General features: G+C 38.7%; 3 protein-coding genes across 6 annotated transcripts; 2 read left to right on the top strand and 1 right to left on the bottom strand.

The window, feature by feature from the left end:
- Positions 1–13,573: 13,573 nt before the first annotated feature.
- Positions 13,574–37,493, top strand: kcnip1b (Kv channel interacting protein 1 b). Of its 4 annotated transcripts, none has more exons than XM_020630275.3 (8): positions 13,576–14,412; positions 32,294–32,418; positions 32,987–33,056; positions 33,156–33,226; positions 33,340–33,447; positions 33,541–33,645; positions 34,835–34,897; positions 35,753–37,493. In XM_020630275.3, the coding sequence occupies exons 1-8, from the start codon at positions 14,325–14,327 to the stop codon at positions 35,798–35,800; spliced, it is 678 nt and encodes a 225-aa protein (XP_020485931.1). In that variant the 5' UTR covers positions 13,576–14,324; the 3' UTR covers positions 35,801–37,493. The 4 variants fall into 4 exon arrangements, with proteins under 4 accessions (XP_065818960.1, XP_020485931.1, XP_065818961.1 ...); XM_020630276.3 differs by lacking the exon at positions 13,576–14,412 and adding an exon at positions 26,720–27,202; XM_065962888.1 differs by having other exon boundaries at positions 13,574–14,412; positions 32,987–33,226.
- A 788-nt stretch (positions 37,494–38,281) lies between these two features.
- Positions 38,282–44,693, top strand: npm1a (nucleophosmin 1a). The gene is made up of 11 exons (XM_020630232.3): positions 38,282–38,442; positions 39,720–39,799; positions 41,023–41,142; positions 41,250–41,343; positions 41,614–41,732; positions 41,826–41,896; positions 42,509–42,557; positions 42,636–42,716; positions 42,911–43,018; positions 43,149–43,223; positions 43,556–44,693. Exons 1-11 carry the CDS (start codon positions 38,394–38,396, stop codon positions 43,604–43,606), a joined length of 897 nt encoding a protein of 298 aa, XP_020485888.1. The 5' UTR covers positions 38,282–38,393; the 3' UTR covers positions 43,607–44,693.
- A 2,133-nt stretch (positions 44,694–46,826) lies between these two features.
- On the bottom strand, positions 46,827–51,048 carry cldn7b (claudin 7b). Its single transcript, XM_020630179.3, has 4 exons — positions 50,555–51,048; positions 48,342–48,506; positions 48,164–48,248; positions 46,827–47,847 (listed from the first exon to the last, which is right to left on the bottom strand). Exons 1-4 carry the CDS (start codon positions 50,775–50,777, stop codon positions 47,694–47,696), a joined length of 627 nt encoding a protein of 208 aa, XP_020485835.2. The 5' UTR covers positions 50,778–51,048; the 3' UTR covers positions 46,827–47,693.
- Between the last annotated feature and the right edge of the window lie 3,533 nt (positions 51,049–54,581).

Here is a 54,581-nt window from a genome sequence, read left to right as displayed (position 1 = left end):
TGCAAGCGATGAGCTGATGCCCACTTCTGGAGCAGCGGCGCTCGTGAATGTAAGTAAGTGGCGTGTCTTTTGAGTGGGTGGGTGTTGACGGAGCACTGAGGGAATGCTACTTTCAAAATCATGCTAGTTTTTTTTTTTATTGACAACACTGCTTTACAAAGACAAATGACACAAAAAAATACTAAAATATATTAAAAACCAAGCACTTGTCCCACCGTTGAGGAGTGTAGAGACTAAAAGCTGCCTCACCCTAAACACTAATTATTTTCATGGAGAACTGTTCAAAGGAAAGAACCAGATTGACTTGAATAATCTTTTTATCTCTCGACCAACTATATTTATAATTTTTAACTTTTTATGCAGATTTTTACCATATCTTAGTTAAGCATTTGTTCCTGCTTCAAACCTGTGTTAGGTAATACATTCTTTTAAAGATTTACTCATGTTTTTATTGGCCTTGACACCAACGATGGCATATACTAACTTAAGTATCAGTAACAGTGTTCCAGGAATGAGATGTTGTTACATAACTGCCTCACCAAATATGGGGTAGAGGTTTCTGTCTAAGTAGGGAAAAATGACAGCAAAACTTGAGATGATTTTTTCTTTGCCTTCAGAGGATGATAACGACAGTGCGACCAATGGGGGGGGGGAAACGAATCGATGAGAAAAAAGCTCACTTCTGCCAACTAGTCCACCTCAGCAGTGACATGCTCACTGCTGAGGTGGAGGAGTTGTATTGTGTGTGCGAGTCAAATGTTCAGATCCAGTAAAGAAGCCAATTGTAGCAATTTGTCAACTGCATTCTCTGAAGAGGAAACAAGTGCAGAGGAGGCCTTATTTGGGGGTAAAATACCAACCAGGCTAACTTCCCAAAAAGTGGTCCCAGGATAGGATGACTGGTTGTATGATTTTCCCTCCTGTCTTTAAGATTAGCCATTGCATAGCTCGCATGTTGTACATTCCTACCTATATAAATATATGTTCAAATATAAATACAAACATATGTGCTTAGTGCTGTCCCAATGTCAAATCATCAAGTGTACTAGGGGTGTAAAAATAAATCGGTCTGAAACAGTTATTGATCTTCACATGAAAGATCTGAGTGAATCAGAGCACACCAGAAGAGTTTTATTAATATAAAAAGGAAGTTTAAAAAAAACTGTGTAATGCAGAGAGAACATCAATCACAACAGATGCCTGGGCGTAATATGTAATTCATATCAGAGAAATAAAAAATAAGAAAATGTCTTGGAGTGTTTTTATTATTTTATTTTTATTCTGAATTGGCTTTAATTTCTGCCTCTTAAAATACTTGTTTCAAGTGTAAGTAGAGCTTTACAAAGCCAGTGAAGTGTGATCAATGGAAGAGCTCAGACTTCTACATAAGTAACTAAATGTACTTCATCCCCCGTCTACCTGTCAAAGTGAAACACCTGTGTGATGAAGACTTCACATCATATACATAATGTCAGCATATTTACAGTAGATCTATTCTAATGTCTCTTGGAGAGTAATAAACACAAAGACGTATTTGTTTTTCCTTAGTTTCATAAAGTAACAAATTTACTTTGGATTTGATTGTCAGATCGAATTAAATAAGATCGAATTGAATTGCACTGAATCGTTCTATATTATAATTAATTATCCCTACATTGGATAGTAGCCCTGGAGCTCCAATCGTCTTGGTGAGCAGTAGTAAACCCCTACAAATGACGCATTCTCCATGTGTGGAGAAAGGACCATATTTGGAACTAGCTTTCAAACAAGTTTAGAAAAAAAAAAAATAAGTAAACAAGACATGAATTGACTTGGCAGGAAAACAGTTTTTTTGTGTTTTCAGGTACAAACTGCAAATTTTTAACATGAATGGCTTTTCTGACTGTTGATGATTTGACAAAATGTACACTGTAATTATAGTGTATATAGTTTAATAAAGGATTACAAATACACATTGGATTCTACAGTCATTTAGTGTGGTGTCTTTTTGCAATAAAATAAACAGAGCGGTGAACATTTAGAAAGAGTTTTAAACTGATTAAAGTACTTTATATTGAAAGAGGCACTAAAAAATGCAAAGGAAACCCATTGAATGTTTTGTTTCTTCACACCTACAGATGCTGCTGCTGCTGACTGGAGAATCAATCGCTTAAAAGACAATCTGGGAAAGTCTGTCACTTTTACACAACACAGTGTAGAGTCAGACCCACTATTCATATTCTGCAGCACTGTCAAAAAGAGAAAAGAATAATTGTTCTTTCAATGTATCACCACTAGATGGCAGTATATTTTAGTTTTGCTGAATTGACTTCCAGACCTACATACAGCTCTGGAAAAATTGAAGAGACCACTGCAAAATTATCTGTTTTTCTTATTTTACTATTTGTAGGAATGTGTTTGCGTAAAATGAACAGTTTTGTTTTATTCTATCAACTACTGACAACATTTCTCCCAAATTCCAAATAAAAATATTGTCATTTAGAGCATTTATTTGCAGAAAATGCCAAATGGTCAAAATAACAAAAAAGATGCAGTGTTTTCTGACCTTAAATAATGCCAAGAAAACAAGTTCATATTAATTTATACACAACACAATACTAATATTTTAACTTTGGAAGAGTTCAGAAATCAATATTTGGTGGAATAACCCTGATTGTCAATCACAGCTTTCATGCATATTGGCATGCTCTGCAGCAGTCTTTCAAATTGCTGTTGGGTGACTTTATGTCCCTCCTGGCAGAAAAATTCAAGCAGCTCAGCTTTGTTTGATGGCTTGTGAACCATCCATCTTCCTCTTGATCACATCCCAGAGGTTTTCAATGGGGTTCAGGTCTGGAGATTGGGCTGGCCATGACAGGGTCTTGATCTGGTGGTCCTTCATCCACACCTTGATTGACTTACCTGTGTGGCATGGAACATTGTCCTGCTGGAAAAAACAATCCTCAGAGTTGGGGAACATTGTCAGAGCAGAAGGAAGCAAGTTTTCTTTCAGGACAACCTTGTACGTGGCTTGATTCATGCGCCCTACACAAAGACGAATCTGCCCGATTCCAGCCCTGCTGAAGCAATCCCAGACCGTCACCAATCCTCCACCAAATTTCACAGTGGGTGCGATACACTGTGGCTTGTAGGCCTCTCCAGGTCTCCGTCTAACCATTACACAACCAGTCCTCTATGGTCCAATCATTATGGTCTTTTGCCAAACCTCAGCCTGGCTCTTCTTTGCTTCTCATTGATGAAGGGCTTTTCTCTAGCTTTACACGACTTGAGCCTTGCCCCTAGGAGCTTGTTTCTAAATGTTCTCACCATGCACCTCACCCCAGCTGCCATTTGGCATTTTTTTTGTAGGTCACTTGATGTCATCCTGTTTCTGAGTGACATTCAAATGAGTTGACGGTCATTCCGTTCAGTGGAGAGTCATTTTCGCCCTCTGTCTGGTCTGTAGCTTTGTTGTCCCCAATGTCTGCTGCTTGACCTTGTTCTTATGAACAACCGTCTTGGAAATTTTAAGGATGGAAGCAAGCTGATGCTCACTGTAACCCTCTGCCAGTAAAACCATAATTTAACCCTTCTTTTCCTCACTCAAAACTTTTATTTTCAACTCTTTTGGAATGGTCAATAGTTATCTTTTTTACTCCAATTACTTTTGAGGTACTACTAGCACTGTTTTTGCCATCCAGCTGGTCCTATTGCAAGAGGATAGTGATGACCACAGCAGTGGTTTTTATACTTTTCCTCTTTTAATAAGATTTGGAATCAGGTGATCACCTAAACAGTACCTCATTACGTAGAATGAGGTGTGTTTGTGTTGGAATTCAACAGACACTGGAATGGAAAGGCTTTCAATTCAATTCGATTCAATTCAAAAAACTTTATTTGTCCCCGGGGGGCAATTCAAAGGCACACAGAGCAGTAAATTAACAACAGTGCAAGTAAACAAAACATTTTAAACTAAATAGAAAGTGTCAATATAAATACAACTTAAAGCTTAAACTTAACTTAAAAATACAAAATATAAAAGAGTAGATATAAGTGGACAGTGATCGGACTAACAGATGTAAACAGATGTAACCATAACTATGTGCAGTAGTGACCAGATGTAGACAGATCTATATGCAGTAAACGAGAAATAAATATATATATACAGAACTATGTGCAGTAGTGACCAGATGTAAACAGAACTATATGCAGTAAACGAGAAATAAATATATATATATATACAGAGCTATGTGCAAGTAGGCAAATACTAAATGATAAGTTATTAAGGTGCATGGCGAATAATGGAACAACAGAACTAATATATACAATACAACTGTAAAGGTAAAAATTAGATAAATAAAGTGACCGTAACTGTAAAGGTAAGAATTAAATAAATAAAGTGACCGTAATGCAATGATGGATAAGAAACAACAGGAATAAATTAACCAGAACTGTATGAATACTGATATAAAATGGATAGAATAAAGTGATGTAGTGCATAAAACCAGATTAAGCAGAGGCAGTTAAGGTGCATGTCAATATAAAGGAAGTTCACAGCTGAGAGTCTGCATTGGGAGGTGTTGGTGTCTGTTAGGGGGGTGTTAGGAGTTGAGGAGCTGGACAGCCCTGGGAACGAAGGTTGCTCTTCTCCTCTGTGTCCTGCAGCAGGGACAGCGAAGCCGGCGTCCTGAGGGGAGCCACTCAAACGCTGGGAAGAGAGCGTGTGAGGGGGTCCTGCATAATCCCACCTGCTAGCCAGATTGTCTGTTGCTCATAGATCGATGTCAGAGTCCTTACAGGTAGTCCAATGATCTTAGAGCAGACTGTGACCGTGCTCTGCAGGCGGTTTCTGTTCTGGAGGGTGGTGGAGTGGAACCAGCAGGTTATAGAAAAAGTAATAATGCTCTCATTGAAGGAGTAGTAGAAGGTCAGAAGAATGTTCTTACTGACTCCAAAGGAATTGAGCTTCCTTAGGAGGTATTTTCGTTGTTGACATTTCCTTTGAATCTCCTCGGTGTTGGAGGCAAATTTCAGCAGGCTGTCGAAGATAGTACGCAGGTACTTATACTCCTTTACTAGTTCGACAGGATTCCCATGGATTGTGGTGATTGCTGATGCAGCCAGTTCCCTCTGCTTGTTGGAGAAGGTCACCACCATGTCTTTGGTCTTGCTCACATTCAGTTCGAGGCAGGAGCTGTCACACCACTCCACAAACTCCTGAAGAACTGGTCCATGGTGCTGAGAGGGGCCTGGCAGCAGAGACAGGAGAACTGTGTCGTCCGCGTACTTCACCAGGTGACAGTTTGGCTGTGTGGTTCTGCAGTCATCGGTGTAGAGGATGAAGAGCAGAGGTGAGAGCACGCAGCCCTGAGGGGAGCCAGTTGAGGTGTGTTGGAGGTTGGAGAAGGTGTTGTTGACCAGAACTCTCGGTGATCTGTTGGTCAGAAAGTCCAATATCCACAGGATAAGCTGGTCGTTCAGATGGAAGCAAGTTGAAAGTTTGTCAGCCAGGATGTGAGGCTGCAGGGTGTTGAATGCAGAGGAGAAGTCTGCAAACAGGAGTCTGGCTGAGGTGTTGGGGTGCTCCAGGTGTTTGTGAACAGTGTCTGTTATGAATGTTTTTGCATCATCGACACCTCTGCCTGCACGATAAGGAAATTGCAGCAGGTCCATCTGGGAGTTGGTTTCTCTGACGATGTGTTGTTTTATGATCCTCTCCATGGCCTTCATCACCAGAGACGTGAGGGCCACAGGCCTGAGGTCATTCAGTGATTTGGCGGGGCTTTTCTTGGGGATGGGGATAACTGTGGAGTGTTTCCACAGCTGGGGGACTGTGCTGCTGTCCATAGAGCTCTGGAACAGGGTCTGAAACACGCCCCCTAGCTGCTCGGCACAGTGCTTCAGGATGCGGCCACTGATGTTGTCTAGACCAGGTGGGCTGCTCTCCATAGTCCTCATGAGGGCTCTCACCACATCCTCTCTGCTGAAGGTGAGTGCAGAGTCACTGGGCTTGAGCATGGACACTGTTCCTTCCTGCTGTGTGGTGTTGTCCTTCTCGAATCTGGTGTAGAATGAGTTGAGATCGTTGGGGAGAGAAGTAGAGCTGCTGCCTGCAACCTTGATGGTTTTGATGTTGGTAGCAGCAGTGTTCACAGCAGCCATGTTTTTGAGGCCCTGCCAAGCTGTGCGGAGGTTCCCCTGTGTGAATTTGTCCTCCACTTTGTTTACCTCCTTTTTCTCCACTTCGGAGCCGGTGAAGAAGACCCTTTTCTTCTTGTTGAGGACCTCCTTGAGCTCTTTGGTGATCCAAGGTTTATTGTTGGGGTAGATTGTGACTGTTTTGGAGGGGATGATGTTGTCCACACAGAAGGAGATGTACGATGAAACAGTGTCCACATGCCCATTAATGTTGTTGGAGGGGGTCAAGAGGTTATCCCAGTCAGTGGATTCATACATGTAGAGATGCTGATTTCAGAAAAAATTGCAGTGGTCTCTTAATTTTTTCCAGAGCTGTATGTACTCCTCATGGCGTTATACCTCCTACAGTGACATTGTCTAAAGACAAAAAATATGTATGCGGATTGACTTTAAACAGAGAAGAAGGAAACACAGCATTTGTGTCAAAAAATCAAGGGGTTAAACTAAATGTACCAAAAAACATTTTTTGAAACTCAGCAAGACATTAAATATAAAATCACCTCCTAAATTTAACAGCTGGCTAGAGAAAATCAACTCTATGTTGAGAGTAGAGTGACTAAAATCACAGGCATTTTTTATTAAGGTGCTAAAAGTGAAAGATATGGTTGAGATTTTCAGCCCACAAGAAAAAAAATAACCCATGGCCCTACATCAACAAAATGACTGACAGTAGTGTAAATCAGGAAATGACTGCATCATGTGAGGATATAAGGAATATCAAATGTGTTCAATGTTGGTTTAGAGCTGACACTCAGTCAGTTTAGATAGCACCTCTTTGCGTCACCTTTCTCCACCTCTTTGTTTATTTATCAATTTACTCTCAGTATTTCCATAAGAATGGGATACATGTTTAAATAAGCTCATACATTATGCAACTTGAGTAGGAGTTGAGGTGGGTGGTAAGGTGCAGCGCATAAAAAAAAAACAGATTCTTTTTTTTGTTTTTCTACAAGCGTTTTAGCCTGCATTGTAATGCTGCTGTATTTGATTGGAGTGTTGGCTGTTGTTTGTTTAACCGCACATCCTAATTGTTCCCAGTGGACCTGAATGAACAGGACAGCTGTTGCCATGGATAATTAAACAGTTGTTTTCTGCAGGCTGCACTGGGTGTCATGAATTTTGTGGAGGTTTGACAATGGGTCCGAAATAAACCGAGCAAATGGAACAACTAAGTCTAATTTATATTTTCGACTGCAGCTGCAGTTTTATGCTCATTTCAGATCTCGTGTTTGTGTCCCAAAAGCCTGTGTTCATTCTGTTCATACCTTGATGTATATTGTTATATATGTTATTTTTTCTGCAGCTCTTTAGTCCAACGAAGGTATAAGCTATAAAAGCAACAAGTCTTGTTGCTTCTGCTTTAGAATAATTTATCTGAACTGATTTTCTGAACTTTTCAAAACACTCATCTTCAACTTATGTGTTGTTTTGTTTCTTCTTTGGTTCCATTACTTTTTATTTTAGGCTATGTCATTTGAACAATTACTGGTTCTTTCAAAACACATTTTACTGGCTTTGGTGCTGAGAACAAGGCTTTGTATTTCTTAATACGATGGTTTATGTATGCAATTGTAATAACATTTCCCTAAGCACCTATATGTTTATTGCCAATTGGCAAATGTTAGCTTGCCAACAAGCCTAATTAAAGCTGTTATCACATTTGCACTCCTGAAAATGAGCTAAATATTTTCAGGAGTGCAAATGTGATATGTGCTCCAGATATTCTCCCGACCTGGCTGTCCACATATTGACCTCAGAGCAGGAGACTATCCCTGTCAGACTGGAGGGGGGGGGGGTCTCCTGAGGTAAGCCGTGACGAAAAAAAAAAAGACGCAGAAAAAGTGGACGAACCAACAGAGTCCGCTATAATGAGAATATGTCTTTATATCAATGCTACGTGTAGTTCGGTGGATTCAACAACATACTGGGGAACAGAAAACGTGATGCAGCAGTTTAATTACGTGCACAGAGATCGTAACGGTCGCATGCACTGACTCCAGTTACAGGATATAAACATAACCACCCTCACCTACTGGCTGGAGCTGAATTCTCCACATAATATCCTGTTGCATTCTCACATCAACCCACTCAGACTTACTGCAGAAAAAACACTTGGGGGCTGGCAGGAGTGAAGTCTAAGTGAAACATTTGGCTGTTTGTGTTCACACATACTCTCTGTTCTAAACTTAAGAGACTTCAATGTCGCAGAGACATTTCACTTCTCTTCTGATTCAAATAGGTTGAAATGTCAACAACAATAACTTAGATGCTCTTCCAACCAACCATTAGCCTTCTGTTGGCTAATGGCTAATGTCACTATGTTACTGTGATAACATTGTGCACTGAAAATTCTAAAACTGCTCTGCTTTTCTCCAGCATGTAATACACATAAATACTGCCTTCGGAATGTTTTTTTGGTCTGAAACGTTGAGAAAAGCTTGCGTGTTACAGCAAATATTTTCTTACGTTTATGTGGCTCTGTATGTGATTTTTGTGTGGATGTTAATTGCTGTCAAAGTAGCGTTTGCGTTTTCCACACACTGCCACATATCTCAGCTCTATGGCCTCCCACTGTTCTAGTCACATTTCATCCTTCCCTGTTCGGATGACTGCTAAACTCCTGTCTTGAGATCCAGCAGCAGGTATGTCTGAGCATGCTCAGTGCGTGGGCTCGGTAGACTTAACATCTGAGTGTAGGAGGCATGGCAGTGCTGCTGCAGGGTTCAGAGGCTGCCTGCACCCAGCAGCGGCAACAGCTAACTGACAGAACTAAACAGCAAACCCTGAGGAGATTAAAAAAAATGGAGGATTTTATCACCATGATTATGCAAATGAATGAATGTATGCACAAACACTAGGCCTGACGTTAAGAGCAGAGCAAGTCACTATCATTAAAATTGTGTAAGTTATGTTTAATTAGCCTTTTTACATTCATTTCCTTTTTCTTAATCTACTCATGGCTTCACTGTGAAAAACAATATCGTTTCTCAAGCAGGTTCTGTTTTTTGTGAGCCTCTTTATTAATATCTTCTTATCACCATGGACACGGGTATGTTTCTTGTGAGTGAGAATTATTTTGCTGCCCTCTTCACCTGCTCTTGGCTGTTCTAGTTATTTCCATGGCAAATATTTCAGGGTATTGTTTCCAACAGTATTTGTAAGAGCTTTTTAATTTCATGAGGAAAAATAACATCATTCAATCATGGTAGCAGCAGAAAAATGCTGCCAGAATCGATGCAAGTGCATATTTGAAAAAGTGTTTTCAGGGCAATGGGTGATTGTGAACGGCACATTAGCCTGATGATTCTTTTTTTTTTATTTATTTTTTTTTATGTGTGATGAAATATGCTACATGAAATAATATGTAAGGCTTTAGGCCAAGCTTATAATAAACAACATGTCAGCACCAAAGAGAGAATAGCCCTGAGGAGATGCCGATATTAAACCATTGAATTATCCAGGTTATGAGTGCTGACACTGCCTCGCATGCTCACACTCTCCGGGGGGCAGACATGCCTGCAGCATCGAGTGGGTGGGTGCACGCGTGAATGAGAACACCAGCAAGTTGCAACAGTGTGGAAACTAAACACATTTACTCAACTGCTGTACTTGAATACAAATACCATTCAGAGGTACTTTACTTAGGTATATAGATTGTTACGGTTCTATACTTTTATTCCTTTGCATTTAAGATATAAACATTGGTATATGTAGACATATCATTTGAAATGATCCAGTTTTTGATAATTTCTCTGAATTCAAAACATTTTTCCGTCTTACGAAACACAAGTCATTCCTAAGTTTGAACCAGTTGTTCCCTCCCTCTAGTGGTTTTCTGACGTCCTATGAAAAATAGGTCAAAAGGTGCCCACAAGGTGCAAATGTTCCTTCTGAACCTCTTACGGGATTTGGTTTACATAACTGGTCCAGGCCCAAAGACGTAGAAATGTCAAAAACTTCATAAGAGACCAAAGGTTAGAGAAATGTTGATACAAAATGATGTGGAAGAGCTATTTTTTATTTTATTCCTCACAAACCCCCTCTGTTTTAATGCTGTGACCTTATAAAGGGAGTTCAGCCCTTAGGTTAAGAACCACCAGAATAAACGGCCTAATTTATAGACCGGGGTAAAACAGGAAGTGGAAAAGCCGCCATTACTGCGGCGGCATCTCTCTTCTACAGCCGAGGGTTTGAATGCGAGCTGTCCTACGAAGTGAAAATGTGTCTACTTTTAAAATCATTTCGTACATTACTTTATCTTTTACAACGACGTAAAGGACTTCAGGATGAACCTGTGGAGCTTTGCAGTTTATTAACAGTCAGGCAAAACTTAAACTTGCACATGAAAAAACACACACTGTGAACACACACACACACACACACACACACACACACACACACACACAGTTTCTGCCCTCTGAGTTATCTGTAGGTGGTGTTAATCGTCCTTCACCAAGTATAATGTAATCATGTAATCATGTTAGACCAGTTGCTTTACCAAAAAAAAAAACATGCTCAATAAATATCTACAGAAATGCATTTAACAATCTAACTAGTCCATGAGGATTAAATGCAGCAGTTGATTCATGAAGCTATCAAGCTTGTAAAGTAACGTTACATTAAACAGCATGTCATCACATAGGCTATTATGTGGCGGCTGGTTGATTTTTTATTTTTTATTTCTCTGTTATAAAAACAGGTCGTTGTTAAAAAACTAAAATAATATTAAGATCTCCTCATTAAGGTTCTTTCATCAGCAGCTGTGTCACGTTTTTAATCTAACTATGGACGCGGCTGTCGCAGTAAACAGGAAGCAGCAGCAGACTCTGAGATGCCACTGCAGTAATGACCGTCACCACAAGATGGCAGCACCCACAACTAGCTCCATAACTGACAATATTATCATGACGTTGATGATGACATATGAAACAGATGCACAGTGAGTACTGAAACTTTGTCACTGAATACAGTGAATATCACTTTTCTGATGGAGATATTGGTGCTTTAAATTAAGGAAATGATGAAAGTACTTTATCAAGCACAGCTTCAACGCTACAAAGAGCAACATGGAATTTAATTTAATTCGATCTATATTTAAAAACGAGAAAAAAGCCACTAGAGAAGACACTTATGCCACTAGAGATGTTCCGATACCGGTACAAGTATGTGTATCACATACTTGTGTTCCTGGGTTCTTATGATGGTTCTTATGATGGTTCTTATGATGGTTCTTATGATGGTTGGGTTATATATGTCTGGTTGGGTATCGTGCACTTTGGGTTCTTTTCTGTTGAATTGTATTTAATTATTTTTGGTATTTTGCATCTGTTATATTCTTACTGTTGTTAATGTTTTTCTGTGTTTGGTTTAGTTTGCTTTGTTCTTGCTGTTTGTCAAAGCACTTTGTAAACCTGTGTTTTTAAAAGGTGCTATATAAATAAAGTTATTATTATTATTATTATTATTATTATCAGCCTCTGGTACTGCCTTAAATGTAGCGTCAGGTAGCATCAAGTGTGCCTGTCAAAGCATCAATCTGATGAAGTTCAAAATGTTGACAGTTTTCTTCAGAGGGATACTTGGTCAGAACAATACTCAAGTCAAAGTGTCATATAAGGAATACAATGGAAAGAATGGTGGCCAAACATTCAAGTCAACTATAGTTTGTTGTTTGCAGTCTGATAGTAAACGGGTAACTCCCTTTATGCCCCTTCAAAATAACTTTGTATTATTGTAATTACTTATCCTGCACATACTAATACTCTCTGGAACACTATGGCTTACACAGTGCTTCTATTTTTACTCTGCCACTCTGCGGGTAAAGTGCTCCTCTCCTGGGATCCAAATAGGATTGTGTGAACAACCACCTCAAGTCACGAAAGCTACGGCCTTCCTTTGGCTGTTTTGTTTTTTTGTTTGCGTGTGTGTTTGTTTGTTTGTGTTCGTTTTACATGTGACTTTTAGGCTGGAGATGCTTGTTAGCCTAGAGACTGCCTACTCCGCATCTGTGCCTGTGAGGAGATAAATAAAATCTATAAGCATTAAATATAGAGAAGACAAGAGGAAGAGGGGAGCAAAATAGACAAGAGGAAGCACCGCATCATGCCGTCCTCGAGCAATTTCCCCCAGATCAGTGGAGTGAGAAGCAAAAAAAGGCTCCGTCTCCACAAGTCAACTGCAGGCTTACGTAACCTGTCTCAGAGTCGTTTGGTGATGGAGTACTCTGTGTGTATGTATTTATGGGGGGATTGTTCGCAAAGCACGGAGAAGGATTTGGCACAGAACCCTTTGGTTTCTTTTTCAGCAATGATAGCTTCTTAGATCTGGAGGATGCCTGGTCACCATAGTGACAAAGACAAGGAGTTAGAATAACAAGGTTAGGTTTTGTATCCACTTTTTGTCATTTGTAAGTCTTTCTTTGTCCTTTTCCTTTTACATTAACATTCACAGCTAGATGCACAACCGTTAGCCTGACACATTAATACACATTCAATGAAATAGACAAGATTATATTGTAATCAATTTAATTCTCTTTTCCATGCAAGGACGTGGCTACTTTTGCAGGAACAATTTTTGTGTGCATATTTCATTTTAAAGTCAACATTTCCACATGTTTGATGTTCTAAAGTTCATTAGAAGTTCTTAATCAGTGGTGGGCTATAGCTGCTGACACATCCAGTTGACTGTGCACAAACATTGTGAAAGTTTAATGTCATATAGTAAACCTGTCGTTAACATTTTTTTAAATAGCAACAAAGGCGCTGTCTAATTAATTTTTTATGCGGCCAAGTCTTTTAGGTCAAGGAAGGAGGTTTGTAGGGCATCTTTGTCCTCTCCTGTGACTTTTTAGAGGAAACATCTCACGGGAAGTAAAGCCTAATAATACATCTTACTCATAACGCAGACGAACTTGATTAAACAAAGTAATAGAACTGATGTGATAGATGAGCTGCGATGTGACCTGCTGCAAATAAGCATAACGACACCGCTGATGGTGTGTCCAATGAGAGAAAGTACATGATCAGAAGGTGTCATTTCAAACTAAAATGCTGTGAATGATTGGCCATTTCATGAAAAGCATTTATCACAACAGGGGAAAGATGTTGTAATAAAAACATGTTAAATTTGTTTATTATCCACAGGTTCCAGGATTCAGCTTTAAACCTCAAAAAAAAAAAAATTTTTACACCTTGTTGTTAACTTGAGCAGGAAAAACGCAAATGTGTAAAATCAAAAAAAAGAAATAAAAAAAAAAGGTAAAAGAAAGAGTACTTGCCAGACTGAGAGTGAGGAAGCAAAAACACAAGACAGGAGGAGGGAGAACACAGACGAGGGAGGGGGGTGGAGAGAGAAGGGAGGCGGGTACAGTGGCGGCTGCTGGTGCTGTCTCTGCAGTACAGATCTGCTGAGAGTACCAGAGCAGAGCTCCTCCACAGACCACAGCCGCAGGGGCTCCCACTGCAGCTCAGAGGAAAAACCTCACATAGAAATATATCCGGGAAGGGAGAAAGTACTACAGCTGCTACCTCACAGGACCACAGGGTATATAAACCAGGACACAGAAGAGGGATCAAATAAAGAGAGGAGGTGAGAAGAGCTGGAGGAGATCCTCTGGCTGTTGTTTTTTTTTGGGGACGCTCAGAAGTTCCAGGGCACACAGCTACTCACTTCAATAATTTATCTTCTGCCTGATTTTTTTGGTCAGTCGAAATCAAGTTTGCTTTTCAAAAAGTTTTGAATTTTTTGTTTTACAATTCAACATTTCTACCCCTCTGGCTTTTTTGGCAAGTGCAGTCTTGACAGCTGCCTCGAAACCTCACCACAGACTGTTTGTGTTTGTTCATTTTGTGCACTTTCTGACTGAGTAAGTGAAATGTATCTGGTTGAGTCAGGCACAACTCTGTGGAATGGTTTTTGTTTTTAAGCCAAACAAAAAGCTAAATTATTCTCCATCAAGGATCCCCTCCAAAGATCTGAAGATGTCCCCTCGAAGAAACAACTGAGGCTGTTTCTCTTGTTTCCCAACTCAATTAGAAAGTATTTCCAGGGAGGACACTGTGGAGACTCTTGCAAAAACTTTTCTTTTTCTTTGGAAATATTTTGGAGGAAACAGCTTTTTTTTGGTGAAGCCCTGCCTCTACCTCAGGATGGCTGGCTGTACCAGCCGCTGCAGGCAGGGGGTGCTCAAACTTATCCAGTCCCTGCAGAGATTGGTCTCAGGAACCCTCACAAAAGGTACCCTGGCTTTTCACTCTTTGTATATGCCTTTACACCTTTAAATCTAATGTGCATTTACAAAGCTAATTGGTTTCTTCACATATACTTGATAAGACAATGTGTGTTTATTTAAGAGTTTAACATCCATCATTCAAAAACACAACTTTAGAATTAAAAGAAACTCATGTCCCACCACCTCCCATTCTTTATAAAATGTTAACTTATAGACTCAGACTCGTATCATTGAAATAAAAATAAAAACAGCTTCTCCTTCCAACTTAATTTAATTCCCATGCCACTACCGAGCTCTGATATATATTGTGATACTGAGAGTGCGTTTTGGTCAAGGTCAAAACTTAATTCCAACAACAGCCAAAGTCCATTCATCAACAGACATTAGTCATGCTACAATCTCCTGATTAAAACACTGAGCCACTGCTTTGTGAGAGTCTTCAAGATTTTCAGTTCACAGCTTAAGAATATACTCTACATACAAGTAGGGGTGGGCCGTAAACCAGAATCAATACTGGTACTGGTATTACGCTCTGCCATGACATAGATTTTTGACACACAGCGAGGTCATCAACTACATTTGTACAAGGGCCAGCTTCTTTCATGACAGACACTGTGGGGGTCGGACTTTAAAATATGCTTACACATAAGAGTGAAGAAGTTGGTCTCACCTAATGCGAGTATATCAGCCTTTGGATTTTGAGTTGCATCTTTATTGTTTAATCAATCGAGATCAATCATATTCTGGGGGCCTGATGGGAAGCTTTGAGGGGCCAGATGTGACTCGCACCTGCCAGTTGATGATCACTGCCATACGGTCATCACCAGTTTAAATTCACAAAGTTGGTTGTGGTGCACACACGAGGCACCAATGATTGCTCTGCCTACCAGCCACAGTGGGCAGTAGATAAAGAAGCATAAAATAGTGATCTGTGAACAGCATCACTAAGATTGAGTCCCCTGGTCTCCTTCATGTTTTCACAGATTGGCATCTCCTTTACGAGTCTACCAGATAAAGTTGTGTTTCGACTGATGTCCCTCTTGGGGTGTTTTCCACAGCAGATTAACACAACTCTTCAGAAGAAGCGTTCAGGCTATTGTAGTTATAGGCCATGTGTACCGAGGGATCAGACCTTCGTGAAACAGCATGGTTTGTTTTTGTCAGACTTTTCTCAAACTTTGGTCTATTAGGCATCGAGACAGAGAAATAAAAAAAAAAACCTTAATAGAAAGATTCAAAAGTGCTCATAATCCCTCAGTTTAACAAAAAAGGACATTCTAAGGCTGCAGCCATGATTTAACTCACCATTACATAACTTGTATTTGGGGTTCATTTATACAAATCGATTTCATTTAATTAACAAAGGAATTAACTTCTGGTTATGGACAACTACACTCTACATGACCAGCTATAATGTGACATGTTCTTGTACATTAATATTATCATGTCACCTATCCTAATTTAAAAATATATATATATATATTTTAACATTTTAATTCTCATCTTGAGGTCATCCTCCTATTGTGCACCTCATTACACTTTAAGCTTCACCACAAACATGTCGTATTCTCTCTCACATTTCTCACAAGCACAGATGTAAGATCATTACAAGATAAGAAGACCAAGAGTGTGATGGCTGTAAGTCAGTCACTAGGGTATGGTTTTCTTCACCAACAATCTTTTTGTAAAAAGAGTCAGTTTAAGTGTTTTTATGGGGTACCTTTGACTTTGTTTGATTTGGTTTCACTTGGATTTCCTGTAGGATCAGGGTAAGAGCTGAAGGATGAAGTCTAGTAGGCATTATCTGTACCGTCGCAACTTGTTACACATCTGAAGAGCAGAAATACAATGGCAGAGTAGAGACAAATGTAGTCTTGTTAGTTTTGACTACTAATGTACCAAAAAAAAAAAAAAGAAAGCGGAAAATTTACATCCTATTTGAAATAGCCTAGCTATAGCATACCTGAGACTTGTTTATTTTTACCTCCTCCCCTGTTCCTGTTTCACAAAAAGAAAAAGCCTAAAGTAACTTAATGTGAACTCCCTGAAGTTCAACAGTGCAAAACATATTACAGTATGTGCAAACGTGAATTATCAAACCCAAACAGAGCTTTACCTGACACAGCAACAGGTTTTCCTTTTGAGACCCAGCAGAGAGTCTGCTTCACACAAACACTTCTATCTACATCGCTTTGCTAAACTTACCACAACTAAAGTCACCTGAACCCTTTCCCACATTCTTGACGTTAGCAAGTGCTTTCGTGTTTTAAAGCACATACCTAAAAGAAGGTGACAAATTATCCCTTCACCGTTGGGTTGCTGCTTAGCGACAACTATTTCAGGAAAATACCGAGAAATCAACATGTAAGCTACTTTAAACCATCTGAGGCATGCAGTCTTTACATTATAAGCTCTAAAATGTTAAGGTACCACAGAGCTACTTAGTGTGAACTCCACATGCTCGGAGCCTCGGAGGCTTTCCGGTGATAAACTCTGTGACGTCCAGAGGCTTTTCTACCCCACTGAGAAGATGAGTATATTCAGTGACTTTCCGGATCCAATCCTCCACAAAAATGAATGTAATCCGTGATTTATGTATACATTTTTGTAAAAAAAAAATATTGTCATTCCTGTTAGCTCACTTGGGTAACAAGGACGTTGCCATCTTGTTTTTGTCCGTCGACCAATCAGAGGTTGTATCTGCGATCAGCTGACATGCAAGGGCCAATGAGAATTAAGTGAAGCCTGAGACAGATATCGCAGCGTGTTCGTAGCACAGAAATACAAAAGATAGAACTGTTTTGAATAGATTCATCCTCTTCAGCTTAATCTAGTATCAAAATATCTGTGCTCTTTTAACTTGACAGCTCTAAATCATGTGTAGATTGTTCTTTGAATAGAATAAATACTTTTTACACAACAATGGTTCCTACAGACACTTATTACGTGTCTGGGGATTTTCTCAAATAAATGGCCAGGTTTTTTTGATCTGTGACATCCACAGAGTTTATTTCACTTCCCCCTGATCACCAAGACATTGGAGAACCCATTTAGGAGGCCTAATGTCATAGTTCTTGTTGTTTAACATTTTTTTTTAACAAATATTCATGAAATTTCAGTTTTGCTTTTATTTTATTTTTTTCGTATTTACGATCTTGTATCAATTTGGGACTTTATCTGGCATCCTTGGGGCATAGTTGTACTGTGAAAAAAAAAGATGTATGTTATATGGTTGTGCATAGCTCTGGTGAGATTATACATGCCTTTTTACAGAAGGAGACAAGAAGTTAAAAAAATTAGAGAAAACCCTTCGACCTCAGAGAGTAATGTGTAAACAGAAGCAATCAACCTCAGCGTTGTAGATTAAGACTGATAAGCAGAACACAGATCAACTTTGCTTCGTTTCAATTAGAAAAAAAATGGTTTAAATTACTTACTCAACTTGTTTTGACCAATACTGAACCAGGTACACAATGCTATTTTGAAAAAAACTTTTTCTAGAACAAATAACTCATGAATGTAAGAAATTATTTCAACTTCTCAACAATTCAGCATCATGCAATTCCTATTTTTAACTTTTTTGACAAACTATAAGTGTAACTGTTATCTTTTAACTTGTCATACTACAACCCTTGTCATCTTTTTCATCTATTATTTATTATTTTTGCTAAAAGCCCCGGTGCTCAAGTTAAGAGTTATTTTCCAACTTAACAGCAAAGGCAAATGCTGAGTCATCGAGTAGAGTGCAGTTGCAAGCTCAATAGTCTGTTTCTTCTCAAGAAAAAAACCCATGAGTGTTTTTTTTTTACTTACAAACCAATATGATTAACTATATGTACAGGTGCAGGCAATTCTTTTTCTTAGTTGTCACTGTTGGTCATACATTTACATTTGTTGCATCAGGTTGCATATGCTGCTTACCATACCCATAAGTAAATACTTAGATCTTTTGGATTTTGAGTGTACTGATGAACTAGCGAAACTCTTGCAGTCTTATGCTTTGTTAGCAGGGATTTGGTTGGTCAGGTAGTTGTCAAATTGATAATCCTGAATGTCTCCCAAGTAAAGAAAAAAAAGCTAAAAAAAACACCAAACATACAATATATTTTCAAAGGCATGGTATCCAGTATACCGTTTTTGTATCAGTCAAAAAATAGTTCATGAAATGCAATATAATAAAAGCTGCTGATAAAAATGAGTTCTAAACTGGTGGTTTTCTCGGCCAGCGAGCTATTTCTGAAATATCACAGCCTACTTACAGTTTGGCTGCATGGGTGGACAAACTAGGTCATCCAATGCAGCCACATCTGATAAACTGAGGATTACTCATTCTTTTATAGAGTATAACAAAGAAACTTGTGAACAATTCAGACCTACTTTTATGGTAAGGAGATAATCTTGAATTGCTTAGAATAATATACCAAAGTAAAGTTATTCATTGGAGGGGGGCAGGGGGGGGGCTGACATTCAAACATTGTGCTGTAGGCAGAGGAAGCACTTATACAGAACTGTATATTTCTCATCAAGTGTATTTTTGTATTTGTTCTGATGGTTTAAGAGCAAGAGATCAGGCTTAAAAGCTTTGAAATTGCTTTTTCAATAGCACAGGTTACATTTCCTTTTCTACCTGACACATCTTTGGCTGCACTCGTTATTTGTAGAGGCCAATTTTATTTTACCCTCTGCATCCTCTCACGACGAAAAGTTAAAATGGGGTGTACATTTTATTGAACGCTTAGCCCATTGTTCTTTTATGCCTTTCTGAATGCATAAAACGTACCAACCTTTAAGTTTGAGATAAGGTGCATCAGGCAACACAGGGGCTCAATCTTTCTTTGATTGTATGTGGAATGTCACTGAGTTAATAAAGTTCCTCTAAGCATATACAGTATATTGAATTTTTATATGAATTATAAATAATTTCTGCCCATTGGGAGAATAAATGACTGTGTAGTTCTGTTGCCTGCTTATATTTGCAAAATATGAATAGCTTTCTAATTTAGCACAACAACACTGGGTGAGATATATATGTGTCACTGTGTGAATTTGACAATATTTGCATATTTTTCGGGATTTCTCAGAATGGCCGAACTTTTAGACTAACATTTAAAGGGGTGGACACTCTTGCAGTAACAGGTTGCAGTAAGGCCTCAGAAAGGAAGTTAAATCAAAATGTCTCTGATAAGACTCAATATAATGAGAACAAATACAAAGCATTTTCAGGATTCTTCAAAGGCTAATTTATTAGTTTGCCATGGGGTATACAGTTCTCTTCACATGACCGATAACTGCATAATAACAGAAAAAAGTACAAATGTAAGATAAACAACTTTTCTTTTTTTTTTTAACAGTATCAAAGTGCTGACTTCAGTTTGGTTGTGGTGGTTGTTGCTGTTGTTGCTGGTCATTTTTACAGTTTTAAAATCAATTAATGCTCTTGATAAAAATTTTGGGGCTGCACGGTTGGGCAGTGATTAGCGCTGTCGCCTAACAGCTTGGAGGTTCCTGGTTTGAATCCCTGTCGGACACACTCTCTGTGTGGAGTTTGTATGTTCTCCCTGTGCATGTGTGGGTGATCTCCTGGTACTCTGGCTTCCTCCCATAGTCCAGAGTAATGCTTGTTTTGTTAATTGGTGACTCTAAATTGCCCGTAAGTGTGAATGTGAGTGTGGCTGGTTGTCTGTCTCTCTGTGTCAGCCCTGTGATTGACTGGCAAACAGTCCATGGTGTACCCCGCCTCTCGCCCAATGACAGCTAGGATCAGCACCAGCCCCCCGCGACTCTGAATGGGATAAGCGGTAAAGATAATGGTTTTATGAATGGATACAATTTTTTAGTTAATCTGTGTTATTTTACCTAATTTTAACATACGGACTAGCTTTGTTACATTGTAGGCCTTTAATTTAAACCAGAAAGTGCTCAATTTCATCTACCAAATAAAGGGTTTTAATGTCATTAGTCTTTTATAAAGTTGATATAAACGAATATATGAAACATGAACAACATACTGTTGGCTTGATAACATTTAAGAAATAGCTAGAGCTGATCTTGTAGGCACATGACACAACGGGTTTCATTTTTCTTATGTGACAGTGAAGCTGCTTTCCAGTTTGAAACCTTTTTCTGCTCAATTTACTCATCATCATGTCTCAGGAGTATCTGCTCTGCTGTGCAGATTGTGCAGTGATCCTGTATGCTGTCATATGCTTGAAAGAATAAATGAAAAGATGCACACACATGCATATTCAGCTTCGCACACACAACCATTTCAGTTATAGATAAATGTAAGTCCTTCGTCTCCAACCCACACAAAGCTGCAGTTTGGTTTGTTAAGCATATTTGGCTGCACGCTCTTTTATGAGATGACATGAACTGTAAACTCCACCCACTAACCTTTAAAATGATCTTTTCACATATGAGGCGGCATGTATATTCATTTTAAGACATTTAGTCTAAGCAAGAAAATACATCTAGGAAAAGGAGGAAGGGATATGCTGTGGGCCTAAAGCTGACAGACATTTGTTGTTTATAGGTTCACATGTGCTTTCTGATTTGAGTTGAGAGTGGTCTGTAGAGGCCCACAATTTGGGGAAAAGATTTTAAACTTTTGCAAACTGTGCAAAGAATTTCACAACCATGTAGCTGGAGGTAGGTACAGCTGAACAGCAGGTAGGCCTATACAGCAGTTGATATATAAATATAAAGGTGATCATTTTTCTTCTTTTTTTAAAGAAACATTTTAGTAGGGAGAAACTGTGGAAAGTTTAGTGTGACTAAATTATCACGAGTTAAGCTTAAACGCGGGAAATTGAAATGCTTTTGAAGTCGCATAGAGACACATTAGCTTACTAGCTACGAGCTTACTGCATGTCACTTGTGAGAGAACAAATTACATTTCATAATCATTACAAAAAATACAACAGTGTCAATTAGCACACGGTGGCTAGCCAACATTAGCTTCATGTATGTGATGCTTGATGTAAATGTGGTTGGATAATAGACTGTGAAGTAATGTCACTGCCTTTATTAATTCACTGCATCTGTGCTTTCGCTAGATAAACATGTAGCTTAGCAAAACCCCACGGGCTTATTATCTTTTTAGTCGCAAGCCACTGTTGAGCAGAGGTTTAAGAGAATCATGTTGAGACCAACATGGTGAGCATGTTAATAGGCCTACGTTCTTATGTTGTTATTGTTTTTTTTACAAAGCTAAAACTAAGATTAGCATTTAGCTTAAGCCCTTTGTATATAAAGCTGCAGGGTGGGCTTTGTCAAGCCAAGGTTACATAGTCCTCCTCAAAAGAATCATGGTGAGACGGAAATTTGTGAGTATTTTGAAATGTTTGCTTTCACTATCCACATTTGTGTGTTAACAAAATATTTTCATATTGACTTGTGCTGTCGTTAAAAATGTAGAAGCAGACATGAAAACAATAACCCAGTCATCCGGTCCCATGCTGCACCTGTCCCTCACTATTACAAGTCACACGTGTCCTCTAAGTGCATAACCTTGCAGCAAGTCACATCATCCCACACTGCGGAAAAGAGATTCAGATCTACGGCCTGTGTAGACTTCTACCATAAACTCTACCTCGATGACCAGCATCACTCTGCATTTGTTAACCATTCTCCAAAAGAAAAGAAAAAAACAGTTTTTCTCTTCCTTCTCCTCTCATCGGCTTTCTCTTCTTTTGCTGCTGGTAAAGCAGTAGATTAGAGCTGACAGTGTGTGCCTCTGCTTTTAATTTTTTACATCACCTCACCACACACTTTTACGTAACCATCTTCTAGATTTATTTTTATCTGGTGCCCCCTATGTTCTTCCTTCTCCACGTTAATTCTCTACAGCCTCGTTGTTTTACTATCAGATATTTACATACAGTGTACCTTTTTAAAAGACATGTATGTGGTGTACTAAACAGTATGCCAGTGAATGAGTGATGTGTAGTCATGTGGAAGGCTTCTACTCATTCTGTTAAAAAGCATGTTGTTACACTCGGTTCAATTTTGCTCATACTGCATTTAGTTGGGGGGCGAAATGAGCCTGCAGTGGTGACCCAGACCCATGACTATTTCAGGAAATATTGTACTCTGCTGCCACCTGTTGGCCAAATAGTAACACAACTATACAGGTTATCAAAGATGCACCTTCAGTTTGACAGATACAATAAAAAACTAAATTTTGCGGTATACTACAGATATCAATCAAGCTTTTTAAAGTTGGTTTTCAGCTGTTTTGTGTCTGCAATTTGCTCAAATTTTCAGTTAAGCATAAAATTAGTTTTGCGTAGAAGAAGATAACATGGTTTTTACCCCAGGCACCCAAATTTTGTACCTTTTAATCAAACTTAAACTTGCAACTTTAGTTCAAAGAAGAATGAATATATACCTGTATATAATGTATTCCAGGTGTCTATTATTCAGTGCCCCATTCTTATAATTATTTTTTCAATTATTTTTTTAAGGTATGGCATTTTCTCACCAATCAAAACAAAATAAGGAGACAGATTTGAATATTATTGTTAGAATCGTCATTTAAAATAAAAATGCAGGGTAAACTTACTGTATAGAAGGAAAACTGGTTAAAATGAAGATGTGTTTTTTCACTATTGAGTCACAAATGTTATTTTAATTGCTCATTTAGTCTAAACATGCAAAAATGAATGAAGCCATACATTTAAAATAATATTTAACAATGAAACCATTTTGTGTTTCTTGTACTTTTTAGGTAACTAAAAATCATTGTTTTTGTTGTGATCATTTATATTTGTAAAATACTGTGTTGCACTTCTCCCCATTTCTCCCCCAAAAAGTGATGCACAGATATATTAAAGTAACTATAATACTTTTCTTTTACTGAAAATCTTGTAATTCAAAAGTGTAAAAAAGCATCATTGAATCATCTTATAGCTCCTTTGCCCTTTCCTTAGATTCATGTTTTCATCTTGTAAAGACACATGCAGGTGAGAGAGGAATTCAGAGTTGAGGAAGAGAGCAGAGACGAAATGATTTAGTGACGAGATCTCTCTTACATAACAGGACTAAAAGACCACTCGTCAGGTCTCAAACTGCTGACTCATGCCAAAAAGAGAACCACTACACTTTCCAACAGGTCTGAACAGGTTTTTTTTGTTTTTTTGTTTTTTTTAAATCTTTTTTATACATGCTTAACATTTCATTTAATGACACAATAAGAAAAGGCACATTTTAAGAACAGTTGACTAAGGATAAGGAAAAAACTGAGGATTCAGTCTTCATTTTTATATGGTAAATGGTAACAGGGCTTTAGCTTGTATATCGCTTTTCTACTCTTCTGACTACACAATTCGCTTTTACATCACATATCACACCTACCTGTTCACACACTGATGGCAGATGTTTCTGTGTAAAGTGTCCAACAGAAGTACTCCCATTAATACACATACGCCACAGATGAAGCAGCCGGTGCAACTTGTGGTTAATGTCTTGCCCAAGGACACATCGGACATATTGTTGGAAGAGCTGGGGATAGAACCCCGACCTTTCAATTGAGAGATGACCGACTCTACCAAATGAGTCACAGCCGCCCCTATTTACCTATCTACCCATCTAAAACTATTTGTTGAATGAATATTATGGCTTATCATGGAGGACAACAGCACACAAGCTGAACGATATGGTCAATTGAATGAGTGACATTCAGAAATATAAGTCAACAAATCATTAGAAGGAAAGCCATGCAGTGATATATAGGTGTTCAAGAAAATATCCTGAAATAACAAGAAAACATAGAGCAATAAACTTTTCACATAATACAAGCCACTGATCTGTTTTTTTTATAACTTCAATTAATGTACTGTTTGTATTTATTTGAATGTATGTGAATTGAAATAGATTTTGAAGAAAGGTCGTTTAAAAATGGGTCTATGATCAGTATGTTGAAATTCATATTTTTAGCAGCATTTGAGCCTTTCTGCAGTGTCTTTTATTTTGTTGAATCTTTAACTCTTTCAGCAGTGCCGACAGCACAGTTTCAGCTGCTGTTAGCAGAAAGCTGACATGTGGAGATCATGAAGTGGTTAAAAGGTAATGAAGAGTCGATGAAGTCCTCTCTGTTTGTCACTGTGTGGGATGATGTGATGCATCAAGGCAGCTCCAGATGGCAAACATCTGTCAGGGGATTTACACCGAGTTACTTATAGTGATCTGAACTTAACTCTCCATCTCTGAAGTGTTTATATGTTCATGTGCAAGTGTACAGGGGGATAACTTCTATTTTTAATGATAGTGGAGGGAAAGGCTAGAATATATTTAAGAAATGTATTGTATTTCCTGACATGAATCACTCTGCTGATTATTCTAGGAGAAGAAGGACAATTAAAATTTTTAAAAAATCAGGGAAATTACAGATAGTGTTTGAATGAATGCATTTTGAAAGATAAAAGTCGGACAGCTAAGAGAGGTAAGCTTTATTCAAATTATGATAGAATTGTGTATGACTCTGTGTTTAATCAATCTCTGCTTGTTAAATCCTCAGATCCACATAAGCTAACGAAGGCCTAACATCAGCAAACCACAAACACACAAAACGCACGCACACAAACACACACACACTTTTGACATGCCAGGTAGCTGCCTACATAAATCTGTTCAGTTTTCAGCATAGACACAAACATGGCAGTAATGGCGACGTTCCCAAGGCTTACATAATTATGAGGGAATAAATATTGAGTTTATAAAAAAAAACACACACAGAGGATACGGCCTCAATCTCATGATGTTGATCATTGTAGATTTCCTTCTGTATATTTGACAACTAATTCCACCCTACCCCTCTTCTAAATGACTTCACTTAAGTACAATACGTTCATTTACTTTACCTGAGTATTTCCATTTTATTCCACTTTGAAGACCAAAAAGTCATTACTATTCAGGGTTGATTTTTCTGCCTTTTTTTAGTTGAACTTTATTTGGATATTAATACATTATTAATTACATTCCAACTTAAAGGCGTTCTTACCTTGCAACATTACAGAGGAAAAGCTCTTTATCCCTACAGTATGTTACTGTATATGACAAACCAAGTTACTACTCACAAAACGGATTCACAACCATAAATATGATCATGTTAGTGATTCAACTGTCCATCATTTTATATTTACCAGCAACAACATGAATTTATATACACATGAATGTATTACTGTAATAATGACATCCACCACCCAATCATAGAACAAAAAAAGGTTGTTTTTTTTTTATCTTCAACCTGAAATGCCTTATACATCTACTTTTGGTACTTGAAGTCTATACTATGGACGAATTTATTTGACCTGTATCAGAGTATTTCTTAAAAGTGGCCTTATACTATAGCGTAAACCTTCTTCCACTACTATGTGAAGAAAGGAGCGTAACTTTCAGGAAAGCTTAAAAGGCATAGAAAACATGGCAGCACATGAGAGAGAGAGAGAGCGAGAGAGAGAGAGAGAGAGAGAGAGAGAGGCTATATAGTGCTTGCTTGCAGCCAGTGGAATATTTAAAAAGGCATCAACATTTTTCAGTTATTCCTTTCCAGCACATAGACCTCCAGTCCAACCCTAAAACAGCGTCTCGCAGTATCCTGTCAAGGACATATATTCATCATTTTGAGCTTTTTACCAGAGTGAATGATATTGCATAAGTAGAAAAAGCTATTATGATATATAATAAACGCTTACTTCTGCATCACACAAGGCTGTTTGGCTTTTAATGCTCTGCACTTGTAGGCATATAAACATTACTCACTCCAGCTGCTTTGCCTCCCCTAATGCACGCAGTCATTTCCCCAAATTGAGGCTGCTCAGCAAGAATACATTGGCACCATTAAACACTGTAATGTTCTTGTTTCTATCGCAGTAAAAGAAATCACTCAGTCTCTGTTGCCCTCCGCAGATTAGAGAAAGTGGGAAGGAGGTGTAGTCATGTTGCTGTGGGGAAATGTCACAAAATCACACACACACATTCACACACAAGTTGACAGCATTCACAGCGGGATAAAGACACATTATGGGAAAAAACATGCGTCAGAGCAGACCACTGAATGAAGCTGTATTGGATCATCTATTTTTGTGTATGTGTGTGTGTGATAGGTTTTATTTTGCTTCTTAGCCTACTGACTTAGCCTACTTTCAGGGACAGCTTGTCCAATATGGGACAAAAGTCGTGTCCCAAAATGGGAATAAACAGATTTTTTGGGTCAGTGCTGAGGATTAGGGTTAGTGTGTAAATATGCAGGGAATGAATGCGCATGCAAAAGGGGAGCATTAAATGGTGATGTCTCACCTGCTTCCATCCATTTGTCAGGAGTGTTATTACTGAGTGAATTGTTTGCCAGCTCTCCCACAATAACATGAGTAGCATGTGGAGGCAGGGAGCCTGACAGAGAGAGGGGGGGAATAGGCTGACGGATGAATGGAACGAGGCTACGAGCGGGAGGGGAGTGGCGCAGAAACGCAGGAGCAGCTTGTGTGTCTGTGTGTGTTTGGAGAAAAAGGAATCAGAAATCCAGGAGAATCAGCTGAAAGAAGAGAGTCGTCCCTCAGTGACAGATCTGAAAGCAGTGAGGAGACGCAACAGGGGGAGAAGCCCCTTTAAGGTTCAGAGCCGCCCGTGCAGGCAGCTGAAGACTCAGCGACAGGCTGTCAGGAGCGTCAAAAAACAAACAAACAGAGGACTGTTACTCTCTAGGTTTGTTTGACTGGGCTGGTTTCCACAGTGACAACATGGGTGCAGTGGTGGGCACTTTGACCATGCAAACCAAGCAGAGGAGACCCTCCAGAGGTAGGTCCACATCAGTCAGATAAAAGATGTAGAGAAGACAAAAGACCAGGAGAAAGCTAACTGAGAGAAAGAAAAAAAATAGAGAATAAAGAACTCATTGTATTCTATGTGTTTTTTTTTCTACACTATTTTCTATCTTCTTTGAATTTGAACATGTGACATTAGAAATAACAGATGTTTAATTGCCTTATTTCTCTGCATTAACTGTAAATCATTAAAAAGGTAGTCAGGAAAAGAACAGCAAAAAACAAAGCTAATGCATTTAAATATTACTGTTACGTGTTACCAGATGGGAAATAGGCTACAAATAAAGTGCAATTACAAATAACATTGATGCACTTTTCTGTATACAAAAGGAGTTTAATGTAAATGAATGAATGAATAAGAATGATTACATTTTCCTTTCAGGAAGTGGCAGCATATTTTTTTTTTAAGGATTAAGTGATAGGAGGTGTGAGCTGTGAGCTGTAGCACGTACTGTGTTCATGACGGCGAGATTACTGTCTGCCATGAAGTGGGATGCCCTTGAAAACAACCAGAGAGCAAAATCACTGCCCCTGACTCTGTAATTATGCGTGCACGTGTGTGTGTGTGTGTGTGTGTGTGTGTGTGTGTGTGTGTGTGTGTGTGTGTGTGTGTGTGTGTGTGTGTGTGCGTGTGTGTGTGTTGTTGCCTTTTGAAGGTGTGAGCCAGTGAGTGAAGGAGCAAACGTCAAGCAGACGAGGGTTTGGGCAGTAGCATGTGTATTAACAGGCAGCTCACATATCATACCTCTCCCTCGCCTTATGCTTGAGATCCTCGTTGTCATGGAGACTGGGTTATGGGGCATAAGGGGTAGAGCGAGTGAACAATTCTCCGCCAGGATGAATGATGAATATATGGCAGATAAAATCCATGAAGCTGCAAAGCAAAGCAATTACTCTCTGAGGTTAGACCTTACACCCCCGCAAGTAGCGGGTGAGGGTTGGTGTTTTTGTTTAAATACAAAGATGAGATAAAATCATTTCTCCTTGTTTGGATTAAAGCCTTTGATAAAAACACACTGAGCTTTTCCTTTTTTTCTTTGACGCGCCATTAAAGTTTGCCGTGTGTTGCCAGCGATGCAGAAGTTGTTAGATCAGATAACACAAGATAGATAGGATAAGACTATCTTCCCCAGGAGGGAAAATAAGCATCACAGCCACGAGGGGAACAGGACAGGGAGAGAGGTCACAGCAGTCTGCAAGACTTGAACCGATTTGTTTTTTACGGTGAATGTGCACATGGTCTTGATTATCTCGAATCACATCACATGTTTGAGAAAAATGAATTAAACAAAGGATACTGCGTCGGCTAAAGATCTGATGCAACAGCTGCTGTCCTTCAACAACATGAATGGAAAAGAAACAAGGGGGGAATAAGATTCTTTTTTTCTATCCTTGTCATTAAAAAAGACCAGAAAAGAAGGAAACACAGCGAGCCAGACTCTTTACACACACAATAAATCTGCTAAACTGCTCTCATGTATAACTCTGACAAATTGAGCTCTTGTACAATTTCCCAGTTTGGGATCAATAAAGTAATTCTATCCTATTCTATTAAAGGTTTGTTTTGGGGCTTTTTATGCCTTTATTTAAGATATAGGAACGTGGATAGAGTCAGAATTCGGGGCAAGAGTTATGCTAAGCTAACTCGCTGCAGCGGTAGGCTATCTCTTCTTTACATATTTGAGAGAGTGATTGATCCGATTTCCCTCTCAAGAACAAAGTTTCAAAGCAAATGTCAAATGATTAATCTTTGTTAAAGTAAGAACTTGTAACTTTTTGATCCAGTAGATGTTGCCATCTACTGCCATCTTCCGCAGCTTTAAACCAAATAATCTGCTGTCCGGCGACACCTCTGCCTGTGGCCTGCGTTGTTGTGTTAGCGACCTAATGTTAGCACACTTTGGTTAACTCATAGCTTCATATTGCACATAAATTGAAACGGAATGACAGAGATCTAAACACATTTACATGACATCCAAATAAGCAGTGAGTAGGCTTTGTTATTCTTCTTTTCTCTAGTCCTTGACTGAAACAGCTTTATAGGCAAGGCCGTCCCGTCCACGTAACCTTGACGTAAACACAGCTCTGACAACAATACAGCTGGCGGGACTCACGCTTCTCACTCGTTGTGTGACTCAGAGAAACATTTACAGAGGATCTACTTAATTTCTGCTGTATTTCTGTGTAAAATGTCGCTCATTCTTCCTCTAATTCAGAGGGCATGTTCTTAATCCGATCTGTGCGTAAGAGTCAAAGATATACTTGACACCTGCAGCGATTTCATAACCAGCCGTTTCTTCCCTTTGTGTAGCCTGGAGACGCTGTGAGTGACAGAGCTGCAGTTTGTGTATCAAATCACCACCTGACACACTCTTCTCATTATCTCCATCACTTCATCATGTAACATGTCCCTCCCAGCGCGTACTGATGAGTGTTTATGTGCAGGGCAGCTGTCTCCTGGTTACATCATCATGGACAACTGCCTTTCATATAAGTATCAACACTAGAAATGTTGTCTACTGTTCATATCAGTCTGGATGTGAAATTATAATGTAGTTATAATTTAGCCTAATAATCATAGCATTTTACATTGTTGTTATTAAGTGTTTAAACCCCCAGGCAGTTCAAACATCACTCACAGAATTAATATGCCTTCTTCCTCGTCACGCTTAAAGATCATTAGGGTGTTTGTCTTTCACTGAATCTTTTTTTGTCCTTTCGAACATATTGTGTATTCCTCACCTTTTTTCTTCACACTCTTCCTCCCAATCTTCCTCTTTCAATCTGCATGTCTCACCTCTCCTCTAATCAACACCTTTACTCGTTTCCTTTTCTCATCCTCATTTCATTTCGTCTGTTTCTGATCCCTTTATCACATTTGTAGGAAAACAAAAATCACCCTGGTGGGAAAAAAATAAATAGATTCATAAGGAGCAAACACAACACCTTTGTTATTTTGGTTTTAACGTAATGAGGTGCTTTAATTCAAAAGGAAATTTATGTTTTAAAAAATGTATTTGAAGCAGTTTTCTCTTTGATTTCGTTATAAACCAACCCGCTGTTCACAATGGTCCTGGTTGTATATCGCCATGACAACAAGAGGCAGGGAGATCACAACAGGAGCTCAGAGGGAGATTTGGAGGGGATTGAAAAGCAGAAAACGAAACACATCCTGTGATGATTGACAACAAAAGATGACACTTGGGCAGCATTTAACAGAATGTTAAAGAAATGTCTCAGAAAAGAGGACGAGCTTGAGAAGGATCAATCCCTCAGCGTCTGAATATATCATTTCAAAATGAATCCCATTGCTCTACGGTTGTAGAATGAGATTTTTTTCCAAACTTTTTTTCAAGATGTGTCTTATGATGCATGACACTATAGGGAAGCCTCATAAATATTGTACGCAACCTACTTATTTGTGAGCCTTGAGAACATGTTTGATCTAAGTGAACACAGTGAATTGCATAATAGTTGAGGCCTTGTGGCATGCATTGAAACTGAAATACAATTCATTAGAAACACATTAGCATGATTCCAAGATAAAGGTAGAAGCAATTATGAATATACAGATAATCAGAGCTTGGGAACTTGTCTTGGCATACAGTTAATGTGTAAAAATGAATGACCAATTACATATTTGATATAAAAGTCTAATTAAGATTGCCTCTGGCAGATCATATGAGACCAGATAAAGTTACCGTGTGATTGATTGACACCACTGCTGGAAGGACTGAATAGAGTGAGTAATTACTGCCTTTCTAAATGCCTAAAGTATTATATTTGTTTTAATCTCCTACCCTGAAAGTCTGACTGAGAATTCATACTTCCCCAGCTGAAGCTTGTTTGAATGTGTGCATGTGTCCAAATGTTTTTCAAGACATTCATGTTTTGCTTGTTGAGATTTAAAGTAGATTTGTATGCTGTGGTTATCTATAATCACTGTCGCATCACAATGCGCAGGTTCATGGTTGGAATCCCAATCAGACAGGGCCTCTCTGTGTTGAGTTTGCATGTTATCCAATGCCTGCAAGGGTTCCCTTATTCTGGTGGCCTCCCACAGTCAAAAGACAGTTAGGTTAATTTGTGACTCTTAATTGCCCGTAGGTGTGAGTGTGAGTGTGACAGGTTGTCTGCCTCTATGTAAGTCCTGTGATTGGCTGGCGACCAGTCCAGGGTGTACCACGCCTCTCGCACAGTGACAGCCAGGAATCAGCTCCAGGCCCCCTGCAAACCCAAACAGGAAAAGCTGTATAGATACTGGATGGATGGATGGTGTTTTTAAAAACGTCAAGAATATGTTGTATCGCATTACTCCCAGGATTGGATTAAAGCCTTTGATAGGGGATGTCAAATCTAACCACGCAAGAGCACAAGCGTTGATATGACACCCTGACATACCCGTATTCAGCTACAGATAAGGGCCATAATCCTACCTTAGGTTTTATTAATTCAACATTTTCCTTCTGCTGCTGCTAGCAAAAGCAATAAATGGTTCCAGAGAGCTCTTTATGTGTCTGTTTTCTCCTGGATGTTTGCTCATATTTAAGGACATATTGGTGTGTGCTTTGTGTCCACCCTCAGCGATGGGATGTTACTATTTCCCCTGCTGCTGGAGACAGCCTTATTTGTCTAAAGCAGGACCAGAACCCTTCACATCATTAACCGCCATCCATCTCCACAGCACACGATTCTTTCTCCCGTGCATGTCGCCATTTATAAAAGACCTCATCGCCTGAGGGGAAGTACATGTGCAGATTCATTATTTTTATCCCTCTTTCTAACTTAACGTTATTCTCTTTCTGCTTTAACATTCTGCTGCTTAACTTCCCATGTAAGCACTTTTTTTCTGCTGTCTCCTAAAATGTTTGATATGTTTCTTGCAGGCGTGACATTCTGGATTTTTGCTGAGTTGTCTCATTTCTGAGTATCACAGGTTTCAAAGGGAGACAAAGAGCTGAAATGATCACCTGTGTTTTATAACTATTGGCATGATTCTGGATACAAAGTACCCTATCTCTCTATCTCTCTCTCTCTCTCTCTCTCTCTCTCTCTCTTCCTGTAGATAATATAGACGATGAGCTGGAGATGACGACAGTGTGTCACAGGCCAGAGGGTCTTGAACAGTTAGAAGCCCAAACCAACTTCTCCAAACAGGAGCTGCAGATCCTGTACCGGGGCTTCAAAAATGTAATAACACCCTTTCTGATTTCATTATTTGAATGCTTCGATACACACACAAGCATTCATTCCACATACTGGAAACATTGGGAATCTATATTTCAAAAACAAAACATTCAAGTTAACCTTAAGAGAAAACAAGGAGAAAGACTTAGACAGATGTTAATATTGAAAGTCTTTTCTTTTATTTGGCCTTAAACTAATGTGACCGGCTGGTGAAGCTTCATGAGATTTCAGGGCATTATCTCATTTCAGTCAGGAATTAACGTCATGTAGTCAAAGAACAACAAACCAATATTATCTTCCATGAAGCCGTAATAGCAGAAATTCCAAAGCAATGTCTCTTCGCGCATAATCAACATTCATTTAAATTTTTGAGGCACATAGAAAACAGCTCTAACAGTAAATGACAAAGCCGTGATACATTAACTAGCTGGCTATCAAACATGCTACAATAAATTGCCCAAAGGAGATGACAGGGACTAATATGATTTTAAGTTGCCTTTTTTTAATGGATTCTTTCATTGATATCATCAACTAGTTAAGTCACTTTATATATATATTTTTTTCTTCATAGGAATGTCCAAGTGGTGTTGTGAATGAGGAGACATTCAAACACATTTACGCACAGTTCTTTCCTCATGGAGGTAAGGGGGGGGGGGGGGGGGGATTGTATCCATTTGTCTTTGCTCTGTGGAGATTTTTGAAAACAGGAAATCTTACACGTTCTTGTTTTTGTATCACAGATGCAAGCATGTACGCACATTACCTCTTCAATGCATTTGACACTACAAACAATGGCTCCATTAAATTTAAGGTAAAAAAAAAAAAAAAAAAAACTCTTTACGATGACATTTTGTGGTTCATTTTGTTATTGCCATGATGCCTTTAGATTTTGAGTTTGTCTTCAGTTGTTTGTTTTTCATTCAGGACTTCGTAGTGGGTTTGTCCACACTGCTGCGAGGAACACTGAGAGAAAAGCTGGAGTGGACGTTCCACCTCTATGACATCAACAGAGACGGCTACATAAACAGAGAGGTGAGACGCAGCTGCTGTCACAGTGCGTGCCGGGTAAAGTGAATCATCCACAGTGTGTGTCTCACCTCAGCGGGGAATCTTCTCTTCTTTCAGGAAATGACTGAGATTGTGAGGGCCATTTATGACATGATGGGAAAGTACACCTACCCTGCACTAAAGGGAGACATCCCCAAGCAGCATGTGGATGCCTTTTTCCAGGTAGATTTTTAAATATTCAAGCTCATTATCAATCAGATTTAAACCCCAGATACTTTGCACATGGGGTATCCCAAAGAATTGTGGGCCCTATCAACACCACACCCCAAGCAAACCCTGCACTATTACCACACCTCTATTACACTTATGACTCATTAACAGCTTGAAATAACTAAAACTTTCTGTCGCATTATGAAAATTGGGGATCAAGACCCACAAAAAGGAAAGAAAGCGTGATATTTTCTGAGCAACATCTATCAAGTTATAATTATTTCATAGAAGTACTCTGTATAAAATAAACAGGCTGCTTCATAATCTCAGCAACAAAAAAAAATCTGACTCTTTCACCAAGTATGTAAAAATAAGTGAGCCTCAAAAGACCAATAGAAGCCTCAGTGATAATAATATAACAAGGATGATGATGATGATGATTGTTTATAAGGCAGCTTTAAAACCAAGAGTTAACAAAGATCTCTCGGACAACGTAGTGAATTAAATCATAAAAACAAGAAAGTCGAAAAAACAATCAAATCACTTAACTCAATAGGCAACAAACGCAGCCACACTACATGGCCCAAAACCTCGGGGACAAAAATGTGGATCGTAAATGATAAAAAAGCAGCTGAGAGGAAACAGAGGAGAGACGGTCATACAGTAACAATCAGTAAAAGAGAAAACATGAAGCAAGGAGACGTAAAAATAAAAAGCAGAAATAAAAGCAGTAATAAAACGATGAAAGCAATGATAAAATTAAAGACATCAAATTCATTTAACTAATTTAATAATATTAGAAATAATATAAGAAAATAAAATCATTTTAAAAATGATGATGATGTGCTGTAGCAAAGTAGTTAGGAGCCAGCCCCATACAGTACATGATTTAAAGGTGAGCCGTTTAATCATAAAATCAATACTAAAACTAAATCTTGAGAGGCATCAGAAAAATATCTTGGGCAGGAGGTGAAGACAGATTCTAAAACCTTCAATATGTTTCTGGGGTTAGAATGATGTGTTACCCTCTCTACCCACTCTTTTTTCTCCCCCGTACTTTCTCGGCTATTTTCTTCTCTCTCCTCACACTCTCCCAGCTCTATACCTGCTGACCATGCAACACTTTTTACATAAAAACTGTGTGACATTTGCCTCTCCTTTCTACAAATTGACATTTTGAAAATGTTTTTTTTTTCCACAGAAAATGGATAAAAACAAAGATGGAGTGGTGACTTTGGAGGAGTTTGTTATTGCCTGTCAGGAGGTATGTATGTAGGTAACGTGTATTATTTGTAAATTTCTTTATGTCATAACAATGAAAGACATAAAGATATGTAACAAACATGTATCACAAGCTTTGAAGTAACAAATAAATCAGAGGAATATAATATAAGAGTATGATAAAAACATCTGCACACTAGCTCTCCACACACTTACAGAGAGATATGTCTATATATACAGTATGTGTTTGTATACAGTAAATACTAGGGCTGTCAAACGATGATTTGTATAACCATGAATAATCGTTGAATTTCGATCAATAATCATGATAAATCTTATTTTTACTTCTGTTTAAAATTACATTATTGTGCATTCCAAGTCAAAATTAACAATGTGAAGCTATTCTTGCCAGTGTCTTGTATTGGGAATCAAATGAATGCAAAGCAATATACTGTATGACCTTGGCTTTTAGATTTCTACAAATATGCATACACATTTACTAATAAGTAAAATATAAGCTATGTATGCTCCATTGACACTGGAAATGTAACAGTGCATGTCATAATGTTTGAGAGAGTATGTATGATTCAAAAGTTCAAAATTGACAAAAAAAAAAAAACAGAAGACATTAGATTTCTTTCTAAATTGTTAATGTGATTATGCGTGCAAAGAAAACAGCTTTAACAATAACAATATATAGAATTTAAGCATCCAAATGTCATGTCATCCAGAGTTTAAAAAAAAAATGGACTTCCTGCGCAAAGAAAAATGGTTTGATAGCTGGTGTCTTCTGCAGCTGTTCAGCATCTCTGGATATAAAATGCTTTATACAAGGTTACAGTAAACTGCTAGTTAATTGCATCATTCTGCCCTGATGACTTTTCTTCTCTCTGTGCAGGATGAGACCATGATGAGATCCATGCAGCTGTTTGAAAACGTGATGTAGGCCAGAAGAAGATGGTGAAGATAAAGACAGAGAAAATGAGAGGGCTTGGTGTGTGAGCGTGTGTGAGCATGTGCGCATGTGTGTGTGTGTGTGTGTGTGTGCCTGTGTGTGTGTGTGTGCCTGTGTGTCTGTGTGTGCCTGTGTGTGTGTGTGCCTGTGTGTCTGTGTGTGCCTGTGTGTGTGTGTGCCTGTGCGTGTGAATGCAAATGTGCAGCACGTCCAGATTTCCTCCTCCTCGTCTCCTGCTGTGGTCTGGATTTAAACCCTTTATGACTTGAATGAAGGGACTGAACTAGATTGCTTTTAGCCTTCCTGTGGAGTTTTTCCACACCAAAGTGAATGATGTGACAGACTTTTTCTGTCCTGTCCTGAAGATTTAAAAATTAAAACACTCCTACTGTACATTACCAGGCTGCTCCCACCAACCAGCGAAGAGCTAATAGTTCAACCAGCGAAACGTTATTTTTCTTTCACCAAACGATGCTCCTTTTTGCCTAAATTAAACTGCATGCTTTTGCAAGAGACTTTTGATTTTTCTCCAAACATTTTCAAATTTGTAATGGGAATTTGGCCATATTTATGTTTCGCATCTGGTGTTTGACGATTATGGCATATTTCAAAATGTCATGCGTTGCTTTTACTGTTGCAGTGACCTCTGTTCCCTGACTGTCGCTTGCCTGCTGAGTCTGTCTGAAGCTTATTGTCAAGAGTCTGTGTCGAGCTTACAAGGTCAAACAGTTTAGAAAAAGTACATTTCATGGGTCTTAATATGGTTTGTGAGCGAGTGTGTGAATGTGTGTGTGCGGGCGTGCATGTGTGTGTGTGTGCGCGCGCGTGTGTTAACATGTCTTTTTGGTTTCTCTGTCTTTGTTGGAGCTCATGTTTTAGTGAAATTTAAAGAAGAAATCAAATCTTTCTTTTATAGTTTCACTTGCTGCTTTGCTTCTTGTGTTCAAAATAATGTGTTGTCAACAACGTAAAGAAAAGAGGTAATGTGAAAAAATGTGCATAAAGTCTAGATTTTATGATGAAGTGCCCGGAAAATGAAGATGTGGAAAAGGCTTGTGATCAACAAACAAATATCTTTTCTGCATAGTGATCAAGTTGTAGCTGGCAACAGTGGTGGTATTATATTATATTTGTATGGTACAACCTTATTAATCCCTGTTTTCTTGGTATGTACAGGTATAGTACTAAAACAGTAAGATGGTTGTTGTTAAAGCCATTCTAATAAAATCTTGATATTGGAACATGTCAGATAATCTTGCAGGGTACTACTGCTGTGTTTCAGCTTTAGAATGGGAATTTCTGATGACACAGAGGACAGCTCCATCTGTATTGGTGAACATTTGGCACTGCCTCCGCCATCCAATCCACATCTGTGATGTCACACTGACGTGCAGATACAGACAGAACAGGGTGACTCAGGCGGTTGCCTGCAGCTGGTTCTTTATGAGTCACGGTGTGTTTGGAAGCACCACCATAATAGAAAACTCACTAAGATGTAGTAGTTTAAGCACTAAAATATTCAGCACGGTTTCCTTTTGCTGTCAGTGGAGCAGCTTTTGGCTGTAAAGTAAGTCAGTGTGACATCACGGCCTCTGGTCTTGTATTGTAACAGAGCTGTTCAATCTCACAAGCAGAAAGTTTATTTGAAGCCATACGAATAAAATTTACTTTACCATTTACTGAACAGTTGTGTTTTTTTTTCTGTGTTCCAACATGAAAGTACGAGTCTTTGTCGCTGTGTACATACATTTTGTGTATGCTCTTTACAAAATACAGAACATAAGCATTATCCAAAAGGGAAACCCAAATGAATAAAGGAGAACCCATCAAAATTAAGAGAATACTTTGTGGGTTCTTTTCACAAAATATTTACTTTTTTTTCTCCCTCTGCAAATTCAAATCTGGTGAGAAGTGGTGTATGTTGTAGTTGCTATAAACGGTGAAGCTTGTTTGCTAAGTGTATAGCCTTCTAATACACAACCAATAAATAAATAATAAGGAAAGTCATGTTTATAATTGTGACATGCAACTTTATTATTTAATGTGTGGCCCATAGGTTACATCCAAACTCATACCCTATATGACAGATTTTTAAAGGTTAAACATATAGTATAGCCTATGTATGAGTCATTTTCACAATCGTCAATGTTACGATTAAACCTTTAATTTATGATGATGAAATTGGAGAACTCATTTCCATTATTCATGTATTTTTCTTTTGAGTTCCTGACTGCTTTTAATGCCTTCTTGTATTCTGTTAAAATAGCTTCGTTACAACAGGAAAATGAGAAAACACGTTATTCCAAATGATACATAGGTTGTATATTTATTTTTATGCACACAACAACAGTTTTGGAAAGAAGCAAACGAGTAAACAATCGTTTCTGACTTGACGACTTGACAGTGCAGTGCACGATGTTGTACAGGTGGCGGCGCTGTGACTCTTGGTGGTGTTGTATTCTGCACGCAGAAGCAGCAGGGGAAGAAGCTGGCAGACCGTGCAGCACGTTATCCACTGACTAGCTGGAGTTAGGTACTCTTCCACCGGTAAAGCAGTAGGTTGTCACTTTTTAATCTTACAAAAATGAACGGGCTAGATGAAGAAGCAATGGCCCCACAGACCTTCCTTTACGGTGAGACAACTTCTGCATATCATGTACTTTTTTAGTTTTTAACCTTACATTACCTCACAGTGCTAATATGAGGAAAGAAACGTGAAAATGTCTCCTCTAATGTTGCAGTATTTGCCCATAAAGGAAAGGTTACATTTCTGTTGTCGTACCAGATCATTGTGGTGTAATGTCGTGTGTATTTTTCATGTTAACATAGAGTGAGGCTGACTGAGTCCTGGTGAACAGAGCGGCTACACAGCAGCTTTACACGTGTTTCACTATCAACATGGCGGCTCCCATGTTTCACCAACAATGTTGATATTTAAGCCTTTATCTTACACCAGTCGTTCAACCAACTCCGTGGCTTCTCACGCAATTAATGTTTAATTTCGGGACATTTTGGCCCAGTTAGTGGCCTTCAAAGTTCAAAAGGTGTCATGAAGAAAGCTGTAAACGTGGTTTCAGACTCACGCGGAGCCACGCTGACTTCAAAGAGCCCTCTGACGTCACACTTTCCTTATCAGGTTTTTAAAGTTTATTTGCTGCTAACCTGTCCGATGTTTTTTTTTTTTTTTTTAAACCATTAAGAGTAACCATTTGATTAAATAGGTTATCACTCTTCTGTATTAAATGTAGGTTATCTCTTTTTGACCTGTTACCTGGTTTAACCTTTCCTCAAAGACGCATTTAAACAAAGTTATTAAGCACATGGGTCCACACTTAGACAACGTGGGTAGAAGTGGGGCCTCTTTCACATGTGTTAAAAGTTACTTCTTGAGGACGAATTGATGTTTTATTTGTTCTCACAGTGAATATATTTGTCTGGCGGGAAAATATATTTAACAAATTGGAGTCACTTCTACATATTTGTGATAAGTGCGAAGCTGAGATTTACATTACTTTTCCTTAACCAGAATGTATTCACGGTAATTAATATATTCATGACTACCTAAGAAGTACAGCTACATGTCATTTCTCTGTCACACTTCCACCAGATAAACTCAATTTCCAAAAGTTTGTTTGAACAACAAGGTCTTGAATTTTATTAATTTACACGCCATAGTTTCCATTATTATTTAGTCCCCCCCAAATTAGGGGGTTCCCTGAGCAATGGCCATGTGGGCATATTCAGTAAGTGTGAATGGCTCCCCCTTGTGTGCATGTGAAATATGGCAATAAATAGCCTTTCATCGTTTTATGAAACTAACTAAGAAATGTTTCAATCTCAGTGTATATATAAGGTTACACTACTTTGCATAAGAATGTAGGCTTATAATAATTTAAAATGTCTTAATCAGGGTGCGTCCTGGAAGCTGGAAAGGAAGTGGTGTTCAATCCTGAGGATGATGACTTTGAGCATCAGCTCGATCTGAGGATGGTGAGTAACCTGCGTTCTTATTTGTTGCTTCTCTGGTTTAATATGTTTCCTTTAAATTCAGCTCTGCAACTGTATTGTATCAAGTCTGAATATTTTACGTAAGGAGAACTTTTGTGCAGCTGTAGAATTGCATCATATTGGTTGACTTTTTCCACTTGCTGGCTACAGAGATTGATTAATAACTCACTGATAACTCTGAAAGGCTGTACGTAAAGTTTCTCATGGCTTGATTGCCCGTGCTCTTTATTGGAGAAAAAAATAAATAGTCCTTCCCTCAGCATTTAGAGAATGTTGTCTCTTGTGCATTGGACTGGCACAAGATGAAATGTTTAAAGGATATAAACCCTTTTATGAAATGAAAATTATATTTCCCTGGTTTTAGTTTAAATAAAGCATCATCTGAGTATTTTTACACCAAAATAGCTGCATTTTATTTTGCTGTAAAATATTTCATGATGTCATCGATGTCTGATGACATCTTACATCTTATTTTCAAATGATTCAAAAACTTTCTCTCATTTTTATGCCACTTTTGTTGTAATACGCCCACTTTTTAATCCAATCAAATCCATCTCAACATGAGGCCCTGCCTTCTATCTTGTGATTGGATCTATCCCGTTTCAATTAGCAAAATGCATCATGACTCTCAGATACTCTCAAAGTTATGTTCATGGGAACGTAAGGTGTCGCATCCAACATAAAATTAGGCTTATCACCTTTTTTCTGATGTGAGGATAAAACGCTTTTGTTGTTTAAGGAAACCTGAAATTTTCCTCTACGTTCTGTTTGCTATTTAAAAATGTCCTGTTCTTCTACTGCACAGAACCTGGTTTTTATTCATGATCTCTTTAATCCAAGAACTCCCAAAGTAGATGTTATCAGATCTGACCACATAAGTCGCTTTACCTTACCGCCTGATAGGAACTGAAAAACCCTGACACCAGAAGTGTTGCGCATTTCCAAAGTTTTGTTGTATCAATAAACAAACACTACTTTTTGTAACAGGTGGCACCTGTAGAAGTTATGTGCAATGCTTATAAAGATAGCTTTCTTGCAGCCTATAGATTGAAAAATGGTTTTCTGTCCAAGAATCCTTTGGTTGGTCTTTGTTTTCACAGTTCATAGAACCTGACAATACAATTAAACACTATTGAGTTGTTTTGAACAGAACAAGTCTTGTGGAAAAGCACCGTGATGGTTAATTGTTGCATTCCCTCCTCCAGGTATGTGTAGACGCCAGCACCAAGGACGAACTTCACATGGTGGAGGTGGAAGGACAAGACACAGAGGGACAACAAATCAAAGCAGCACTGGTTTCACTGAAGCCCTCTACCCTGCCAAGTGTAAGAAAACTGTTCATTTTATTTTCCTATGTTCAAACAGGTAATTCTCTGAAATGCTGCTGAATGTAACATTCATAGAGTGAAACTTACGTACGTTTTTGTTGCAGGTGTGTCTTGGTGGTTTCACAATCACACCCCCAGCAATTTTCCGTCTGAAGGCAGGTGCTGGTCCAATCCACCTCAGCGGACAACACCTCATCAGTGAGTACTTATCACCACGTATCACTTTACAGTGGTGGTATTTTATTTTTGTAAGATGTGTTTTGGGAGCTTTTTATGACTTTATTGTGGAGATAGGACAGTGGATAGAGTTTGAAGTCAGAGACATAGGAAGAGGGGAAATGACATCACAAAAGGAGTGCTCCTCCTATAGCCTCAGTACATGGCCAGTGCGCACTAACCACTCAGCTAACGGCGCCCCACGGTGGTTACATTTCAGCCTACTCTAACAGTTCTTATTTGTTGTTGAAGTGATGTCAGCTGATCAGTCGTTCGATGAAGAGGAGGATGATGATGACGAGGAGGAAGAGGAGGAAGATGTCAGAACATCAAAGAAGAGACCTGCTACCTCTCCTGCACTCAAGTCTCAGGTTTGTTTCACATCCTTCATACCCTGCTCGAGATTTGTCCATGAATAAGTGAAGGATATTTTCCAATTCATTTGATTTCTTACATTTGTGCAGAAAAAAATGAAGATGGATGTAGAAGAGGAGGAGGATGACGACGACGATGATGACGACGATATGGACGATGAGTGAGTTTTAGGCTGCACTTTACCAAACTACTCAAATGACTTAACCTTAAAACAGTGGAGTCTAAACTTTCAGTGAAATGAGATCACTTGTATGGAGGAAATCCTGATTTTTACAACCTGCAAAATTATTTCAGGAGAACTTTGATTTACTTGGTGTTAAACTCAAACTTTACCTGCTGAATTTTAAATGGATATCAGTGAACCATCTTGGCTGTTTGTGTTGATTTGCCATACTGTACTCCATAACAACACGGCATGTATCTCGTTAGCCTTCGGGGTATTTGTAGTTCTGTCACATTTTGACTGCCAGCTGTGGGTCGTCTAGATTTCTTTTTTCTTGTTCCTGAAAAATGAAGACCATTATGGACAACAGTTAAATATTTCATTCATTCATATGTAAGCCTTTTAACACCGTTAAAGCTCTTGGAGAAGCCATAATAGCACAGAGAACTACTGGTACATGTGGATTTAGTTGATGCTTAGTTTTATGGTAAAAAGGGAAACAGTTGGATGTGAAAATCTAAGAACTACTATGAGTTGTTTTCTGATTTAGAAGATTCCCTTTCCGTCTGACTTGTCGTAATTTGTCGTTCTGTTTTTTTTATGTGCTAGGGATGACGATGAGGACGAGGAGAGCGAGGATGAAGAGTCCCCTGTTAAGGTAAGCCGCTGGTCATTCACTTTCAGCAGCTCCACCTGAATGAACTTGCAGTCACTAACAGCAGCTTGTTTGTCACAGGCCAAGCAAACACCATCCAAACCGAAAACTCCAGCTCAGAACGGCAGCAGCTCTAAACCTGGAACTCCAGCCAAAAAGCAGGTAACGTCAGCCGGTTCTCTTAAAGTTTGTGAACACAGCGTGGACAGAGTTTGTTGATGGAAGAAGTCAGCATTTGAATATTTTTCACATCTGTAAATACCTTGTAATATTCTAGTATCAGATTGCTTCACTGTTTCAGACTACAAAGAAAAATATCTGTATTGCCTAATATCCAATATTTATGTTGTTTATAGGAGAAGACCCCTAAAGGTAAAGGTGGGAAGTCACCTAGAGCTTCACAAACCCCCAAAGCCCTAACAGGTGCTGAGATGAAAGCTAAGATGTTGGAGGGCATTAAGAAGGTTTGTGTCTGTAAAAAATCTTTGTCACTTTTCATATCCCTCTTTCCTTTTTTCTATTTGAGTGGTTGTATATGACAATGTGAACATCATAACTCTGCCTTTTTGTAATGCAATTCTTTGTGTTTTACAGGGAGTAGTATTGCCTAAAATCCAGCTTAAGTTTGAGAACTATGTGAGGAATAGTTTTAAAGTCACTGACACCAAGGTAAAGTACATGTTCAAACCTCCTCTCAGTAATAATCTGAAGCCTGTTACGAGCCACTAAAGTTTAATATATTTGAAAAGAAGTATTAACTTTAAGAAATGTTTAGTGTTGATGTGTTTCTAAAAGCTCTTGGTTTAGTTTTTCTCCACTACTCACAAGAGCTCACAAACTGTACATGTTTAATTTGCTAGCTAACACAGTTATAGGATCCCCAGTTTAACACCAATCCTTAACATTTGTCTTCTAAAATTTCCTGATATTAGTATTAAAATTGTTACATTTTCTTTGACTCTTGCGTGGCTCAACATTTTAATTTGTTTTTTTTTCTTTAGGAAATCTCCGACCTTTGGAAGTGGAGGCAGGCGGTGCCAGATGCTAAATAACATTCTTAAATGTTTTATTGTCTCCCCTTTTTATGACTCGTTTGTACTCATAACACCTCCCAAACCCTCTGGAGTCCAACTCGTCATTGATTCTAAGTCTAGTCCAGCCCCACCTGCCCCCCCTCTATGAAGAGACCAGAGACACAGGGATGTGGGAGGGTTAGGGCTCCTCCATCATCCTCTTATTAAGGCATGAAATGATTGGGTGTAATTAACCCATAAAGAGCCAGCTTACAAATTTGCATTTTTTTGTAAATGTGTAAATACAAATTCTCACTAGGTTGTCGACCGCATGTGGAGGGATTATTTAATGTTTACTGCAAAGTACAATTTTTTTCCTCATGTTTAAACAACACCCAGATCATGACAAAAACTCAAAAGCAGGACTAGCAGTAAAATACGTGGAAAGTTTGACACGAAATCCGTCTAGAACAGCCAGTGAAAACATCAGCGGAGATTCACAAAATAACAATTACTCAGAGCTGTCATGACAGAAAAATGTTTTGCACTTTCTGAAATGTTTTGAATGTTTGATGCGTTTGTGAGATTCCTACAGTGCGGTTCCTGTCACAATAAAGTGTTTATTTAGTCCCCGGTAGTCTTATCAGAATTATGACTTTTCATTCATTTTTATGGTTACCGTCCTGAATTTGTCAACTGTTCTGATTTCAGCAACAAGCTCCAACAATTTTTTTTTTCTTGTGTGTGAAGGAATTTGTTACATCAACATTAGAAGGTCTTAACTTTCAAAACCAGAATTTTCCGGTGTCATAAGTTCTAAAATAAAAAGTCCACATTATTAGAATTTAAGAAATCCACAAATTCTGATCTCGTATGCTCAGTGAGAGAAATGCTCTAGCAGATCATTCCATGTTCTCGAGAAACACGGGAGCATTTGTACGACTGTAAACAATGCTGTGGGGTTGGATGACTTTCACTAGATTGATCAAATAAAAAAAAGATTGGATGGAAGTTGCCATGTTTCACTTCCTCCATGAGAATAAGTTTGAATTCTACACATTTAAATATCAATGCAATTATTTCATGTGAAACAGCTGAGTTTATAATAAAATGTTTACGCTCAGAACAGTGTCTTGTTTCTCTGAATTTTGCATTACACATCTTTTTGATTTGTCTCAAAGGATCAACATGTAGGCAAAGAGTTGGTTAAAAGTTGCCCATTACTTCTTAATCATATCAAGTATTTAACCCTTGTTTACTTGAGGGACATTTTCCTATCTATAAAATGGTGAATTTCATTGAATGGGGATATGAAATACCTCCAGATGTACGTGTTACTGTGATCTGAACATTCATGGTTTGTTTCACAATAGAATACTGAAGACAGAAGTCCAACCTCTATATGTAGTTCTTAAAACATAAAGATAACATTTGACGTCTTGATAGAACAGCTGAAGACAATCAGGAAATGTGGGAAAGAAAGGGAAAGCTTGTGAGGAGGACTTTAGTAAGAGCAGTTTCACCTGTTACACTGAAGCTACCTGAGTATGCTTTGAATATTTGTGTTTCATTTATTTAATGTTTTGAGTAGATCTAAAACTCAATGGCTGCACTTTTAGAGATGAGGAACATTTTTCATTGTGGCCATTCTTTCTGATAAAGGCTGATCAGACTGGATTTATTTCTCATTTATTAAAGTCTAGAAAACATGTTTAAAAAAAAAAATGTGCTGACGGTGTTCAGGGACATGTCAATAAGGCCTCTGTGTCCATGATTTTGTTCATTCTTACCTGTAATGATCCATCACACGACCACTTAAATAGACCTAAATGCATCATTTACTGTCAGGGTGATAATAGGACAATGGACAGTGATCATTCAACATCATTCAGTGATTAAGTACAACAGAAATGTGCTGTGATAACCTGGATTTACTGTAAAAAAAGAAAAGATACTATTAGGGAGGCTAACTGAAGGGAGGCTGATGTCTTCTAAGGACACACTGTTTTTTTAAATTCCAGCAGAGGAGGAGGCAAGGAGTCATCCCATGTGTGAGAAAGAAAATGTCACAAGATTCAATCTTAATGCTGAAGATTAAGTCACATAAAAACATGTAACTACTTTTCATCCACTGTACATTCCTGTTTTTTAAAAGGTGTGATTTTTTTCAGCATGTTTGAGATGTTGTGCTTCTCAGACAAAGGCTGTCTGGTTTGGGTTTATTTGGAGTATAAAGGACAGAGAAACTGGGGTCACTTTGGCCACTGAGAAGTGAAAACATTATCCTTATTACTTTTCAGAGCTGACCCGAGGGGAGGAAAGAGTAATGAAGGCAGAATGGGAACTGAGGAAAAGGAGAAGTAGAGCAAGCCACGGCTGGATCTGATTCATCACAAGAATCATAGCTTGAAGGCATTTCATGACAAAGTGTGAGGGGAGATGAGACCAAGTGTAAAAAGACAGGAGGAATAAGGTGGAGTTCAATGGAGACGCTTCACTGTGGTGATAAATTACTTAAAGCTTTTCTCACATTGTGAACATATTCAAATGGTTCCAACAAACAGACCTCAGCCAGTCTGCAGAATTAGGGTTTCACTAATACTTCAACTAAATGTATCGTCTATTACATTTATCAATATGGTTGGCATTTACAACAACTCAAAGCAGTTACCAAACAAACCACAAGGTGGCAATAGAACCAAAGCAACTTTTGTTTCCTGAGCCATCATCAGGAGGAAGATGGCTTCCAGCTGAAGTGTGGCCCTGAGCATTTCTGATTACTGCTTTAAAAAGGACAATATTCTGAAACCTGAGTCCTTCATGTTTACTCACAAATATTCCCACATGCCAGTGTACTGTAGGTGTGAGCAAAAATATTCACGCCAGCTGTGTGTTTAACCTAATGCACATCTTTTAAACCCGTTAACAAAGACTCCTTATATTTATTACACAGCTCTAAAACAAAAACAATGTATACATGCAGAACGTGGAACTAATTTTTCCTGTAGTACAAGTTAGCATAGATATCAACCTGGAAACGGTTCATTTGGGGCCCAGATGACCTACCTGGTTATGTCACACCTCATGTGCTGGGACTGTAATACTCAAAGTGGGCAGCCCGGGTTAGAGTCCGACCTGGGGCTCTTTTCTTGCATGTCATTCCCCTCAATCTCTCTCTCTCCCCCTGATTTCCTACTCTGTACAATGTCTTCTCAAATCAGGGCATTAAAAACCCAAAAAGCAATCTTAGAAAACAAAATGTTTTGTTTTTTTCACTTTTATTTTATGTACACAACACACATTGAAAACAAATAACAAATAAAACGTTTTTTAAAAAACTGATGATGGGATGAGTGCCGCAACAGACATTGTGATTTTACAAACAAGAACAATAAGCCAAGCCCATTCACACACTACTACAGGACAAGTCAACACATAGATAGCGCCCAACATCTGGCAGGCTGTACAGAGTTAAGAAACATTGGCAATCTGGAGTTTAAAAAGGGAAACACGTCACTGTAATTTAAGAAGTTTCATTTTCTCTGCATTACTTGATTAAAATACAATAGTCAACAGAGTTACTGAATGATTCACAAATGTCATAAATAAAAAGGCACAGTGTATGGAAATGATGGTAGATATTTGCCTCTGTGGTGTCAGAAAAACTGCATGCATTCAGCCTGTGTGTTAATAAATAGTGAACAGTTGTACATGGCTACATCTGATTTCTATTCACTGCATTCAGACCATTTTCCAAAAACACACCTTACACTGCTAATGCACTGCACATTAAAGCAAGTTATATAATCAAACTTAGTGCTTTACAGGTGTCGAATAAGTGGATCGTATACAACATGTTATACCAATCTGTAAGCACTAACTTTATCTCCAAACAGGCTTTTAAAGAGGTAAACAGCCATTATTAAAAACTTGAATGCATTTGTTAAAATATAAACATTACAGCAACATCACAGGTTTCCCCTGGCTTGAAGTAACTAAAATACAAAGTAAAAACAGAAACAGGGATTGATCACCTCTTTAGATACATCATTCAAAGTTTGGATCTCTGAGTTGGCCTAGTAATGAATTGTCAAAGTGTTCCTTCAGCATCTACCACGAGTCCCTTTCAAACGTACTCCTTGGTGCTGCTGGGTGGTCTGGAGATGGGATACTTGGGGGTAGATTTGCTTCTCGGGCAGGATGCTGCGAGCATGCCGCCTCCCACTACAGTTAGGAAAGACCCGGCCCAGGCGATGAATATGGCAGATCCAAACTCGTACCTTTAAGAAAGATAACAGTTGCAGTGAGTCAAAGGGCTAAAAGGTGTATAGCTGAGCTACGTCTCATATAACAACAAACATACATTTATCATCAATAGAGGAGTGGCTGAACTCATGCAAATGTGTGGCTACAGAAAGGGGAGGGAAGTTCGCTTAAAGTCGCTATCTTAAATAAACATCAGCTAACATGCCAACATCTGTATAGAGAGAGAATGTGCTTATTGTTCAGTGGCACAGCTTCTTGTCAGAAACTTTTTAAAAAAAGCACATTTAATTACATTTCAAAAGTTGCAGGTTTTATTAACTTAGTACTCACTTAGTATTGACAGGAGTGAAAGGGTTGTAGAAGGCCTGGATGATGTCATGAGCATACCAAGAGCAGGCAACGATGGCACACAAAGCTGTGGGAACAGAAAGAAAGACATTACTTCAAATGTCAACCAAAAAAAAGAACAAAAAATATCAAATTAAAAGCTAAATAAATGGCTTCTTACCTCCGATCAGGATGATGATGCCTCCAGTCAGGGCAATCTTGGTTTTGCGCGTTTTGTCGTCTCCTCCGCAGTTGGTGCACTTCATTCCCATGCAGGCGACGCCCAGGCCTGCTATCGTTACAATTATACTCACAATCATGAGAGCGCGGGTTGCCTGGAGGGCACCTGGATACGGACAGGAGAGGGTTAATCCATCAGTTTATGTGCCAAGCCATCCATACATATAAGCAGTTGTAAAACTGTTTCTACTGTGTGGACTTTTAAATCCATTCCTTCTGTGATTTGTGGTTCTAACATTACACGCTTTTACTGATTTTGTGTTTTTAAAAAAGGCTTCAGAAGCCACCATTTTGAAAACACAAACACTTGCTCTGGTTCAACAGAGCAGCCTCTGTCTCCTGTGTCGCACTGCCGCTCCCAATAACAACTCTCTACAGAAACTGGATCTAACCGGAAGCCTGAAGGACCTATGAAGTGGAGTGGGGGAGTAGGTGCTGCAGGTTGTACGCATGCAAGCCAGAAACAGGTCTGACCAGGTTTCATGATAAAACGACACTCCCCTTTTTCAGGTGCTCACAGTCGACTAATTCAGCAGGTGGACATTTCTGAGCTTCCAACTGATTTCTAAATGCTATGGGTCATGTGTAGAATTTGAAGAATGCTAAAAGACTCATCAGCATTTTCCCCTAGTATTGGTTGGAAATTTTCTAAAAACTTCAGGTGTTCGTTTGCAGACATTGAGCAGGTATTTCTGAAGAGTAAGACTTGATTTGTGCACATCCTCCACTCTCAACCTCAGCATTAATCAAACAAGTCTTATCAAAGTTAGGTGTTGTCAATGTTTGAAGAGGTGATAAGACCTGGGGGGGAGAGAGAACAAGAGATTGCCAATTTTTTGTGAATTCTTTACTTCAAGTAGCTCATGTGAATGAATGGTTGTGAATATGTTGAGTCAAGATCAACATAGAGGGAGGGGCCTGCACACGAAAAGTCGCCCTCAGTGACAGTAAGGCGGTTTATGCCTCAGGGCGGTCCATCAATCAGTTGTACTTCACCATGAAAGCCACAACCGGTGAGCTACCATTGACCTATTTATCTACAGCTTTTATAGAGACAGACTCAGATCATAAAGATCTCATCTGAGGTCATGTGAAAGTAAAAGTGAAATTAAACTATTGCTCCAATTTTGTCATTTAACTCCAAACCTTTGACTTCTTATGACTTAGGTTTTAATTCATTTGCCACACATAGCCTACTGACATACCATAGCCCTGAATCTGGGCATTTTAGTCATTAATTTACCTCATTATTGTGAAACACAATTTTTTAAACTTTAAGTTCTACATTACATTTTCTATATATTTTTGTGAGCTTGTCAATATTTCTGGGGCAAAAAAAAAAAAAAAAAAGGATTTTTGTGGTAATTCGAAGCCCTACAGACCAAAGACAAAGCAGCTGTGTGTGTTGCACGGTACCAGGAACTGTTGACTAAACAATGGCTCACACAGGTGTTGTTTTACCTGTAACTACTTCATGCTGAGTAATGCAAGGCGTTCAGTATGGGGGTTTCCACACAAACAGGAGTACCTGCAATGACTAAAGGCTAATCATTTGTAAAGGTTTTGCATTAAGTCCACACATGAGGAGGAAACGGACGCTGCGGCATGACGCTGTTTAGTGCGGGCGAGGCCTTAAAAGTGTGGTTTGAACTAAATGACTGCTTTCTGAGGGGAATAAAAGGGAAGTTAATAAGTGACTAAACCGGTTAGTCCAGGCTGGAGGAATCTGCTAACGGCGGAGAGATGCAGCAGACATCTCTGAAGTTACAGAAGGAGAAAATGGCGGAAAGAAAAACGGCAACAAGTTACATTCAACAGGTGCATGTCATTTTTTTTTTTTTTTTTTTTTTAACATCATTTCCTGTAACACCTGAACATGTAGTTTTTTGTTTTTTTTCCAAAGCCAGCAGTTAGTTTTATTCACTTAAAAAAACCCAGAGTGTTTTGATGACTTAGATTAATTGGATAACTTACAAAGGAGGCCTAATCAGAACAACTGAACAAAAAGACAAAATGGGCTGCTACAATTCGCCTTCTTCTCAAGGACTTTAGAGCAAACAGGGGCGGCCTTTACCAAAATCATCAAAAAGCAACTTCACTTCGACAAAAAGAGTCGGCTTTTTGAACCATACATCTTATATCTGTGCTACTTACTGTTGAGCTGCAGGATGGAGTCGTACACTTTGCACTGGATCTGGCCTGTGCTCTGGAAGGCGCAGGACATCCACAGTCCTTCGTACATGGCTATAGCTGTGATGATGTTGTCCCCGACATAAGCAGACATCTTCCACTGTGGCAAGATTGTGCCAATTATCAATCCAATTACACCGAGCATGGCCAGGGCGAAGCCCAGAATCTGCAGACCCGCGTTGGCCATTTCTTCTTCTTCTTCTTCTCCTTCCTTCCTTCTTCAAATATTGGTCGATGAATCAACAAAGAGTCCGTCCACCTGCTGTGAAAGTACAAATCCCAACTCCTCAAAAACACGGCTTAAAGTTGGCTCTTTTGCTGACTGAAATGATCCTTTGTTAATATCTCTCTGTGTGGCCTACTCCTCAGCTTTCTTTGAATAAGTTCACTCGCAGTGAAGTTTCAATTTATAAAGTCCCTCTGTGACTCCTGACGCACCTGTTCCTCAGCCGCACCTTGGTGTGAAGTGACTTCGCGGGAGCGAGCTTTTTAGGCGGTTTCTCTCACAGGTGGGCGGGGACGCGCACGCAGTTTCGACTCATCGACGTAGCGGCGCACACCTGAAGTTTCATGATGTCAGTATTTCCTGGAACAGACCCTTTGGGGATAAACGAGGCAGTAACAGTTATCAAGAGTAGTTTACATAACATACAGCATCTGCATTAGATCAGCTGTAATACATTACCGAGGTGAAGTGCTAACACACTATGTGTTCATGAAATGGCCTATATCCAATTGTTGAGTAGCCAACATATTTGTCAGAATAAGTAAAGGAACAATAAGAAATAACCATGCTTCTTTAATCACCGTTGATTAAAGTTCAGATATGAGGTCCAGACACAGTTTGTGGAGCAACTGTATGCCACCCTGTTGACTTTAAAATATAAGCTGCACACTGAGCTAAATGGGAAGTACAGAATTAAAATGTGGGGGTTCTTAGATTAAGATTAAGTGACACACAATTCAAATGAGATCTTTACTTAATGTAGGTCAAATAAGGCATTATATTGTGCAATTGGATCACAAGACGATTCACTTTTTGAGGAAGTGTGTAAAGTAAAAAATAGTATGTAAAGTTAAAACTTGCAGATAAACTCTTTTCTGCACTGATTTGAAATTCTAAATCCAGATGGATTCACTTTTGTGAGTGTTTGCAGCAGCCAAATGCTTGTCTTATAGTTCACATAAAATAATGGAACTTCACTTCACTGGCAGAGGAGTGAGCTTAATTTGCAATGGCTTAGCATGAACTGAATTGAACTCCACTCTGACATGGAGGATGTTCATTTTAAAAACCATTCAAAGCCACACCTACCTGTAGGTAGGAATATTGTGAATATTTAGGTGTGAGTATTGATAAACATAAACCAACCTCCTAATAAGCAGACACATCTGATGTACAGTACTGCCAGTGAGACTGTCACTTCTTGACACTTGATTGTGAAAGTATGAATCTGGGTATCCTGATATTTGGCAGAGACTTGCCTGAAATAGTTTGCCCTTATAGCTCCTTACAGATTGTATGATTGAACAAATCTGTACCGTATGAGAATCAAATGTTTGTTTGCAGTCCTTACTTCCTTTTTTAAAAGATCATTGCCGAGCTGGTTTTGTAAGCACAGCAAAAAAAAAAAAACAGAACTTCTTTTGTGTCTTTTCTGTAAATAATTAGATATGTTCTACTGTCTGTTCCGCAATCGTTGTTTTCAATCGATTATATTCAGTCTTTACTTCTGACTATTTTCACATTATTTTTTCCATCGGCACCACCACTAGAGCAGAATGTCCCAAGAACTGATAACCATTCTCCCATACACAGTACATTCTTTTTTTTAAAGCAGTGCACCCTGAGGGATAATTGTTTTCAGATGAGAGTTTGGTCCAACCAGTTCACTCTGACAATATTAGAGGAAATCCCAGGACTCTACAATTCATTTAGCAGACTCTTTTATCCAAAGTGACTAACATCAGAGAGTAGGTACAACACAAGAAAGGATCAAGAGAGGAGGAAATAACGTCAGTACGTGCAAAAGAACAGCTTTAAGTGTGGGATACAGCTGATGACAGGCAGTGCAAAGAGCCAGTATTGGTCTGGTACCCGATGTTAGAATAGCTCAGATTTTTTAAATCGTGTGAATTGTTGATAAGGTGCACAATTATCTGTAAATGTGACATAATCTGGCTTCTACAGCCTATCATATCATTGCTTTCAAGTTCTTTCTTTGTCTGACAGCAACACTGCGGTCTGACAGTTGATTGTCAAACAGGTTTTTATTGAGCGCCTGCTGGTATCCTAGCTGCCTACCAAAAGCATCAAATATGCCTCCACATGAATGTTTTCCACGAGCAAGTACAGACATGTGGCTTTCTCACACATGTTTACTGTATCACGTGAGAAACTACAAACCAACACAGTGACAGTCCGGTTTTGAAAGTATACTGTGATACTTGCCTATTTTTGGTTGATACTCACAGTCGCTCTGTGAGTCATCGTTCACTGCAGAGAAACCGGAAGTAAGGTGAACATGTTTTTAACTTATCACCGGTTTCTTGTCTTCTGTCAAATGACTCACCTGAAACGAAACAGATGACACTGAATGCAACAATTTGAATGTGTGTGTGTGTGTGTTCGTGTTGTGTTTTGCTTCATAGGGTGTGTCCACTCCAGGTCACCTGTCGGTCTTACTCAAAGATTTATTTACAATGCTATAAAATGTAAAAAAAAAAAAAGAGATTTAAAACTCACGTGAGGAGTTTTTAACTTGTAGTGAAACAGACTGAAATGAATACTGATCCATTTAAAGGACCTACAGAAGCCAATGAGGCCATCAGCTAGAAGTTTGATTATTGCTGTTCAGTCATTCTGATGCCTGTAAACACTGATTTGGGGGAGGTGTCAGACAAGGCGGATAACAGCACCTTTTGTAAATACATTTTCTACAGCAAAGATTCACTGTGAGTAATATATTGGACTGTGAAAAGAAAACAGGATTACACTTGTTTTTTTGTCAGAAGTTACTACTTACACATATATAGGACAAGATCAGCAAAGAGATTCAAGTAAAGTTCCTCACAGGGGCTTTCATTTTCAAGTTTTTAAAAACCATCTATTTATTGCCACTTTTTAATTCAGTGACACAAACTTTGATTTGAGTAGTTTTTACTGTATTTCACTCTAAGCTGTAGTTTATTAATCCACCAACTCCTAACAACACCCCCCCCCCCCCCCCGCCCCATCTCTTTAACAGATGTTTTTCCCAGCAATCAATGATGATAAAGTCAATCACATGCACCAAAATGAGTCATTATCTGAAAGCTTTCCTGTAAATTCTTTTGATATTTTGAGTCAGAGGTTAGTGTGGTTAGCCTCAGTCTTTTTCTCTGATAAGATGTTTTTTTGCAATTAGGATTTAACCTGGCTATTTGACACTCGTGTGCTGATGTTGCCGCAGTGATTCAGTGTAATCCTTTTACCTCGGTTTGCATGTTGTACCCTCATTCAAGAGAGGAGGCTGTAGTACAAAAGGTGACATGAGGAGAGCTGAAACAAACATAACTCTGTAGAGCAATGCTGTCATCTGGTGGTGAATGTTAAACAAAGCTGGAGCCACAGAACAATTTCAGCTCTTGCTCCACAACACCATATCATTCTGTAGAGAACGACCAGAGGCTACTTTTTAAAGGTGAAATCTGTTACCCTTTAAACTCCATTATTTCTCATGGTATCAGTGCATTTTCATGTGTATGTAGAATCAGAGAGTGTGGTTTATAGGTGTGTAATTTGTAAGCTTTTCTTACCTGAACCTATTCAAAGTATACCCCTTTAAATGAAAAGTGACTCATTATTGTACGTTTGATACTGATATTTGAATATTTAAAGCTATACTATAATATTACATTAACTTAAAATACTTCTACTAATACTAATTACGGAGCCCTTGAAGTCCCGAAAAGTAAAAAAAAAAAAAAAAAAACAATCTTGTGTGCACAA

The sequence above is a fragment of the Labrus bergylta genome, chromosome 14 (assembly GCF_963930695.1).
Source record: "Labrus bergylta chromosome 14, fLabBer1.1, whole genome shotgun sequence".
In the NCBI taxonomy this organism is placed as follows: Eukaryota; Metazoa; Chordata; class Actinopteri; order Labriformes; family Labridae; genus Labrus; species Labrus bergylta.
This window is presented reverse-complemented; position numbering and strand designations above follow the sequence as displayed.

Bases quoted from the DNA above. Each gene is read 5' to 3' on its own strand.
- kcnip1b (XM_065962888.1), top strand. From the start codon at position 14,325: ATGGCTGGCTGTACCAGCCGCTGCAGGCAGGGGGTGCTCAAACTTATC. The intron at 32,419-32,986 runs GTAATAACACCC...TTTTCTTCATAG, and splicing joins TGTACCGGGGCTTCAAAAAT to GAATGTCCAAGTGGTGTTGT. The intron at 34,898-35,752 runs GTATGTATGTAG...CTCTCTGTGCAG, and splicing joins TTGTTATTGCCTGTCAGGAG to GATGAGACCATGATGAGATC.
- npm1a (XM_020630232.3), top strand. From the start codon at position 38,394: ATGAACGGGCTAGATGAAGAAGCAATGGCCCCACAGACCTTCCTTTAC. The intron at 41,733-41,825 runs GTTTGTTTCACA...ACATTTGTGCAG, and splicing joins CTCCTGCACTCAAGTCTCAG to AAAAAAATGAAGATGGATGT. The intron at 42,558-42,635 runs GTAAGCCGCTGG...TGTTTGTCACAG, and splicing joins ATGAAGAGTCCCCTGTTAAG to GCCAAGCAAACACCATCCAA.
- cldn7b (XM_020630179.3), bottom strand. From the start codon at position 50,777: ATGGCCAACGCGGGTCTGCAGATTCTGGGCTTCGCCCTGGCCATGCTC. The intron at 48,507-50,554 runs GTAAGTAGCACA...GTCCGTATCCAG, and splicing joins CTCCATCCTGCAGCTCAACA to GTGCCCTCCAGGCAACCCGC. The intron at 48,249-48,341 runs GTAAGAAGCCAT...CTGTTCCCACAG, and splicing joins CATCATCATCCTGATCGGAG to CTTTGTGTGCCATCGTTGCC.